The following is a 72,089-nucleotide window of genomic DNA, read 5'->3' on the forward strand; positions in this document are numbered from 1 at the left end:
ATGTTGGTGTGCTGCACCCATTAACTCATTTACATCAGGTATATCTCCTAATGCTATCCCTCCTCCCTCGCCCCTCCCCACAATAGGACCTGGTGTGTGATGTTCCCCTTCCTGTGTCCAAGTGATGTCATTGTTCAGTTCCCATCTATGAGTGAGAACATGCGGTATTTGGTTTTCTGTTCTTGCGATAGTTTGCTGAGAATGATGGTTTCCAGCTGCATCCATGTCCCTACAAAGTACACAAACTCATCCTTTTTTTATGGCTGCATAGTATTCCATGGTGTATATGTGCCACATTTTCTTAATCCAGTCTATCATTGATTGACATTTGGGTTGGTTTCAAGTCTTTGCTATTGTGAATAGTGCTGCAATAAACATATGTGTACATGTGTCTTGATAGCAGCATGATTTATAATCCTTTGGGTATATCCCCAGTAATAGCATGGCTGGGTCAAATGGTACTTCTAGTTCCAGATCCTTGAGGCATTGCGACAATGTCTTCCACAATGGTTGAACTAGTTCACAGTCCCACCAACAGTGTAAAAGTGTTCCTATTTCTCCACATCCTCTCCAGCACCTGTTGTTTGCTAATTTTTTTTTTTTTTTTTGAGACGGAGTCTGGCTCTGTTGCTGGGGCTGGAGTGCAGTGGCGCAATCTCAGCTCACTGCAAGCTCCGCCTACCGGGTTCTCGCCATTCTCCTGCCTCAGCCTCCCGAGTAGCTAGGACTACAGGGGCCGCCACCTCGCAGGGCTAGTTTTTTTTGTATTTTTTTTAGTAGAGACAGTATTTTAAAGAAAGCCTAGGTAATACCATTCAGAACCTATTATTTTTAAAGGTTCTACTAAAAGTAGACATAAAAGTAGCACAAACTTAGAAGTTTCCATAAATATTGTAATTTATTTCAATGTTAGCCAGGATGGTCTCAATCTCCCGACCTCGTGATCTGCCCGTCTCGGTCTCCCAAAGTGCTGGGATTACTGGCTTGAGCCACCATGCCCGGCCTGTTTCCTGATTTTTTAATGATTGCCATTCTAACTGGTGTGAGATGGTATCTCATTGTGGTTTTGATTTGCATTTCTCTGATGACCAGTGATGATGAGCATTTTTTCATGTGTCTGTTGGCCGTATGATTGTCTTCTTTTGAGAAGTGTCTGTTCATATCCTTTGCCCACTTTTTGATAGGGTCGTTTGTTTTTTTCTTGTAAATTTGATTGAGTTCTTTATAGGTTCTGGATGTTAGCCCTTTGTCAGATGAGTAGATTTTAAAAATTTTCTCCCATTCTGTAGGTTGCCTGTTCACTCTGATGGTAGTTTCGTTTGCTGTGCAGAAGCTCTTGAGTTTAATTAGATCCCATTTGTCAATTTTGGCTTTTGTTGCCATTGCTTTTGGTGTTTTAGACATGAAGTCCTTGCCCATGCCTGTGTCCTGAATGGTATAGACTTAAATATTAGACCTAAAACCATAAAAACCCTAGAAGAAAGCCTAGGTAATACCATTCAGAACCTATTATTCTTAAAGGCTTTGTTTGCAAAATACATGATGGGTAAAAGCAAAGTATGCTGTCAAAATATACTGTGTGTTTATACAGAGCTCAGTAAACTATTTTATATAGTAGTAAAAAGTAAAACCAGTTATGTCTCATTTTCGTTTGTAATGTAAGGCACTGCAAATTTCTAAGACTCAAAAGACTATAATAAATGTGCTCCAAGGAAAAAATATCTCTATAAATTTACATATGTATTTTCACCAGAAACATTTACATTAGATTCATTGTATTGGAGCAACCATTCTAAGTTTTCTTGCAAAATAAATGTTCTATAATGTACCTAGAAGGTTCAAGAATTAAATGTGATTTGTAAATTCAGTGTATTTTACAAGGCCAAAGACTTCCCATTTGAGTTAGAAATATTATTTTCACTTGAAGGTTTTAATACAGATTAAACTAAAGACAGAAATTATAAAAAAACTTATAGAAATTTTATTCAGTTAAAATAATGCAAAAAACTAATTTGCTGAAGCCTCTCTACCATCCAATAAATAAATTGCTACGAGAGAGCTTTTGCTTAGAACACAATGTAGACTTCCATATCTAACAGTCCTTATTAGTTAGAATGAAATAAAGCATTGTTTTTAGGACATTGTTCCAGTGTAATCATCATTTAAGGAACTTACTGGAGTTTGGAAAGAGGAAATATTTGAACAAAGCCTCAAATTTCTTACCTGACATAAAAGTTACAAGACATAAAAGTAGCACAACCTTAGAAGTTTCCATAAATATTGTAATTTATTTCAAACACCAAATTTTGTGCCTGTAAGATAAATTTTGTCTAAATGTAAGACTCAGGAGGAATAATATTTTATAACAAATGATATGGGTGTTAATTAGCAAAATTCTCTAAATATTGAAATGAATTTCTCTAATATCCCAGAAAGTCCGAATACATTTATTTACATTTTGCTGTTTCTAAATGCTTCATTTTAAATTATTTTTTGACTCTCCACTACTAGACATCACAGTGGAAGAAATAATAAACTTTGAAATCGTAGGTTTTGTTTATAAGTGACCACATGAAAGAGTAGAAAGAACGTAAAACCAGGAGTAAGCAGATCTAAGTTCTACTCCCAGTTTTTCTCCTGTTCATTGCATAATTTGGAACAATTCATGTCACCCTTTTGGGTCTCAGTTTCCTTTTCACAAAATGAAGGATTGAGAACAGTAACCTCTAATACCCTTTCTTGCTGTAAAATTGGTTAAAGCTTGTAGTATAGTTTGAAATCAGGTAGCACGATGCCTCCAGCTTTGTTCTTTTTGCTTAGGATTGTCTTGGCAATGTGGCTCTTTTTTGGTTCCATATGAACTTTAAAGTAGTTTTTTTCTAATTCTGTGAAGAAAGTCATAGGTAGCTTGATGGGGATGGCATTGAATCTATAAATTACCTTGGGCAGTATGGCCATTTTCACGATATTGATTCTTCCTATCCATGAGCATGGAATGTTCTTCCATTTGTTTGTGTCCTCTTTTAGTTTGTTGAGCAGTGGTTTGTAGTTCTCCTTGAAGAGGTCCTTCACATCCCTTGTAAGTTGGATTCCTAGGTATTTTATTCTCTTTGTAGCAATTGTGAATGGGAGTTCATTCATGAACTCCTCTCTGTTTATCTGTTATTGGTGTATAGGAATGTTTGTGATTTTTGCACATTGATTTTGTATCCTGAGACTTTGCTGAAGTTGCTTACAAGTTTAAGGACATTCTGGGCTGAGATGATGGGGTTTTCTAAATATACAATCATGTCATCTGCAAACAGGGACAATTTGACTTCCTCTTTTCCTAATTGAATACCATTTATTTCTTTCTCCTGCCTGATTACCCTGGCCAGAATTTCCAACACTATGTTGAATAGGAGTGGTGAGAGAGGGCATCCCTGTCTTGTGCCAGTTTTCAAAGGGAATGCTTCCAGTTTTTGCCCATTCAGTATGATATTGACTACAAGTTTCCAGTAACCAAAACAGCATGGTACTGTTATCAAAACAGAGATATAGACCAATGGAACAAAACAGAAGCCTCACAAATAACACCACACATCTGCAACCATCTGATATTTGACAAACCTGACAAAAACAAGAAATGGGGAAAGGATTCCCTATTTAACAAATTGTGCTGGAAAACTGGCTAGACATATGTAGAAAGATGAAACTGGATCCCTTCCTTACACTTTATACAAAATTAGTGCAAGATGGATTAAAGAGTTAAACATTAGACCTAAAACCATAAAAAACCTAGAAGAAAACCTAGGCAATACTATTCAGCTCATAGGCGTGGACAAGGACTTCATGACTAAAACACCAAAAGCAATGGCAACAAAAGCCAAAATTGACGAATGGGATCTAATTAAACTAAAGAGCTTTTGCACAGCAAAAGAAACTACCATCAGAGTGAACAGGCAACCTACAAAATGGGAGAAAATTTTTGCAATCTATCCATCTGGCAAAGGGCTAATATCCAGAATCTACAAAGAACTTAAACAAATTTACACACAAAAAATCAAACAACCCCATCAAAAAGTGGGCAAAGGATATGAACAGACACTTCTCAAAAGAAGACATTTATGCAGCCAATAGAAACATGAAAAAATGCTCATCATCACTGGTCATCAGAGAAATGGAAATCAAAACCACAATGAGATACCATCTCACACCAGTTAGAATTGCGATCATTGAAAAGTCAGGAAACAACAGATGCTGGAGAGGATGTGGAGAAATAGGAACACTTTAACACTGTTGATGGGACTGTAAACTAGTTCAACCATTGTGGAAGACATTGTCGCAATGCCTCAAGGATCTGGAACTAGAAGTACCATTTGACCCAGTGATCCCATTACTGGGTATATACCCAAAGGATTATAAATCATGCTGCTATAAAGACACATGCACACATATGTTTATCACTGCACTATTCACAATAGCAAAGACTTGAAACCAACCCAAATGTCAATCAATGATAGACTGGATTAAGAATACGTGGCACGGCCGGGCGCGGTGGCTCAAGCCTGTAGTCCCAGCACTTTGGGAGGCCGAGACGGGCGGATCACGAGGTCAGGAGATCGAGACCATCCTGGCTAACACGGTGAAACCCCGTCTCTACTAAAAAAATACAAAAAAAAAAAAACAAACTAGCCGGGCGCGGTGGCGGGCGCCTGTAGTCCCAGCTACTCGGGAGGCTGAGGCAGGAGAATGGCGTAAACCCGGGAGGCGGAGCTTGCAGTGAGCTGAGATCCGGCCACTGCACTCCAGCCTGGGCGGTAGAGCGAGACTCCGTCTCAAAAAAAAAAAAAAAAAAAAAAAAAAAAGAATACGTGGCACATATACACCATGGAATAATTATGCAGCCATAAAAAAGGATGAGTTCATTTCCTTTGCCGGGACATGGATGAAGCTGGAAACCATCATTCTCAGCAAACTATCACAAGGACAGAAAACCAAACACCGCATGATCTCACTCATAGGTGGGAATTGAACAATGAGAACACTTGGACACAGGGTGGGGAACATCACACACCGGGCCTGTCATAGGATGGGGAGCTGGGGGAGGGATAGCATTGGGAGAAATACCTAATTTAAATGATGAATTAATGGGTGCAGCAGACCAACATGGCACATGGATACATATGTAACAAACCTGCACGTTGTGCACATGTATCCTAGAACATAAAGTATAATAATTTAAAAAATTGGTTAAACCATACTCATCACTATTACCTTTGTCTCCAAGGATCACTGATGAATTCCATATGAAATTAAAGCATAGATTTATTAAGTAGTTTAAAAACGTATTGTGCTGAGTATTGGTGAAGAGAAAATAAAGGATGGAAGTAAACTGATTGATTCTTTTCATGACCCAAAACTTGAAGTTCTATGGAGATCACCAGAAAAATTCCTCGGGCACACCCAACTTTCCCATTTTCAGTGGAAAAGCAGGTGTGACAGTCTTATGTCAACCCAATTCACCTACGCAAGTTTGCTGGCTCTTCCTGAATCCTCTCTTCTTTTTTGTTTAGTATGTCCCCTTAACTTTCTCATTCCATTAGGTGGTGGTACGGGATTCATTACTGCCTCGCTCTGTCATCTTGGTTGTCACCTGATTTCGAAGTGCTTTCTCCTAAATGTATAGAATGTTAACTCTGTGTATGTCCTAACTATGATGTGAGTGGCAGAGAGTAGATAAAACATACCAAATTCTTGGAGACTAGGTTTTAGTATCATTATTGAGGTAGCATTATTTGGTAGGTCATCCAGCTTAAACAGAGAGTTGACTACTGCAGATTTTTCTATGTGTTAGCAACCTACTTGGAATGATTGAGATGACACTTAATGTTTGACTGACTCCTAGAGTCTGACCTTAGGGACTGTTTGGAAAAGAGTTTGTTTAATTGAAATTTCTGTGTTATGATTTCCCATGTCAAAGCAACTAAGTTTACATTCATTGGTAGTTGTTGAGTTTATAAAAAACAAAATGTTTGAGTCCTTAAGAATACATGTGACTGTGAACATCAGTCTGCCAAAAAAACTCTGAGCAGCATGAAACACAGACCTTGACTTGTGCAGGAAAAACTGCCAGACAGAAAGAGAAATATTTAAAATATCAGGGTTTTATGCATTGGTTCTTTTTGCCTTAAGGGAAAGAAGCGGATGTAAAGACATCTGGAAAGCTTTCATAAAGTGAGATTTTACTTATCTACCTCTGGGTAGATAGTTTTAATTTCCAAACTCTTTAACCGTAAGGGGAATACATTTGCTCATCACTCTGTGGAGTATTGTGGGAAAGAGAGAGGGCAAGACCTATTACAAATAACAGACCAATGTGACTGTGTCTTCCACATGCTGAAATTAAAGACTTTTTTTTTAACTGGAGAATGTAAGGGTACCTAAGAGACTTATTTATGTAGTAGTGGATATTAAACTTAAGCCCTTTGTCCATTCTGTAGTGTGAATTGGAGAACATTTTCTGTTTTCCATCTGCATCTGTTTGCTGTGATAGATCATTGACATTACTTCAATACAAATAAATAATATATGTTTTAAAAATACAGCAGGGAAAATAAAGGATTGCAGTGGGACTTGCAATTAGGACATGTGGTATAAGAGTTCCTCTTCCTTTTAACTCTTCCCTGTTTTTTTTTTTTTTTTTTTTTTTTTGTATCTGAGTATTTCACTTTTGTGCTGATTTGAGAATTTGTGCTTGTTTTTGTGTGTGTGTGTGTATGACTCGTGTTTGATTGATAATACTAAGCTTTACAATTTGTGCAACTGAATTACAGATTCATTTGTAGAAATGTGTGTGCTGAGAACTACTGGACTAGACCAGAGGTTTTCAAAACACTGGTATAAGAAGTAAAGATCAGAAAGTGTGAGAAAAAAATTTCTTTGATGAATAGACATTGTAAGAAAGAAGCTTCAGTTGTTGAGTCCACACCTTGCATGCTGGCTCCTATGTTCATGGGGAGAATTCCTGACAAAACTGGAAAAAATCAGAAAATATGTTTATGGAATTTTAGTAAGATAGACTTTGAAGTGCTTTTGAAGATAAGAGTTATTTAGGAATAATATAGACTGCAAAAAAAAAAATAAATCTGAAGGTGAACTTTAACTTAGTACAAGTGGCCTGGAAATGATAGTGTATTATAAACCGTATTCTGGAAATATGTATCTGAAGCAAATTTCCTACTTTCCGAGCCCTTACAAATTTCAGTCATTCTACCTAGAATTATGACTAGTTGTTCCCTAATTATATGCAAAAAATAAAATAGAATTCAGAACTGCTAAGCCTTATAACTTGAGTTTCTAAAATGATCTGGGCTGTTTTAATAGAATGTTAGAATATTTATTGCCATGAATAAGCATCTGTTGGTTTGACCTCTCTACTGTTGATCAAATTCCTTATTTTCTTTGGGAAAACCTTCTCTCTCTCTTCTTGGCTATTAGTTTTCTTAAGTTATTGAGCATTTTAGTTGTAGAGGAGGAGGAGAAACTTCAAAGATATTTCTCTGCCAGGATATCAACAACTTAAAAGAATCTACATTGTTTAGAAATTTCTTGATAGATTGGTCTCAAGAAATCCTGAGTTTACAGAATTGTTTCAAGTTGAAACTGCTATTGTGAAAATGGTTTGCATATCTTAATTAATTTCTTTTGATTTTAATTTTCAGTAGAATGAACTTTATACAATTAAGTTATGACTCCTTTACTATGAACTGCAGTGCTTTGTAGTATCTATTCCTCATGGAGGGACAATTTACAGAAGGCCTATATGTTGTGATTTGCTGTAATGGTATCTTTTTCTCTAATATGGGACTAGCAATAACAGTTTTAAGAAGTAGATAGGAATATGCAACAGGAAAGTCTTTAGGTACCACAGCTGCTTTGGCTGATTATCTGCTCCCGCCTCCTTACAGGTAACTTAGACTTACTTTGTGTGGATGGCAGAAAAGCAGAAGATAGAAATAGTTCTCTCTGAGAATCAAAAAGGAAAACAGTGTCTGACATATAGGAGCTCTTTCAGTTTCTCCTTTGGAGGCCAAGAGAGAAAAGGAAGAAAGAACATAGGAGGAAAGAGAAAATACACGAGATCTCTTATTTCACCAACATAGGTGACTTTTGTTTCCATACTCCTTAATTGTAATAAGAATTATCTTAGTTAATTATGTTCTCTATTGTTGGAGAAGAAAAGGTCATTCACGTCTAGTTTTATATGTATAAGACAATTTACATATTCTTTTCTCTTCTGTCCCTAAACTTAAGCATAATTTTGAATTTTATATGTAATTTTTGCTTTATCTTAAAAAGAAGCAAATAATACATATGAAATAAATTGCTCTTTATTTTAACTGGCATTCTCAATTTTGTTCTAAATTAGCCAACACATTAATGATATATTTTTTAATATCTTATTCCTTGGAAACTTACAAATTACTTGTGGAAAGGTTTTCAGAATTATAGACAAAGTTATTTCGTGGCATACTGAAATAAATTTTGAAAATAGAAAAAATCTTTGTTATAAGTCATTTGCAACTCTATATAAAGATTGAAAAATACTGTCTTATAGATAGATGTGGTGACAATAGAAGAGATGACATAGAATAGCATAAATCTATCTAGTCATTTAAAGGAGATAGTTTCATTGATTCTAGGTAGATCTGTTCTGTTAAATTGTTTTTTCTTTCCTTATAAATGTTGTAGATTATGTTTGCTTAGTTTCTAGAAAGGACAATAATGGCTGCATATCTTACTTAGATTGTTTATGTTTTGGAAGCCACATTTTGAAGAGGGGTGATTATCTCTTTCGTAAAAACAGTCTTGTTTGTTCTCCCTGCAGCAATCAGTTGATATCACTAGGGGTCAGTCTACATGAACAGATGTCCATATATATGATGGTTTTAAGACAGTGTTATCTCATTTCATGCAGTGTTTTTTTCATTTGGGGATATGGACACTTACATAGTAATATACAGCTTCTTGCAGCTTGAATTTTCTAACTATACACTTGACAGGACATTTCTATGTCGTCAAGGATTTCTGTATGTCGCTCAACTGTTCTTTTCCCTTAGCTGCCTGGTTCCTTTCTGTCTGATGTCAACTCAGAGCCTTCATCTAATTTAATATGCAGGAACAAAAGAATGGCTGACAACAACGACAGGATCGTGGTCAGGGTATTCTCAAAGCCTTTGTGAATGGACTGAAGGTGACAACTGCTCCCAGGATGACTGGATTTGGGGTATGTCTGACACGTGGGAGTTATAGAGGAGGGTGACATTGCAACTATGATGCCTTATCTAACTGCCGGTTTCTATTATTTTCTTTCATGTTCCCTCTGCCTCCTGGAAGACCCGGAAGTCTGTCTTCACCACTGCACCGTAAGTTTTTCTTGGGTAGGTATGGCGTCTTAACCGTCCTTATTTGTCCAGTACTTAGCACAACGTTTGGCATATAGTCGGCAGTGATCATATTTTCTTAACTGAACTGAACTTGGTAAATGCTAATATGCCAGAATGACCTACTACATAGTTACTTTTATCGGCAGAGAAATGTTACACATTAATGGATATGCCCATGTAACAATGGCCAAAAATAGAATGACCCACTCTACTTTTCCTTTTTAAGGATAGAAAAGAATGTACATAGTTTATGAGTAATTAGAATAATTTGGAGCTCATATGTAGCAAATAATTGTTCTAAGAAGAATGCCTTCTAATCATTATTAGTATTTTTTGGCTTATAAGCAACAGAAATTTATTTCTTACAGTTCTAGAGGCTGGAAATTCCAAGATCAGTTTGCTAGCATCTCTGGGTTCTGGTGAGGGCCTTCCTTCTTCATAGACAGAAGTGTATCACTGCAGCCTCACATGAATGCCTTCTAATTTTTAGGCAAAACATAGAGAAATATTCTCATGTCTTAAACTAGAAAAGACATTCTTGTTAGTTTAGAAACAGTATGTAGTTTTCTGAATAAAATCTTTTCTGTTTGTTCTGATTAATGTTATGTTTAACACTACGTTGGCCATATTAGAAAACTAGTTTAAAATCATAGAATCTAGCTTGAGGAATTGGAAGAACTTATTATTTATTTAGCTCACATCATTGTGTTTGTAGAAAACCTTTTCGCTTTTCAACAGAATGAGCACAGGAGTTTTTTGAAGGCTCATGGCTTTAGTAATTATACTAAATTATATCTTACATGCATAAATTATTATATATATAAAATAAACTGCACTAAATCATACACTGTATTAGACTATGATCAAAGATGAGGTTCAATTTGTGACCACTGGGAGTCACTGTGTAGCTGTCACAGCTAGGAAGGCCCCCACACCATCCACACAAGCTTGCTGGGCTACTGGGGAGATAACACGCTCATCTCTCTCTTCCAACCTCTGGCATTTATCCATTTGCCAACTGGTAGTTATTAAATGCCCACAGAGAGCTGGGTGCTGTGTTAAATGAGGAAACACAGTGAGAACAAGCTGCCTATGTAGCCAGCCACACCCCCCATCAAAGCTCTTTCAAAGTCCTTTATGATTTAGTTTCGATATTTTGGTACATTTATTTATGAAAAATTGTCTTTCCTACTAGAGATCTTTAAGAGATACATATGTGTTTTTATTTTATCTTGTAATTGTTTATCATATTGGCCGGTATATAATAAATCCTTAAGACACATTTGTTGAGTGACTAGACGCTATGCCAGTTATTTTCTCTAGTCCTTGCATTTGGTTGCTATTTCTTCTTAATTGCATTACTGCTTAGTTATAGCAACTTACCCTGCATCCTCATCCTCTAATGTTGTTGTAATATGAAATAGAAATAGGTGAACAATTTTCTTTCATGTCAGTTATTTTTCCTCCTTTGTTCTGCCATAACGATTTAGCGGTCTTGTTTATATCACATCAAAAATGAATAACATCAGTTATCAATGACAACAATAACAGCCTCACGTCTGTAAGTGGGGACTAGAATTGAACCATATAGACAAACATGTGTGTGGTATTTGAAAACAGCATTAGTTATTAGAAAGAGAAATAAGTTCTTAAGAGCGAAATTTGCATTTTAGTTTCATATCTTTCACCAGTGAATTACTTCAATATAGAGGATTGTGTTACTTCTCACTGCTTCCCTTTCTCCATTTATAAAATTCATTTAATGCCTATTAAATGCCAGTTAGGGACCAGGCTATGACCTAGGTGTTGCGGAGAGTACAAAGATAATTTAGCAGAGCATAATGCCTTATGGGGCTAACTGTACAGTTGTAAAAGAAATATATAAAACAAACTGAACTTTTAAGGCAGCATTTAAGTGCCATATAAGTGGAAGAGACCGTAGAAATTTAGATATGTGGGTGATTCCATTTAGCTTAGATCTCATGATCGCCTTCAGAAGAAATCGATTTTTCTTTTGGCTTTAAAGTATCAAGACACTCCATTCGCTGGAATGGAGAGCAGGGGGCATTTTGGGGAGAAGTGTTCAGGGATGTCTTGGCAATAATGAGTACACCTTATGTCTGAAGAGAAGAACATGTATAGGAGAGAGTAGAGAAAACTCTTAAAGAAGTGATGAGTTTATTTAATAAAAATCTTGAATATATTTTTAATCATGAGTTTAGGGACCATAATGAATTACGCTTGAAATTGGGTTTTGAAGGTCACTCTTCATTTGCTATCCTACTCCTCTTGCTGGAACAATTGGATGTTCTTAGTAGGAACCACATCCAGAGTTACTGTGTCCCGTAGCTTTTTCCTGACATTTGTTACTACTAATGATCCAAATCTAAACATTGCCAGAGGTCTCGATTTTCTTGCAAAAGGGTTGCATTTCATCCAAAGAGCTGCTGCCTTTCAGTGGGCAGCTCTGGAACCTTTGAGGCCTGAAAATAACCCACTGTTTGGGCACCTAACTTGTTACAAAGAGAGTGAAGAGCTCCAAGTCTTATCCTGGATTTTCAGCTTCCCCTTTGGCTTCTATTAAAAAAATACTCTCCAGGAAAACTTTTTGCCAGACTAAGCACCACAGATGCTGAGCTTGTATGATAAAACACTGGGGTGCTTGAGAATAAACTGATGGCAGAAAAAGTTGCTTGTTGAATTAATTAATTTAGATTTACATCTCTATTTTAACTATTAACTAGCAATGTGCACTGTAGGTAAAAATACAATTCTACTCCTTTTCTATTTACATTCTTCTTGCCTTCCCTCCTTCATACTATGTTTAAGGACTTCCAATTCCGGGGAACAACACTTAATTCCCGTAACTGAGAATCAACATTTGTTCCCATAACTGCAGAAAGACTTCTGTTCCTGTTAATGCCAATGGATTTTCAGTCCCATTAAGGGAAATAGCTCTTTATTTTCATTAATGTAGAATGAGAAGGCTGGAAGCTCACAGGTAATAAAGACCAGACAAACAGATTCAAAGAAAAAAACCATAAAGAAAACAATTGATTCATGGTAATGATTTTTTGCTTGTCCAAAAAGTCTCTATAATTATTTTTTTCTCCCATGGAAATGATACTGAAGAAACTTATAGAAAGTGTGTGTGTGTGTGTGTGTGTGTGTGTGTGTGTGTGTGTGTGTCTGATTTTAGGCTATTTTATGGATTACTTTACATACTCTGTTCGCTTGTTTAAAAAGCACATTGTTAAGGCTACAAAAGGAGATCAATCACAATTTTTAATGAACAGCTGTAAGGTAAATAGAGTGTACAAAAACATATTACTTTTTTCATTCAAAGGTCTGATAAGAAACTGCTAATCTTATGTGTATCTCAGGCTTGTGGTATAATTGGGGAAAAAAATCTCGACAGGTATATATTATTTAATTCAATAGGTATTTGTATAGATGTTGTTTCTATTTATTCTGGAAAAATAATATCAGTAAGTAAATTGTAATAAATTGGTCCCTAAGTAATTTCATGTGAATGTATTTAAAAAATTATTATGTAATTGTACCAAAATAGTTTCTTATAAAAGAGATAGCAGGATTTTTTTTGATTAATTAACTTTTTAAATATTACAAATAACCTTTACATGTATAAAACACAAATGATATTTAGTAAGTCTGGATTTTTCATGTATCAGATTCTCTTAAAATTGGTCAAATAGGCAAATTTCTTCTATTTGGTATGAGGAATCTCTTCTATTTGTTTTGAGGCGCCTATAGCTTTTCTTTAAAATGATGCCCAAATCATACTTTTTGTTGAGCTTTGCGTATCGAACTACAAGAACAGAGTAGATACACAAGTCATTAAAACAAATTAAAATTAAACAGTTTGGTCAGTCATGAGCTGAATATTTTTTAAAAACACAATTATTTGCAAGAATCTTCACTTCAAATATAAGTTGTGGATGGTGTGAGGCGGAAACTCTGTAAAATATAGCAACGATACACAATACAAAAAACAAACCGGCCGGGCGCGGTGACTCACGCCTGTAATCCCAGCACTTTCGGAGGCCGAGGCGGGCGGATCACGAGGTCAGGAGTTTGAGAGCAGCCTGGCCAACATGGAGAAACCCGTCTCTACCAAAAATACAAAAATTAGCTGGGTGTGGTGGCGCGCGCCTGTAATCCCAGTTACTCGGGAGACTGAGGCAGGAGAATCGTTCCAACCCGAGAAGTTGAGGTTGCAGTGAGCTGATTGCACTCCAGGCCGGGCAACACGGTGAGACTCCGTCTCAAAAAATAATAAAATAAAATAAAATAAAATAAAAATCAAATGACCAAATGTGACAAATCTGTGAAGTTATTGAACTAAAGTATAAAAAAAGGATGAAGAAAATACCTAAGGTATTTTACTTTCTATTCTCCAAAATCCCTCACTGGTTGGGCGCAGTGGCTCACGCCTGTAATCCCGCACTTTGGGAGGTCGAGGAGGGTGGATCACCTGAAGTCAGGAGACCAGCCTGGCCAACATGGTGAAACTCCATCTCTACTGAAAATACAAAATTTAGCTAGGCGTGGTGGCACGTGCCTGGAATCCCAGCTACTTAGGAGGCTGAGACAGGAGAATCCCTTAAACTAAGGAGGTGGAGGTTGCAGTGAGCCGAGATCGCACCAGTGCATTCTAGCCTGGGTGACAGAGCGAGACTCTGTTAAAAAAAAAAAAAAAAAAAAAAAAAAAATCCCTTACTGAACATGCATTATACTTTATCTTTGTATTTCAAATCTACCTCTGCCTGCACACCCATCTCTCATCAGGGTCTAGCACTGGCTAGGCAATAAATCTTATTGTGTGAAAGAAAGGAATAATTCAATGAGCAAAACAGTGGTATAAGCGTAAACTGAGCTCATATATTGCCATTTGGTCTGGAGCAGAAGAAAAATCATTTTACAAATAAACAGTCATTTGTCTCCAAATATTCCTTAGATAAATAGAGAGTGATAATTTTCAGGTTATATCCCACTGAGAGCATAAATAAATTTCTCTTTAAAAAATACATTTTTTTTCTCCCAAGTAGTGAATAACATATACCTTAGGAAAAAAACAAAACAAAACTAGAAAATAAAGTTAAAAAGAGCTTTAGAAATTATTGTACTGGTCAATTATAATAATGATAAATAATAAGAAATAGAGTTAAAAGAAGCTTATAAATTATTGTACTGGTCATTAATAATAATAATTAATAATAATAATGACCAGTACATTTTCTTCAACATATAGATGCGGAAACTGAGCTACACAGAGAAGTAAACACATCTGTCAACTTTTTTCTTTTATTCTGGAAAACATTTTCCACATGCACAAAAGTAGTGTGTAGCATAGAACTCTGCTGTTCAATGTGGTAATCATGAGCCATGTGCGACTACAAACCACTTCAAATTTGGCTATTGACGCATGTCAAAATGATAATATTTTGGATATATTGAGTTAAATAAAAATAATTTAAAAATGGATTTTGCTTATTTATTTTTACCTTTTAAAACTGCTTGCTAAGAGATTTGAAATTACACATATGGCTCACCTTATATATTTTTGGACAGTGCTGGCAGTCCATAAACCCTGTGGAATAGTAGGTACCAATGCCCACTTCAGCAGTCATCATTCGTGGGTCACCTTGTTTCATTTATACTCTGTGTGCTTTAGCACTGCCCATAGTCACGCAGATAATTAGTCCCAGATTTGGCATGAACACCTGGTTCTTGGCTGTTCTTCTTTTTACTATTATTAATTGAAGCATTGTGTGTGTGTGTGTGTGTGTGTGTGCCAGTTTTACGTCTTCTAATTATTTAACCCTATATTTCTTAGTTTTACTGATTTTAACAGTTTAATAATGTATTTATGTTTAATATATTCATTTTCTATGCTGATGTTTATTTTAATTTTATTGATAAAAATTTTTAGATCAAATTCTCCAATTTACTAAGTACCGTGGATTCATTTGTAGGTAGTTGCTCATACTTGCAAAATCCTGATCATCTGAAGATACCAAGGGGTTAGTGCCTTCTTGGCTGTATTTTTATTTATAGTTTTCATGAAAAGTTCCATTATCCTCTTAAAGTAGATGTTAAAAAAGGATGTGTCCAATAATCAATAAACATATCTATTGAATATTTACCATGTAAGACACACATGCATGTGCGCGCGCGCGCACACACACACACACTACATCATACATCATTTCGGGAGTTAGTAATCTTGGAGTGGGAAGAGCGAGGAGGAAGCACAGTTTTGTAGACATGCTGGACCTGAAGTGTCAGGGAGATACCCAAGTAGAAATGTCTGGAGATTAGCAGGAGCTGAGCTGCTGGGGAAAACATTTCCTGTCTGCACGTTCTCTTCAGTGATGACTTCTTGAATAGAAGAGGAGGAAATTTTGTTGAAACTATTAATTATGGTATTTCAGAGAAAACTTACAATTACATTTCTGCACATATTTTTATGTACCTTTGTTATAGTTATTTCAAAGCAAACATACTTGTGTATTATGAGGGGATATAAATCATTAGTAGAATCAATTTAATTCATTTTTAACTTAATTACAAATTCGATTTAGCACATTTGCATCTTAGGAACGGAAAAGGGCTTTATCACAGAAAATCCAGGAGTTCTGAGTTTTTCTGTGTACCTAGGTCAAGACTTAGAAAAGTTATGTGATGTTTTGCTGGTACTCCTAACAAATGTACCTACCCTTAGGAGTGATGTGGGTGGAAGAAATGCTGCCTGTATGTTGGCTGTCTTCTGGGTGCCCTACAGATCCACATCTACCATTCTCTGGTCCTGGGAAGCTGATCTGTAGAAACCATGCCACCTGGTTCCTTTGCCCTCTTTCTGCCCTCTGATTTGGTAGAACAGTGTGAAGTATTAGCAGGAGCTGGGAAGTAGGGAGTGAATTCAGGGTGTCTATTCCCTTGTTCTTTTCCTGTAAGATTTGCTGAGGGTGACTGCTGTTTACCCAGCCCCTCTGTCTCTGGCTTTTGGCCATCAGTCACTCCTCTGCAGACCTAGGGCTGCTAACTAACACCTTCCCCCTTAAATGGCCAGAGGTACTACCTTATCCCTAGTGGGTTTTCCATTCTTGCCCATATATTTGTAAAACCCTTTTATTAAACTCCCCTCAAGCTATCCCAATTTGAATGTGCCATTTGCTTCCTGGGGAATCCTGAAAGTGTATGAGGATTTCCAAACTTGACTTTATATGTTAGAAATCCACTTTGACCCTGCACACCTCAGTGTGCTTTCTTCGAAAGTTGAGTTTCTACTTGGAAAATTAATTGGCAGGTGGCTGGAGATTCTGGGACATTGAGCAAAGGCTAATTAGAACAAGGATTTTCTCACATTTCTTTCCACTTAAAGAATAAAATGTTATGTTTCACTGAATAAAATATACAAGTGATATTCCAGAATATACTTGAAGACTAAACAGTTTTTCAAGGTATACTTGCGATTAAACAAAGGAATGAGGTGGCAGCTGCAGCCCTGAAGTCCATACATTTGGACCTGACTTTAAATCGACGCCACAGACGCATTTGGCCTCACATTGCTAGCAACACACTAAGTCCTAGTGCACTTAAGAGCTTCAGGTTTTTAATAAGCGTTTTCTTCAAAGCGGTGGCTTGATTTGCTCTGTGATTTTTGTCAAGTGCATATCATATCAAAGGATAAGTGTTTGCCAAAGCCTTTCTTCAGCCACAAAAAGGGAAGTTTTGTTTGAAGAAAGTCAAGCTGGCTGCAGTGACCAGCTCCCACTGGGAAGATGAAAGGAATGATTGGATTTCCTGTTACTCTTTTGTTGTTGTTTGTATCCCTCACATATTTTAATCAACATGAAAGAACATGTTGCACCGTGAGAGCAGTGCAATTTGAGAAAGCCATTTAGAGGCCGCCAAATACATTTGCAACTAATAAAGTTGTATTTGTCTATGGTGTCAAAGACCAGATTTATAAGAGATGATTAATAAGGGCCGGAATGCCAGACATGGAGAGATAATCAGGAGATTATTCTGAAGATGGATTTCTCCACTGCAGATTTTTGATATGCGTTATGTACATTTCAAGAAACAAGATAGACTGTAAAGGGTAATTTTGGTCCAATGACAATGAAGGATTGAGACATAATTATGGTGTAAACTGCATACATTTTCTATATACAAGTACACATGGCCTAATAAATCAAGAATAGTAATTTCAAATTGAGAATTAAGATTTTTTTTATTAATGATCTGTATTTAATATATGAAAATATTCATCTTAATTTATTGTTGTACATTATTTTCTTATTAAATTTCATATATCTATACATAATAGGCCCTCAATATGTGTTTGTTCAAGGAATGAATGACTAGATAGTTCAAGAATATGCATTTTAAAATTTTTAAATCATTAAAAATTCTGTTACATAATGATGCTTGTGCCCTGAAGAAAGGAAAAAATAAAAAAAGAAAACATACCATTATCATTGTATTTATTATAATCTACAATTTCCATTAAGGAAATTAACACCATTGGATATTCTTATTCGAATGAAGTAAGTCTCAATTTTCTCAGGGCAAGTGCTTGAGACAAGAAAGAAGTAGAGCATCGCACCTGCTCTCTCAAAAGGCTGAGCTCTGCATTTCTTCATGAGGGCAGAAAGGTGGAGAACACTACCCCTACTCTGCATTATTTTTGTTTGAGTTTCATATTTTTATAGTATTGTAAGTCTCTTTTTGTCTTACATTTTTTCTTCTTCCTATTTTTAAAAGTTATTCAAGAAGGTTAAGTTCACCATATTCTTCAGTGTATAGGATATTCTAGGCACTGGTCTGAACAAAGTCCTATTCCTATCTTAGTCATTGATGGATTTCCTTTATTCCCATTGTTCACCACCTTTCTCCACAAAAGACACCATACTGTATATCCTTCTGCTCTTATGTTCTTGCAAAATGTATATTGCTGTTTCACGTATGTCTATTTTTAATTTATGAAAATAGTAATGGAATAGATCTTGTCCTTTGTCTTGTTCTTACCGTTTTTCACTCATAAGTATGTTCTTCCTCTTTTTCCTTGTGACTATGAGCAATATAGTCCATTGCTTCTAGCTAACAGCGCACTGTAATGGGTCTTTACCATGTGATAACTACACAGTTCCTTGATGTTATCACTGCATTACAACTTCGTCTTCTGATGTCTAGGCCATCCACCTTTCTACCTGTGGTTCCTGAGGGTTCTCATGATCCCACAAGCCTGCCAATGCTTGGTGTTATCTAGCTTTTAATTTTGGTCATTATGAACATAAAATGATGTCTCATTGCTTCAGTACGCATCTTTCTGATTAAGTCTGAGCAACAATTTATGTGCTAACTGGCATTTTAGACCATCTCCTCTGTAACTTGACAGAACATATACTTTGCCCAGTTTTCAACTGGGATTTATATTTTTACCTTTTTGATTGTCTCAGGATAGTCTATGTGTTAGACCTCTGATAGTTTTAGTGAAAAATTTCAATCTTCCATTTTCTCTGATCTTTACTTATGAGGTCCTTCCTTGAACAAAATCCTTAAGTCTAGTATGAGAAGTTGGAGAAGTTGTGTCTTGTGTATGTGTATGTTGTTTTGGGGTTTAAGAAGGTATTTCCCACCTATCTGTCCCCAAGTTATTCTTCTGTATTTTCTGTTATTGACTTCATTCATAACTTTATATTACACATTTGAATCCTTAATATATTTAGTCTACATTTACATGTGATGTGGATGGAAGTCCTGTTTTATTTTTTTCTATATAATGCCAATTTTCCCAACTCTTTTGTTAAATCATTTGCCATTTGCCCATTGGTGGTTGTGCTGGCACCTTTATCATGTATTTCTGCTCATGGGTTTTTATCTGAGCTCTCCATTTTGTTATATTAGACCATTATCTATTCTTGTGCCAATAATATACTGTCAATGCATTACTTTGTTTAACCAGGGCTTTATAGTATAGTATGAACTAATATCTGGTATGTCAAGTTTATCTTTTTAAAACATACGCACTTTGCTATTTGTAGACCTTTGTTTTTCCATATAAATTTTAGTGTAAATGTATTCAAAAATTACTACCGTATTAGGATTGTACCAAATTTATAGATTAATTTAATTTAGACAACTTTTAAGTTGTGTCACCCAAGGGCATGGTATATCACTTCAGATATTCAGCTCATCTATGCCCTACCTTAGAGTTTTGAAATTCCTCAGAGCTTTGAGCATTGTATTTGAAATAATTTCTAGAAATTTATAGTGTGAAAGTAATGTCACATTTCTATCATATTTTAAAATTGTTGTTGCTTGTAAAAAAAAGATTCTATTGAATTTTGCAATTTGATTTATGTCAGGAAACCTTGGTCAATTTCTTCATAGTTCTAATAGTTTAACCTATTGATTTCATTTATTGTCCTGTGTAATGACCAATTCACCAGAGTGTGGCTGTTTATCAGAATTTATTTCCAGCTGATTACAGACGTACTCTTTTTTTCTTTCCTTTGGTTCAGACTTCTAGATTGTAAATGTTATCAAGGTATTTGATAATGCTGAGTTTATAAAATTTTTACAACAACCACTTTTATTTATCTTCTTATTTTACTACTTTCTTCAAGATTGTTTTCACAGTGGCTTTATGGTTGCAAATTATCTGAGGCTTTATAAGCCCAAGGGGATTTGGCATTCCTTAATATCTAAATCAGAAGATGGCTGTATGTATAATTTTTGCAATAACATTATTTTCTTAAAATACAGTCAAACCTTGCTATAGAGAAGTCTAAGGTCAACTGATTTCTCTCATTTTGTAGATGATCTAGCGGCCTTTCCTTTTGGTAAACTTTGGAATTCTTATCTTTGCTATTCTTAAATACCACAATAATGTGTCTAAAAGTGAAGTTTTCTATTATCTGATTTATTTGTCACTCTGAAGACTTTTAATCTGGCATCTTTCACCTTTTTCTAATTTTAGAAAAAATTATCTTCAATGTTTCTTCCTTCCTTTTGTACCTTCTATATTTTAGAGATTCCTATCATCTCGATACTGACACTAGAACCTCCATATCTCCTTAATTTACACATAATATCATTTTAAATTTTTTTATATCTTCTGGAAGGTTGCCTAAATATGATTTCCTGCTTAATAATTTGCTCTTAAATTATGTGTATTATGCTGTTTATTCAATCTTTTTTCTTTCTGTATTGTCATTTTGTACCTAATGTTTGATTCATTCTTCAAATTCTTATTCCTATTTAATATTGGTAGCATCTTTCTTCATATATTTAATTATATTATCATATGTAATTTAATTTTTTTATTCTTCTGTTTATTAGCCTATGGGGTTATCAGCCACTCTGCTGATAATGTATATTAGAAAACACTAAGGGTCAAACTTTAGTTTGTGTCTCTCTTGGTAAATTTTGGGAATAGAAGGGAATGAAGCTCAGGGTGGAGAGTTTCAGGTACTAGAACCACTGTTGTTAACCCTTACTTATCATCAACATATGAGGACCATTGATGATAAGAGCACTAGCTTATTATCAGACCACTCTTTTGGTCAGGCACCGACTTTTAAATCCTTGGAAAGAAAGAGAGAAGGCAGCTTCCTTAGTTTGTAATCCACCAGCCGTGGGGGAAAGACGGCATTAAGAAATGAATACTGAAGGGCAGAATATCAGTTTGGGTATATTGGAATCCACTTCTTACACTGACAGGATTTTTGCAATAACCTGAAATTATTTTAATAGATATTGGTGGCCTAAATTGTTGTGAGCATATAGCTTCTGTGGTCAAGTGGCAAGTGATGATTTTCTCAAGTTAACACAGGAGAAAGAAAATGAAACAATATAGATGTTTTCCTGAGTATAATGAATAGATAAAAACAATCTATAGTCTCTCTGGTGGTTTTTTATTTTTTCAGGTTTCTGTTGTGATTGGTTGGTTGTGCTTGTACTTCTGATGCATTCATTTTTTGTTGTTGTTGTAATTTCAGTAGTTTTTCAGCAGAAATCTTTGCATAGCTTTTCTTCCCACTGTTTGTCCTTTCGTCTTTCCCTCCCTCTGTCCCTCCCTCACTTCCTTCCTTCCTTCCTTCTCTCCTCCCTTCCTTCCTTTCTTCCTTCCCTCCTTCCATATCCCTCTCTCTTTCTCTTCCCCCATGACATCTCTTCTCTTCCCTTTCTCTCCTTTCCTTCTCTCCTCTATATTTTCTTTTCCTTCTCTTTTCTTCCCTTCCCTTTCCTTCTGGTCCCTAAACCCTTGACAAGGGAAGGAATAAGGTTAGAGGAAATAAGAATTAGATTTAGCAGCAGCACAAAATTGTTCTTTTACTCCTTCTCTTCTTTCTGAAGCCCAGCCCTACAATTTTCTAATATGTGCAAAATCTTGGATCGAGATTTGAAATGTCTCCAATAAACCACTCAGTTCTCCTCTACTGAAGGTGTTTGCCCAAGGAGAGTAGCTATCATTGACACTGGTGATGTTCCAGAAATTTACTTATTCGTTGGCTCTTTCTTAACAAAATCTTTGTGATTTTGTTAAGAAAAATCTTAGGAAAAATCTTCGTGATTTTGCCTATTTTGTAGTTATTCTGTTATCATTTTCTTCACCACTTCCTGGGTTTAATTGGTTCCATATACACATGGCTTATGATCCCAGAGTTTTCAGACCTCTAGAGTTTTCAGTTGCAATTGCTTAAAGTATAATTATTCTAAGAGATACCCAAGAATTGATCAAATATTCTTGGGAGACGCTCCGTTCTGTCTATTTTCTTCATAAAATCTAGAATTCTTAAGAACTTGTTGGCCTTTATTATATTTTTAATGACAGCTTCCACCATTTATTTATTTATTTTTTGTGACTGAGTCTTGCTCTGTTGACAAGTCTAGAGTACAATGGTGCAATCTCAGCTCACTGTAGCCTCCAACTCCCAGGTTCAAGTGATTCTCCTGCCTCAGCCTCCCGAGTCACTGGGATTATAGGCACCCGTTATCATACCCAGCTAATTTTTGTATTTTTGTAGAGACGGGGTTTCACCATGTTGGCCAGGCTAGTCTTGAACTCATAACCTCAGGTGATCCGCAACAGGTGTGAACTACTGCGCCCAGCCCAGCTTCCATCCTTGTTAGACAAGGACAGTTAACAATGGAGAAGGAAGGAAGTAGAGATAAACTTTTCCTAGTTCTTTTTGATTTTTCATATTTTTAAATTTCCCTCAGTGAACTAGTTTAATAATAAAATACATGGGAAAAGGGGTTTAAAATGAGTAAGGATTAAAAAGTACTGAAATATTAAGACAATGTCCAAGACCTTAGGACCCATTAGTAAACTGTCATCATTCTGTTTTTCTCCAAGTTCCATGGATGATAATTTCCACATCTGGAAGCAAAATCTCTTTAGAAGTCATTTTGTAAATATAACCTATATGTATTTCTTTCTAATAATTTACACTTTAAAATATTTTACATATAAGATGAAAATACATTTTGTAATATCTAATTCTTGAACAAAGATTTCATCATATTTATATAATGGCAGAAGTTTTGACCTTCTACCCTTGGATCAACACATGGACTTGTTTGTTAAACATCAACTAATAAAGCGTGTTGCCCGGACATCAAGTTTTATTTTTTTTCTTGCAGCAATAATTGAAATCAATGAAAACGGAGACATCTTCCGTGAACCTTACACAGAGAAGGAGAGGTGCGGTTTTCCCTTGGACCTTTGGCATGAAAACTGCCATGCAAAGTACTAGAGATTTAACGTATCAAGATTTGTTTTTTTTTTTGGCTAATACACATTTTTATCTATTGAGCTCCCAAACTCAACGCAGTTGGTCCTTTCCATAAAACTGAAATGGTTCTGTGATGAGGAAGATAAGTGGTAACTATTTAAAGCAAATGCCTACTTTGGTATAGACACATACAACACTTTCATTTGCACATAGATTGCTAATGTTTTACTCTGAAACCTTGTATTTCTTCACACATTTGGTTAACCATATGCCTTTGATGGCAATCCAATTTAAAGCATGGCTTCTTATGGGGAATGAGAAGTATAATTAAGCTAAAATTTTAGACTAGGTCGGTAATGCATTTTGATTTCTCACGAGGTTCTAATCCAGTTTACAAAATGTTTCCAGATGTACAATCTAGTTCCAGATAAATTTTTATGGATGTACAGAAATCGTAATCCTAAATTATGAAAATATAATATTTACAGTCTTTGTTATGGAAGCTCCATTTGGAACATCATCTTGAAATTATTAAGATCATAGAAAGTTGTACAGAGCAATTTAAGATTTGTAATTTCATATTTGTGCTCAAAATGAGTGATTGTAAACTTTGAATATCCTTATAGATTAATCTTAGAGATTTAAGATATTCACATTTAGTCTATTTAATATTTTATTTAATTTTCTCTTGATTTAATTTTCTATTGTATCTTGAGAGATGAGTTATGCTGTTAGGGTCAGAACTAGGGGAGAGAGCTGGTACAATATATTTATAATTTTAGGCAAGGTATGTTTGTTTCAAATTATCTGATTCTGAATGTTTCCCAGAAAAATGTGTTCATTTATTTAACAGTGTATCAGATATTATGCTGGAGATTAGGAATATAAAGATGAATAAAAGAATATTCTGAAAGAGCTTGCAGTGTGATAGAATAGTAAGAAGCACGAATACATCTTTAGGGATGAACAGGATGTAACAAAGTGATCGTTGAGGGGACAACTCTCTAGGTGAAAGTCTCAGTGCTGGCAATTACGTGAGTGTGGTAACAGCATAAGGAATTTCAAGTAGTTCTCTTTCCAGTGAGTAAAGTTTAATGTCAGTAGTGCAACAGATAAACCTGGAAAAGTAGTCAGCAAAAAGTGCAGCAGGGCTTTTCCTACTTGCCTGTAAGAAGTTTGAAGTTTTCCTATAACGGGAAGCAAGTCAAATGCCTTTAAGAGACTGTAGTGATTTGGGCCAGATAGAGCATTGTTTAGATTATAAAAATACTACAGCTTTGACTAAAGCTGAGAATATCCATAAACGATACCATGGGAATGTCCCCAAGAAAAGTGTGTGCTTATGATCATCAAAATGCATACAAAAGAATGTTTATTACAGCTTTATTCACAATAGTTTCAAATGGAAACAATTTAAATCTCTATCAACATAAAAGTGGATAAATATATGATGGTATATTCATACAATAGAATACATCAATGGAAAAGAACACACTCGACTAAATCCATGGAAACTACTACATAGATGCAACTACAAGGATGAATCTCAAAGACACAATTTTGAGCAAAATGAGCCGGACAAAAGAGAGCATGTAATTAAAACCATTTTTATAAAGCACATGAAGAATCAAAATGCATGTTTTTGAGAGAAGTTAGGTTAGCTTTGGGGAGAATGTTGCTGTGAGGGGCTGTGAGAGCCTACTGAGATGCTTACAATTTTCAGTACTGCATCAATAATTACATGGAGATATATATATATGTATATGAATTACATGAATATACATATATTAATTACATATATACATACATATGAATTACATGAACATTATATATATATATCTCTCTCTCCATGTAATTATTGATGCAATACTGAAAATTGTAAGCATCTCAGTAGGCTCTCACAGCCCCTCACAGTCAACATTCTCCCCAAATATATATACTTGCACATACATGTATTTATATAATCCATATATATATATCATGTGGCCATATGTATGCACAAAATGAATATATATATTTATGTAATCTGTATATGTATTTATGTAATCCATCTCTATATCCATGTAATTATTGATGTAATACTGAAAATTTTAAGCATCTCAGTAGGCTCTCATGGCTCCTCACAGTCAATATACTCCCCAAATATATATATTTGCACATACATGTATTTATGTATTCCATATATATATATCCATGTAGCCATATATATATATGCACAAAATTCATAAAATTTTGGAGCTATACATTTACATATGTATTTTACATCTTAATACAAATGAAAAATTCGAGTCAGTGGAAATTACTGGAAGAACTGGGAAACTGGTGTTTTCATTTCTCTTGTATTTTGTTTTTGTGCATATGTGCCATAATAAAATCATTGAGCTTTAATTCAAAAGAACTGGATTTAAAACAGCTCAGTTTACTCGCTGTGAGAGTTTATGCAAATAATTTAGCCTCTTGACGCTTCATTTTTGTCACCCGTAAAATAGAGATAATAATAATTATTTTATGGGATTGTTGTGAGAACTAAGTAAGAAGTGGTTTTAAGCTGGGTACAGTGGGTCATGCCTGTAATCCCAGCACTATGAGAGGCTGAGGTGGGCAAATTGCTTGAGCTCAGAAGTTCTAGAGAAGACTGGGCAACCTGGGGAAACCCCATCTCTACAAACAAACAAACAAAAATTAGCCAGGCATGGTGGCGCATGCCTGTAATCCTAGCTACGTGGGAGACTGTGTTGGGAGAATCACTAGCGCCTGACGGTGAGGCTGCCATGAGCCAAGATCACGCCACTGCACTCCAGTCTGGGTGACAGAGAGAGACCTTGTCTCAAAAAAACAAACAAAAAAACCAAAGGAGGGTTTAGTTCACGTCCTCTAGAAGTTAGACTAAGCCTAGGGTGTAGGCCTAGGATGCCAAGGGTGAAATTTCTCCAGAATGTTTGCAAAGGATAATTTATACTAGTTTTCTCAACAAATTTGTTTTCTTGTTTCCTGTTATCTTCCTAAGATGAATAATCTTTTCCCCTTTCCCTCTTTCTTTCTATTCAACTCTCCCTTTCTTCCTTTTTCTTCCTTTCTTCCATTTGTTTTTTTTCAGTACCATTAATTATAGGGGCTCAGAGGATGATATAATTATTCAGTTGTTTCATCTACTTTATATTTTAGCTACTTAGAATAACAATACTACCACCACCAATATGTTGACTGAAAACAGTTAAATATTTTTGTTGTATTCGTGGTCATTTTCTATTTCTAATAGTCATACTATGTCTACATTGTCAGAGCACGTAGCTGTTATGTATTATACCTCATCTCTTTTAACCACTAGCTACTCTGAAGTCTATATGTAAGTGTATAATGTTCACCATCAGTCAGTGTCTCTAACTATTTTCTTTGACTGAATCTGTTCAGTAGTAGATTTCTCAGAAGGAGCTCAAAGAAACATTGTTTCTTAAATTTCTGCATTTTGAGAACAGATACATTTATGTTTGAAAGTCAATTTTGTTGAATATACAATCCTCAGTTCAAATTTTCTTTGGTTGAGTAGCATAAATATGGTACTCCCTTTCTTCTGCCATAAAGCATTGCACCAAAAAGTCTGAAAAGAACCAGAATATCTTTCGTTTGCTTATTTCACCTTAATATCCACAGACTTTTTTCTTTTTCTTTAAAGTCTAGTAATTTTCCTAGAATATGTCTTGGTGTCTCAGGTATAAGGTATATTCAGTATGAGGTATGTAATTTCAAATTTATTTTTAAAGTTTCTGAAAATTTTTCTTAGGACTCAGTCTTTAGTATTTGTCTTATATCCTTGGTTTGTTTTCTTCAGGATTTCGTATTATCTGCTCCTTGAATTTTCTTTATCTTCAGTAATCATCACTTTCTTTAATCCTATTTATCTCTCTTCATTTCTTTTGATCTTCTACTTAAAACAAGGCATTATCTATTATGTTTATTTCTCTTGTATTCTTTTAAGTTTGGTCTTTGTTTCTAAATAATTGTTTTATTTTGAATTATTTCCAAAGTTCTGCCTCATTGCTTATTTTTTATAGTTCAGATTTTTGTTGTTTTTTATGTTGTATATAAATGTATGCTTTGTGAATAGCAAATTACAGTTTACCTTTTTCAATTTTGATTGCAGTTTATATTACATTTTGTATTATCATTTCCTGGTGTCCATTTTAGGAAGATGGAACCATTGTATCAGCTTTATTCTAAGAAGCTTGAAGTATTCTCCTGTTCATTGCCATCAACTTTTTATGCAAACAATAAGTATTATTTCTGCAACTGGTATAAATCTGATTTATAGTATGTTTTAAATGGAAGAATAAAGTAAGTATAATATAATCAAGAAAAAAATTCCCAGTAGTTAAAACAGTTTTACTTCTAAATTCAATTATTTTTTTCTATTGTATGTTTCTATTGTTTTGTTCTATTGTTTACTTTGTTAAGTATATCTAAAATATAAATACTATCTTTTTCATTTGAAAGATGTCGAGTGTTAGAAAAAAAGAACAAAGTGTTTTGTGGCCCTCACTGATCCATTTAGACTTCGCCTGAGCTAGCAAATAAAATATTAAAAATAAAAAGCACACTCCGCATTATTCCTTTCCCTCCTGTGTCCCTCAACCTTCCAGAGGGTAGCACACATTTTCTTTGGTCTTATCTATGCAAATTGACCACCTGGCCTCTCATGCAAATTAGTCGTGTTTTCTAAAAGGAAAAGAATTGTAGGAATGTGTTCTTTAGTGCCAATGCCAACTGACTTTTCTAGAACATTTAAAAATGGCTAATTCAGTTCTCATGGTTTATTCTTAAAAGTTGCCCTGATAAAATCCCAGCTTATAAGATTCTACTGTCAAATAGCAATAGAAATCCATAGGATGTCAGGCCTAAACTCCAGATAAATATCTTTCTTTAACAAAGGGTTTTATGAAAACTAAATGAGACAGGGTATTTGAAAGGGTTTTGTTAAAGAAAAGAATTATATAAATATGAGGTATTACCATCATTCTTTACTGTTATGAATTTTAACTTCCATTTAAAATCTGTTTCTTGTTCTACTTGGCATTTGCTTGGATACATATGTGGTTACTTTCACTTAATAGAATCCCTTCCCCTAAAATGAGACTCACAATGGGTTCTTATTAAAATGGTATAAATGTCAGTGTAACATTCAGAAGGGGGAAATTAGTCCTAATAACTGCAGCAGAGTTCAGCACTCAATCAATTTACATATCTTGAGTTAATTTCTCTTAAATATACTGTCGTTACAAGTTCCATATAAGCCTGGATGAGGTATGTTAGAATTCTATTAATGTAGTAGGGCTATTTATTTCTTAAATACATCATGGATCAGTCTTTCGCTTCTGCAAGCCTAAACTTTTTTCTGTTTTCTGTGGCAGCACATGGTTGAGAAGAATAATCTAGTCAGGTTACAGGGTGTAATATGCCTCTCTTGTCCATCAGATAATGGATGTGTGTGTGTGTGTGTGTGTGTGTGTGTGTGTGTGTGTGTCCATTATGGGTCAAAACACAAAATTAAGGATAAATATCCATGTATAAATATCCATCATATTGCCTCTGCCAGGAATGCATTTATCAAGGGAATCTAATTAATCAAATGCAGTGCATCACTATCTTGTCAAGCTTGCCTCTGGTAGGAAGGCGTATGCTTGACTTCAAGTTGGGAAAAAATGATTTTCTGACCTGAAACCAGTTCTGATGGACTTCGTAGAGGGAGACATGTTATAGAAAGCTGTGAGAAATCTTTTCTCATTAAATGGGATACTGATTACTAATCAGTAAGCATCTCCAGGAATAGGCAGAAGAATATGGTGCATGGAAGGTTTTCAAGGGAAATTTTGGAGGTCATATCTGACGGGTCAATTTTACTAAGATTAGGCAAAAGGGTTTGTCTGCTTGAGAGAAGGGAAATAAAAAGCTCTGTCTTTTCTGCATCCTTTTATGGCACAAGAAACTGACTCTTTTCTATATTTTGGGGAAAGTTTATCTCTTTTTGTAAGAGGAGAGAAAGCTTATAGATACTTCTCAGGTTTTGTGTATACAGTTCAGTGTTTGGTATAAAAATTATAAAATAATGATGATGATGATGATGACAATGATGATGGCTACCATTTGTTAGTGCTGTCCGTGTTTTAGACAATGTTCTAAGTGCCTTCTGTGGATTAACTCATTTAAATATCAGTAATCCTGTAGTGAGGCTACTGAGACATGGGAATCTTTAGCAACTTGCAAAAGGCTACACAGAAATGGAGAAAGCAGGATTTAGCCTTAGGCCAGTCTAGCTACGAGGATCCTACTCTTAACTACTACCCTGATGCTTCTAGTCAACACACTGTGACTGATGATGACATCCAGAATTATGCCCAGAATTACAGGAAAAATAAGTTCTTGACTATGCTCTCGGCACTGGCAGTTTGGACCCCAGCTACAAAAAAAAAAAAAAAAAAATACATGTATAAAAAGTCATTCTTTTTAAAAATTACCTTTATAACACAAGCATTTGATGGATACCTATTCTGCGTAAGGATGTTTGCTAGGTAACGTGACGATACAAAGAAATATCAGATACCCAAGGAAATGAATTCCTCTGATATAAAAGATGAGAAGAAAACATGTTTTCTTTCAAGGAGTGGGCAGATAATTTTCTTTATTCCATGTCTGATGTCAAAATCAAGATCATAAATACTCTTAGTTTTAAAGATTAACAGGAAATTTTAATCGAACACGGGTTTCATGGGCAATAGTTCTCTGGAACACATTCAAATTCTCTCCATGTTCTCATTTAGTATATTCTTTTTTCCTTTATCATCCATACACTTGAACTTCCATGCCATTCAGAAGTGTGAGCGTGGGTAATTAAACATAAAGTTAAATATTTGTGCTTAGATCAATTACTTTCTGATGGAAAGCTCTTATTTTTATAATCCTATTCTAGTTACCATTTAGTGAACCATAAATATTAAATAATATCCCCTATTTGGTGGATGACTATTTATAGCATTTTTGTATTTCTTTATTTCCCCTCTTTCCTTTCTCTCTTCGTTCCTTTTTTCCTTCCTTCCTTCCTTCCTTCCTTCCTTCCTTCCTTCCTTCCTTCCTTCCTTCCTTCCTTCCTTCCTCCCTCCCTCCCTTCCTTCTTTCCCTTTTTCCTTTTCCCCCTTTCTTCTCTCCTTCTCCTTGTTTTCTTCCTTTTTTCCCTTTCTTGCCTCCTTCTCTGTTTCTTTCTCTCTCTCTGTTTCCCCCTTCTTTCCCCTCTCTCTTTTCCTCTTTTTCTTTTAGGAAATTCAACAATCTGATAGACTTATCTATCATCAGGTTAAGAATGATGGACTCATTGAACTGTTGGCTTCATACACAGGTACTCATTAATCAAATGAAGTTTTGCTTTACAAAGTCTAATCAAACATATACAATGACATTTGGTGACATAGAATTTGTACTTTAAAATTCATGCATCATATTTTAAAAAGCTGATGTTTAATTAGAATGTAATAGCAAAATGACACTTCAGAAATTTAAAACTAATACAGTGTTTAAAAATTTGGATTTTAAATATTATTTTGGAATATATATAATTTTAGCAGATGTATAAAAAGTGAAATAATTTTCTAATGTTGAAGTTTCATTAAAATAATTAACACAAATATTTTCATAAGAATGCCTATGAGGACAGATAATTTCTATGATCTGAAATATTCTTTAAATTATATTTGTAAAATATTTCTGATTATTATATAGTAATAAGAATCAGTTATAAGACTTGTTTGATATAAAAACAGCAACAAACTGAATTATCTCACTTGGATGTTTGCCAATAGCAGACACTGAAAATTTGAATCCTTTTCCTCATGTTGTTCTGACTGTAAACTTTAAATGAACCCACATATATTAACTATATTGGTATTTTTAAATGAGATGCCCCTACTAGTATTACATCCATATGTGCTGGCTGTAATTGGGAAAAATTAGATTTAATATTTACAAGAAGTCAGGCCGAAAAACAGCTGTTCCCAAGGCCCATGTCCCCTTTGGGCCTTTATATTCAAATGTCGCAGAACACATATTCCTGCTAACCATTCCCAAAAGATGAAGTACTGGCAGCAATTCTAGAAAAGATCCAGATTACAAAAGTTTTATAATTTTGTGGATATGGATTATCTAAAGCATAACAGCCTTTAATTACTCACATTCTTACTGGCACATTTATATCTTCAAAATAGGCACCCACAGAACAATTTAAATGATCACATATTTGTATGTAATGCAGAAATATACAGCACCCACGAAGTTCAACAGAACTGCCGTAGGACTCCATCCTGCTTGTAGTATTACTTTTTCTAATATTTCTGGAATGGTATGAATGATTCATTATAGATACACATTTTGTACAACTCATTTGGCAAAGCAATAGACTAAGAGTTATCCCACTCTAATGATAATTTCTACAAAGGATTTTCCTAAATAAATAATACTCTGTATTTAGTATATTAATATTTGATTGAAAAATAGAAATTTCCCAAATAACAACTATGAATTGAAAGCATGCCTATCTTAATTAATTGCAAATTAAGAAAAAAAGTGCATGAATTTTTTCTCAGTTGAAGGTTTGATAGTGAGAACTGTGTTATTTTATATTGCCTCTGCTTAATGGAGAGGGCAAGTTTGTCCAGTGGGGTAAAAAGTGCATAGATGAACAATAAAAACTTTGGGAATCATATGTAGATTTTTTTCCCCTTATTCTGGATTTCTCCCTACTCCACATGCTAGCTAACACACATTTGCTTTCAATATACTGATCACTATCAATAATTGTATAAGGGTCTGAGATTTGACTCTACTTGTAAGCTAATGATTTAACCTGCTATTATATCAATTCTGGCAGAAAACATGAGGGTATTGTGTCAGGACAAAGGACGTTTTATTCATAGCGCAGCAAGCAGTATGATATATGCACCAGTACCCCTTTTCCCCCAGTTCTCATAATGCTGAGATGCATAAGGGCTCAGATTTAGGTTTATTACATGCACAGAATGTAGCTGAGGAGCCTTAAGCTTAGAGACCCCTGATATTTTATAATGAGCTATAAGCAGAGCTGTGCAATCTTTGCCCTGTAGGGAGAGCGTATACTGGAGTGTTTGTGAATACTGTCTCAGAGAGAGACACACTATATCTACTAAGGCCGCTTGTTTTACAGACATCCTTGAAAATAGTCCAGAACAAAATTAGTTGGTGTGCTTGCTCACAAAATGTGTAGCCCTGAGAAATATCTATGTAGAATTATCTCCAAATGGTTACATCTCTTGCTTCCATGTTGTCTTTGCTATGGCAGATATTTCCAAGAGTACAACACTCTAGTTAATCTGACTGAAAGAAACTGAGACCAGATCCGTTTAGTTTGTCTCATACAGCATTCAGTTGAGGTTATTCCCAGCAAGACTCCAAGGAGGAGGACCAACATGCACTATTTACCTCCAGCATTCATTCGTCAGCCATTATGGTATCCCTTAGAAAGTCAAATGGTTTCTTTTTAAGTTTCTGTATTGACCATTTCACTTGGCTTGAGACATTAAGCGAGGTGCAGAAAGACGTACTAAAAATTGCCCACCTTCCACCATGTCCTGCAGGAACAAAGTCTAGGAAACTCCTCTCATTTATATCAACCCAAGGCAGTGAGTTCAGGCTGATTTGCATGCCCTCCTGGGTTGAGGTGAGCTCCCTTAAACACTTGATGGCCTCTTATGATCACCACTAAAGTAAAGACATCCATGCTTTGGGTAGGGAAGCATCTTAATGCCTGCCTTCCACATGAAATAGAATCCTGATCGTGCCGCTGGAAAGACAGTGTTGTTTACAACTGATGGTGCTCCTCATGTAGAATCTACATGAGTCTTGGGGCACAGGTTTAAAGCATTTTCAATGTAGTCTCTTGGCTACACTGTAGGCTTTAGGGTTCCAAGTTCAGTTTGAATAATTAAGTGTATGCCTTATTTTAGAGGAACCACTAGTTTTCCCATGCTTGGTGGCATTCTTCTGCCCCACTGAATTGCTGGGAAAACATCTGCTGGTATTTTGGGAGTTACAACCAACCAATTCTATTTCTGATAGACATTTTGAGAAAATTAAGAGAAGTGGAAGCCAAATCATGGTCAAATCATTTGGAGAGGGATAACTGACATATAAAGTTAAGTTCTGAAGCTCTACACTGGGATATTTTCTTCATGTGAAAGGCTCTACAGAAGAAAAAAACGATTGTTCATTTTCCCTCCTTCCCATTCTCCTTGAAATATGTGTTCCATCCTCATATGCCAAGTTTGTTGTTTTCCCTTCATCACCACAAAATCAGTGTGCACATTCCAGTAGCCATAACCACATGTTTTTTCCAATCATCTCCTACTCAAAGTCTTTCATTTTGTCCAAAAGGATCAGGTGCAAAAGAGTCAAGGACATTTTTATAAAACTCTCAGGCCCCTATATGTACCCCAGTTTGTCCTGTATGGGCTACTGTGGGAACTCAGTAAGCAGTATAGTACCAATAGTCATTATCCTGATGCTCTAAGACCATGTCAAGCCAGCAAGAGATCCAGGTAGCTGGATCTGAATTATGTTTGAATCTTCTTTTGGATGGGAAGCCAAGTCTCTCTCTTGATATCAGAGAGACAGATAACCAAGCCAACCTGGGGTTTTCTTTAGAAAAACAACGTAGTATCATGACCAGGATTGGTCAGGAAAGAATCTTAAATTTTCAAAGTAGGTCTAGCTACCCCTTACTCTTTTTTATCATTATCACCCAGGAAGTAACTGAGAGGGGATTATTACTGTCTGGGATGACCTCATTTAGTGACCAAACTACCTGACTAACGTGTGTGGATCAGAAAGGGTGAATAAGTTAAAAACAGATAATGTTTTGAGTTGATTTTAGAGAAAGTTATTCCAAAACTAAGTGATACCAGATGCTTAGTCATGGCAGGGAGTATTCATGGCATTGAGTATCTTGACTCCTAACCAATCCTTGAATGCTTTTTGCAATAAAAGGCACATCATTGAGTGCAGATGATCTGGAAAGAGAGGTCTGGCCTTTGCCCTTGGTCCCTTAGAGGTAATCTTCAAGTCCATGGAATGTCCTGCCTAATAAAAGTGTCTTTGTTTAGCTGGGGGCTTTGAGCCACAGTTCGACTTAGGGTGGGGACTTTGGGTCATGTGGTATTTGTCAACCTCCTGAGGGGCTGAAGACTGAGGTCAGCCATGTGGGTGGCCAATCAGGTTTATGAGATCAAGCCCCAATAAAAACTCTGAACACCAAGGCTTGGTGGATGAGTTTCCCTGGTGAACAATGTCCCGTGCACATTGTAACAATTATTCTGAAAGAGCGACACTGTCCATACATCCATAGGGAAAGGACAACTGGAAGCTCCGTATTGGGAACTTTCTTGGATTCTAGGTTATGGACTTCTTCTCTTGGCTGATTTGAATGTGTATCATTTTCCTGTAATAAACCATACTGTGAATATAATATTTTTCACATGTTAGAATGTGAAATTTAGTTAGATATGAATCATTCTAGTGAATTATTGCACCTAAGGGTTGGTAGTAGAAGTGAGGGAAGTTCACAGGCTTAACGTCATAATCACTCACTAGTTTCAAAAGCCAGAATGCTGTAGCCAGATCACACTGGAAGAACACGTCTGTAACATAAAAATCTGTTAACAGTGGTGAGGCAGCGCTGACAGCTCTGAGAGAAAGTTGAATCTCCAGAAGTGGGTGAGAGGAATGTCCCGTGCAATACGTCTTACCATAAGACAGTCAATTTGTTAGCAAGAGTCACAAATGCATTGGTAGCTTCTGCATTATAAATACAGAATCTTTCACTTGTGTGAAACCTGTGATGGTGGATACATTTCTATGATGGTGAACAATCATGGGTGCAGGCAGAAATTGTGGCAATCTGGATAACGCATCTTGATCAGCAATCTGATTTCAGTCAGACTTGTCAGATAATGGGCCTTTATCATGGGCATCTATCTGAGCAACTTAGGCAATTTGATAAGTAGCTGCTGTTTGTTTCTACAGACTTGTTTGTAGTCCTCAAGAATGATGTCATTAATCTGCCAGCTTGTAGTTTTCCCAATGGCAGAACAAATAGGCCACAAGAAACCACAGAGTCAGTAGAAGTATAAATATAAATTAAGTGTCAAGATTTCTCAAGGAAAGTACTGGCCAGGGCTATAAGAATGACCTTGAATTCTCCCCACTAAGCAGAGTCAACATGTCCAGCTTTGATTATGTAGAGCTGGTACTGAGGTTGAGCAGCTTCTGCAGACCTGTGGATATCACTTGACTCAGTTTAGTAGAGTGAACCAAACCCATCAGTGAATCAGGACTAGGCTTTTACAGAATACTTTGTGAGTAAAGGGCCTGATGAGTCAGTGGCTTTGCTGCAGGAAGTAGAGGGAGTTGCCACTTTTTAATGTAATGCTGAGATATTACTGGAGCCCGGCCTATTGCTTTCTTGACTTTGCCATTTCCACTTGATAGATGAGGCTTGTTGGCCATTTCTGACCTTTCTACTTATTGAGTACAAGTTGACCCATCTCAAAATGGAAATATCAGGTCAGAGAATCATAAAGCTTCTGCGAGTTAGGGCACTGATTTGGGGCAAGTTCTCAGTGGCAAGCTGATAGCTGCATTTGACAGAAAAAAAATCCTAGTAGTTGTACCAAAGGGACAATGAGCCCAGAATCATGAAGCGTTCCTCTGTGTGAAGGCTGCTTTCCTCTGCCTCAGTCTATAATACACAAAATATTCAGTCCCAGAGATTCATACTCAAAGAGGACACTAGTGTTGTGGGGCTGCAAAGGTGGAGAGGGTTCTGTAGCTGGACGGACAGGTTCCAGTACGACTTGTGGTTTGAGCCCCACCCAGAGGATGCTGACTTATAGATTAGCTGACATAAGTAAGTAAAATGCTCACGTCAGGAAATACTATCTCCTTTTTGTTCATGGGGAATCCAAAAAGATAGTTTGATGTCCAAAGGCATTGAGCATTGTGAGTCTACCTAAATAATCTCAAGAAAGTACTAGGTTTGAAGGATCCCACATACATTTGTCAGGATTTAGCAGTCACTCCTGCTGAAGTGGTGTGATAACATTGCAGTAAGGGTTATTGGGATGGGGTTTCTAACTTTCCAACCATCAGGACATCCTTTATAGAGTAAAAGCTTTGGACGTTACTTTATAGGCATGCATGCTAATTTCTGACCCAACCACTGGCAGAAAATTGCAAGGGAGTTTGTCCCACTACTTGTGACTCTTTCTTGATTGGAAGAAGCCCCTATGGTGCTTATGGGATGCAGAAGTACAAACACAGAATACATCAATCCTACCATACGTTCAGATGTAGAGAGTCAACAATAGTCCATTGAATTGACCCAAAAGATTCCATCTTCGAAGTCAGATTAGTTTTCTTCCTTCACTGTAAACCCTGTCTAAACAGCAGCAGTTGAATTTTGCCATCTCCTTTCTTTACAGGACTGTAGAGCAGTGACTTGGGTGCTTATGTCCAACAAAGCCATAAAGTTTGAGTCTCTCCTGTCCTTGAAGCTTTTCGGTGTCCTTATACAAGCACATATGATTTTGGATACTTCTTGAGGACAGGAAAACTTTATCCTACTCCTAATTATCTTTCTCTACAAAGTGACTGAATTTAAAGTAAAGATGGGCGGAGAGATGGAGCACACAAAAGGATAATATTAACCCGCATCACTAGGCATGGCACATTTACCTTTGGTTGTAAATGGGCTGAAACTGATTTCAGTTGAGCCCATAGCTTAACTAAAAAATACTTCAATGTTTTGATCTACTCAATAACTATATCAGGTGGCATGATCATCATTATTGACAACGTCTATTTCAGTTCTGGGAACTCCTGGACTCAGCCACAGCCACATTGTCTTTCATCTAGAGCTATGACGCTTGCTGCACCAGTGCCACGATTACATTCTTACTTCTCCCCGCCTGGAGGCCAATGGCAACCACATCACTATTGGGGTAGCTCGATTCAATCTTAGTTCCCAACAGTCACTCAGCCTCTAGACATTCATGAATGGTTAGACAGTAGGGGGCACGTAGCAGGAAATACGACCCTCATATTCACAATGGTGCACATTTCCCCTCTCCCATCCCTCCCCCAGCAAAATCTCACCGAGGTGACTTACGTCGCATGTAAAGAACACCCAGCTTGGAGAACCTGGACCTTTTATGATGGGCTGAAAGCAAATCTGACCAACTTTTGCTGTGGAAGAAGGCATATGTTTTAATGCTGGACAATGAACAAATCCACCTCTTTCTCTGAAGAGATATGCTATCTCCCAAGGCTTCTCTATGTAAACATACTTGAAAAAGTGGTTTGGAACAAAAGGGCAGTAAACACCTCCATTTTCAAAATGTGCAGACATGCTAAAGACTCGTGGAGAATCGTCTTCTAACAACCACTTCTTACAATTAATAACCTTTTCTTTTTATATTCTTAACACAAAATTAGTCCATTCAATTTTATTCAATAAAAATATGGATTGTAGTAGCGCTGTTACGTAGAAGAATGTGAAAACAGTGGGCTTACCAGACGTGAGCATATGAGTACAGAGTAATGGGTCTGGGGCAACTGAGGTTATAAGTGGTTGGGGCACACTAGTCTACTAGTAAGGCATTGTTCTATGTAATGCCGCTGGGCACCTACAATGTGTTGAACACTGTTTTTGTTTGGGGGCATACAAAAGCTAGAAAGCCGGCACAGAAAGTAATTATAAGGCCTTTTAACAAGAATGCAGATATGGAAGTATTTCAGATAAGGGACTAACTCTGAAGAGAGTAAGGAACATATGTCTTTACTTTGGTCTTGAAAATAGAGTGTAAGTTTTCCAAGGATAATCCAGTTGAGAGGGGTAGAAAATTACATGAATAAGAAATGTGAGTAAAGGCAAATATCGACAGGGTACTTCTGGAAATATCTGGTAGCTTCACTGAAATAAAGTACAGATGAGAGAATGTCATAGGAGGTACAACTGGGTAGGTGAGTGTGGCCAGCCCAAGACGAGCCCCACGCCAAGTATCATAACTTATGCTATGAAGTTTGGGCTTTATCTCTACGTTTAAGGGAAAATTTGAAAGATTCATGTGTAACAGTATGGCATAATCCATTTGCATATGGTAAAACTTCTTGATTATTATAAAATAAACATGTCAGAGAAGAAAATATTGAAGTTAGAGAGACAGTTAAAAGGAAAATAAAATTATACTTGTGAAATATACTAGAGGGCAGGATCAAGGTAATAGAAAGGAGTGGAATATATTAGAGACTTTAGAGGTAATCTTTTGAAACCGAATGGGAGAGTGTCTGTATAAGAGGAGCAGGAAAAACATCAACAATGACACTCATGTTTTAAAATTTGTTCACTGGAAAATGGCCAACCAATTTCACATTGATGATGATGTCACTTTTATGGTGGTAGATATTTTTTTTTTACAAAGTATCTAAAAATAAACTTATCAAATATTGCAAGGTAAAGAATGCCCTTGAATTGATGTTATGACCTTCCACTTTCCCATTCTGCTTTATGCACTTGTAAATATTGTAGAAATTATATAGATGATATAAAACTATTCTCTATACCCAATATTATACATATTTAAAATAATATCCTGCAAAATGAAATTATTTTTGGACTTTTTTTCTTGCATATAACTATTGTAACTTTATTTGAATCAACTGAAAGAAGAATAAAGCTATTTACTATAAATTATAAGATTTTAAAAATATAGATGAAGTACTCTGATAACCACCAAAAAACCATAGCTTTGTTTAATAAATCTGAAACCACATATTTATCAAATAAGTATGAAAATTGCAGCTTTGTTAAACAATTTTGAGACCAAATATCTTCATTCCTATACACAGAGACTATTAATATTGCCATGATAGTCTCAATGCAGTAGATAAGAAAGAAAAACTTTATATACAGTAATCACTGACTTCATGCGGAGATAAAAAAAATACAAAGAATCCTTGCAAATAATTAAACGTCCTAATTCTGGAGAGTCTTTGATTAATATATTGGAAAGCAAGGCACCTTCAGAGTCTTGGAAGGTGGCACTGTGATAATACCACAGCTGATCTTTCATTGTTCTAACTGAAGATTAATTATCTCCTTTCCTCCTATAATATCCGTTTAGTGCCTTATAAATTGGATCCACCTATTAGCACTATTCATTTATTTCCTGTGAAGATGGTATAAGCTTTATGTACTTGAGTGTTAGATTTAGTATTACCTTTCATTTCCTTCTTCGCTAAATACACGTTCTTCTAAATAGCTTTATTGTAATATCACTTCACATGCCTGCCCCACCACACTGAAGAGACACAAATGCAGTATACACACTCATACATTAATACAAAAGATCGTTTCTTTCTTTTCTTCGTTGCTTCATATTTGTTATATTTTTCAAGGTTGGAAAAAGTATCCCAAAATGTGAGAAAGATGATTATAACTTTCATAATTTGTTGTTAGCTCATGTGATTTCTCACTAACACATGTTAATAGGGAGAGACAAATAAACTGGGCTTCAGTAACTACCAATCTTACAAATTTAGGCAGGTCTAGGGCACTCGATTAGGCAAGGCATCATGTTTTATAAGGTACAATATTCTTGTTCTACTTCCATGTTGAAAAGGGAGGCGGAGCTTGCAGTGAGCTGAGATCCGGCCACTGCACTCCAGCCCGGGTGACAGAGCGAGACTCCGTCTCAAAAAAAAAAAAAAAAAAAAAAAAAAAAAGAAAAGTCATAGAATTAGGCTGGTGTGATAGGGCAGTAAGCAATGTAGTCAAACAAGTGCCTCTTATATTTCTAAGTCATTTTACCTAATTGTTGTCCACTCCACAAGGAGACTGGGAAAGTGGGGGTGGCAAGAATGAATCAGAGTCCTAGCCCCGTGGCCAAATAATTGCACCACTCATTGGTATGATTCTGGACCCAGATGGACTGCCCACAATACAGGCAAGAAAGTGACCAGGACAAAGGAAGACGTTGGATTATTTAGTAGTATCTTTATGACCTCTATTAAAATGAACATTTGTCCAATCTTCACATGGCAGAGCTGTATTCTGAGCTTAAAATATAATAGAAATAACAATAATGTAAGAGATCACAGAAGAAAAGCAATAAACAGAATTCATTATAAATAGCTAAAATCTGTTTTAGGCTTCTTTTTGAGTTCACCAAGCTTCTAAGGAATAATGAACTATGCAGTGGTGTGTTAAAGCAGGTGTGCCTGGGAGTTAGCCTAAGTGGGTTTAAGTATCACCTCTAATATTACTAGCTGTTTAACTTGGGTAAATCATTTACATTCTTTGTACTTTATTACTTCATCTACAAAATGAGTTAGAGAATAACTTACTTTATAAAGGAATCACATGAGCTAAAAAATATAGTGCTTAGAATAGCATCCTCTCAACCCATGGTGCTCATTTAATAAATGTTATTTAATGTTAGTAGTGTCACCATAAAATGAAATTTTATATTCACTAATTCTACATGTGGAGTCTTAGATCAACATTACTGAGAGTACCATCATGACCAATGAAATGGAAAATACTCTTTAACTTGGTAATGAAAAAAAAAAAATCTAACCCCTAGAGCCTGTGAATAATTTGCTAATGGCTTCTTCTAGTGTTGCAAGCCACAAAACTTTCTGTTTAAAAATAAAAAGATAAGAAAATAAATCTGTGTAAATTCTCAAACATTTGTTCATATCCTGCTTGTCCTAAAGATCTTGAGCTCCAGTTCCCCTTCCATATGAAACTAGTGGGCTTGTTGTCCTAAAGATTATTGCTGACCATGTAGTTTGTATGTTCCGTATTGAAGCAGTTTGTTGAGTTGATTTTCTTTCTCCCTGTATTCTTGTTATTCACTTGTAGAGAAATACATACTTTCAGAATTATTTCCCACTCCGGTTATAGGTTTCTGTTCTCTCTTTGAGTACTTTCTCTGATTTGGCAGCAAGAAATATTGAGGTCCTACAGGGCAGGGGTATTGTCTATTTTTATAGTGTTATTCTCTTGTGAGGCTGTTATTCAATTTAAAGAATAAATTGCATTCTGTGTGAAATGCCTCAAGGCAAGGTTGACCAGATGACCCAGGTTTGTAGACTTCTATTTTTTAAAAATATACTTTTGGTTACTGTCCTTTTGGAATGGAAATATGTTCCATGTTTCTAGTCTGCGGTGGTTCATCTTAATATTTTCAGTTCCAGATCATAGAAATGCGGAGATATAGAAAACCCATCCTCACATTTTCTAATATTTTCTCGTGTTGCTAAGGCTTTTGAAAAAATTTTGGAGTCAAAGCTGAAAGCTGATCTGGTTACGCTGACATTTTTATTATGGCATTTACTTTTTAGAACAATTTACACTCTTAAAGGAAAGAATAAGGGTTTTTAAAAACAATTTTTGTAAAAACTAAGAAGTTAGGTAATTTGAAAACCTGATATATGAATTTAGGAATATTTTTATATTAAATACAAATATCTTCATTACCCAGCCCAGAAGAAAATCTGGCAGTGAAGGGGACTTTCAATCTTTCAAAGTGTTAAGAAAATTTTAGCATCTTTATATAGATGATTCGCCCATGATTTGAAAATGCTAGAGACAGTTTTCCTTCCTGGGAAGTCACTGAAAAATCTTCTGCAATTATTTTTGCATCTAACCCCTTACTGAAATGTTACTGATAACCCACTGAGACTCATGGTATCAATTAAAAACTGACCAAAAGACTGAGAATACAACCAGGATTATGTGTTTGGCGACTTGGTGAGTTATTACATCTGCTTTCCTTTTTATAGAATACAAAAATTTTGTTTATGTTGTATAAAATATTTTTGGAGTAAAGTAATTTCAGGAAGGTCATGAACTTAGCAAAATTTCCAGTTAATTAATTGCATATCTGACTCTTTCCTTTTTAAATTTGTATTAAACTGCTTATGTCTCCATTTGAGAATTGTACATTGAAGGAACATATTTCAGGATACTATTTACATTTAAATAAGGTTTGAAGTACTTGGCATAGAAGTAGAGTTTTTCAAATAAGAATGCATCCTACTGTGAAAAGGAGGATTTTGCTAGTTTCTAAAATTTAGAAAAGAGTTATCTTAAACTACTTACTCTCAAAGGGACAATTTCACATGCTCATACAATCATGGGGGTAAACAATCCTGCCATTTCAGTTCATTAACCAAATTACTTTGAATAAATGAAGCAATGTTTTGCTGGAAAATGGACACAGTCTGATACCAGAGTTTGAAAGACTGTTTTCTTACTATAACACACATCATTTTCAAGCTTTAACAAATCATTTTAATGACAATGTAATTAACTTTCAATGGAGAGAATTTGCAGATAGTGCTGAAATTCTAGTTTTATTTTAAAGAATAGACTTCTAGTGATTGCCAAGTGTAAGAATATTTCTTTAATTGATGCAAAGTAGAGAATTAAACTGATCGTCTAGATTCTATTTTTAAAAACTATAAAAACATTGACCTTTAAATGATTAGTTTTATGAACTTTTTGTTACCAATTCATATAGAAAACCTAATAACTAATTCATTCCCAGTGAAGTGGGAATTGAATAAATGGACATTAATAGTTATAAATGTATAAAAATTTCACCAGGGAAGATTCATTCAGTCTTCATCAGATAGAAATATATCTCAATTAGCTATAACATTTAAGTGGGGAGAGAAGTCACAAGACAAAGAGAGTAAAATGCCTGGGAATGAAAATTACAAACTTTGTCACAAAATTATTAACTTCCTGGTCTTCAGTTTCAGCAATGAGGGAGTATCACATTACTTTGTTTTTAGGAGAGGCCAGTAATATAAAACACTGACCCAGATTCTCATTCTATAAAACTCTGTGGGAGAACTGTACTCCACTGGTAAAATTCAGTCTGTAGAAACATAACCACAATTATTAGATACTTTTCTGTAAGCTAAATTAATTCCCTGGTTGTTTACATAGAAAAAAAAGTTCTTTGAAACTATTCAAGAGAAAAATAGACTAAAGAGAAATCTCTATAGTGATAACTTCTACTTCCTTCACATCGTTGTTGATACAATCTTTCCCTTTCTCGGAATAGTTTCTACTATGCTCATTTTGATTCTGAAAATGAAATTCCCATGCACTGGCAAAGGCCAATCATTTAGCCCAGGAAGACTGTAAATTTAGATTCAGTAAGGCGTCTCTTTCCTCTGTTACAGTTTTACATACAGAGAAGCTAAACCACAGCCATCTATGCTCTCTTTGAGAAACAAATATATCAGCCTATTGGATTTCAATTTGTTGAAATTAGAAACTCCAAACTTAATTTTGAAAGCCCTATGGTTTTACTTACTCAATAACTTTGGAAATTTCTTCTTTCACACTTTTATTTAAATGTTATAAATTCTGTCTGAGCAGTGATTTTGTCAGTTTGAGAAAGTGAAAAGAATATAGTGGTGGTAATTGGAAGATTTGGTTCTAATCCTAGTTTTGCCACTAGCTGACTTTTCTACATTTTTCAATGCACTTCAGTTCCTTGGGCTTAATTATCTTCCTTAGTTGAATAAGAAGGTTGGATAAAATGATTTTTTTGTTTTTGGCTTCCACCTCCTCGGCTTGCACCTGCTGTGATTCTCTCCAATACTAAGGCTACTTGTTTTGAGAGGCTTTAAGTTTTAAGCAGAGCTCCTTATTATTATTTATTATATTTATTGTAATTTATTACTATTTATTATATAGTTTATTTTTCATTCAGTTCCTGATTGTTGTGCACTTTGTGATATACAGACGAAGTTCATATTTCTTATATTTAAGTTACAGAAGCAGAAATCTGACTATGTTAATATACTTAACAAATATGTATTGATGCCTATCAGGCTCCAGGCAGGCTATTAATAGGCTTAGGATACATCGTTAAATAAAATAAGCAAAATTCACCGCTTATATTTTACTGAAGAGAGAGAGAGACAAGAAAGAAACAAACCACCATGCTAATAAACAACAAAAATATATGAAACAAAAACCCCCACAATCCTATGTTAGAAATTCAGGTATGTTGTGAGAAAAAGAAAGAACAAGTAGAGGAATCACTGCAATGTGTCTTATTGAACAGGGCAGACTAGGGTTCATCAAGAAAGAAAAGTTAGGAAAAAAAAACTTGAAGGAAATGACAGAGTAAAAAAGTCAACGTCCAGGGAAGAACATTTCCAGCAGTTGTAACAACTAAGTTCAGATTCTAATACGGGGATGGGTGTGTTGTAAGTTGGTATAATTGGGGCTAGGTGAGCAAAAATAAATAAATAAATAAAAAGAAGTAAAAAGTGTGAATGACTGATTTTTTTTAAAAGGTTGGAATAATTTAAGCTTCCTTTCTCCATACCCTTTATAGTACTGACTACCAAAATACCCACTCTGGGTTGTGCTGTGTGACTTGCTTTGGACAATACAGCAGCAAAATAGATTCAAATGGTGGCTAGTAAAAGTCCCTTTCTTTTGGAACTCTGACTCTGCCATGGAACAAGCCCTCGCTAAGCTGTGGGACAAGAGCTGAGTCATTCAGCGGAGGCCTTCCTAGGCTAGACAGCCCTGGTTGACCTACCAGCTGACAGCAGATGCTGCACAGCTGACCCCTGGATTCATGAGAACTAATAAAGTGTGGTTTAAAAATAGTTTAGAGGTGGTTTGTTTTGCAGGAGTAACTAATAAGAAGTTATGCCAGTGACGTAGTGGAAATTGAGGGTAAATCCTGTGGGACCCTATTAGGCATTGTAAACATTTTGGCTTTTACTCTAGGTAAAATGAGAAGCCATTGACAAGTTTCAAGTAGCATATGAAACAATCTTTTATTTCAAAATGCCTACTCTAGTTGCTGTATGTATACTTCTTCATTCCAATTCTTTCTTCCCTCGCCCTTTCTTATTCGGAACTTCAGAGCGCAGAACAGCGATTGGTACCTAATGTGGGACGTTCGCCCCAATTCAAAACGAGAAATATTTCTGTTAATTTAACTTGAATTTAGCCGTTTTTTCTTGTGGATAGAAAATTTTGTTCTGACTTTTCATTTTTCTTCCAAGGAGTTATTTATATTCCCTTTTGCTCGAGGATGACTTCTTTATGTCAAATACGACCTTCTCATCTAATTTTCATGTTTAAGAGCGCTATCAGCTTTCTATGGGAGTGATAGTCTCATGCATATTATGAGAAAAGAGCACAGGGAGGTAGAACCTAGGACATCTTTCTAATATTGTGGAATCCAGAATCCCTAGGAATAATGATGAAATGGCTTCTAATAGTCTCAAATTTTGTGTACTTCTAATAATCTAAGAAACAATTTTCCCATGGCACTTAATTTTTCACACAAAGTTTAATATGGTATGCAAAGTAATATTTCTTGGACACTTTTAGCAACAAATATCCACAGCATTTGTTTAGAGCTCCTGATCTTCCTTGTCACCGCTATAAGACAAAGACCTCATGGCTTCAAAGAATTTTTTTGGTTTGAAAAGAGTTATTTAAGGAACATTTTTAGCATAGGGTTAGTCTTTTCTAAGTGTAAATAAAATTGTACCTCTATATTAATTCCCTAAGTTATTGAAATAATAATTACATAATTATGTATAATTTAGAAATAATTACATCTAAATTCTATATTAATAATTTGTTTAATCTCTTAATAGCCTCCCTCTCTGTTATTCTCCTCCTCTCTTGTTCTTGTGACCTAGCTATCAGGTTATCATTTACCTAAGAAATAAAAAATTCTAAAGAGCCTTAATTCTTAGAAAATCAGTGTAACAAATTGAGATAGCACTGAGGTGAATATCAGAGAACCTGAACTTGAATCCTGGTTCAATCATATAGTAGGGGACCTTGAGCAAGTTATCAATTAATTTCTTTCTCCTTTATAATAGACATTTAAAACTGTTATTGACTTTTTTGTAAATATTAGTCAATAAAATGCAAATTTGTCTTTGTAAAATAAAACTTTTGTATTTTATTAATATTTACAACCACCATTCAAAGAAAACATTATTTGCAGCTAAGCTATATTTCCAGATATAAGAAAATTCCAATTATAAGATAATTATGTATTTCCTTAAAGAGAATATAAAAAGTTTATCTGATCAATATTAAAAAATAAGCTATTAAGGTTGTTGATGAAATAGTCAAGTGTCTAGTGTAGGCAGTCTGGGCATTAAGATACCCTATTAAAGAGGCTAATCAAATCAAATTTTAATTTTCTCACATTGAATAAGACCAGAAATTGACAGCTGAGAGCTGGTATACTCTGACCTCAGAGTCCCACATTCCTTATATTTTTCTGCTCTGCCATACTTTCTGTGAGGCATTCATTCTCAATGTTATCATTTTGTATTTCAAAAGATAGTTCTTCCCTCTTCCTCCCACTCTCCACACGAATAGCTTCTGCACTTCTGGCATGAAGAAGAGCACAACAAAATGACAAAATTCTGTGCCAATAGATTCTGCACAGTTTTAAAGGTCTTTCCTGGAGTTCGTACTCAGAAATTCCTGATGAAATCTCATTGGCCATAAATAGAAGAGAGCTGGGAGATATAATTGTTTTAGTTGGGCTTATGCCTGTTTTTTACAAAATACAGGTTCTCTTGGTAAGAAGAAAAATGAAAAGAAAAATAAACATTAGATAGTACAATGATTAACTTACGTGTTGACTTGGTTAGGCTATGGAGCCCAGTTTTTTGGTCAAACACAGGTGTGGATGTTGCTGTGAAGGTATTTTTTTTTAGAAGTGATTGACATTTAAATCAGTAAAATTTGACTAATCTAAATTACCCTCCATTACATGGGTTGACCTCATCCAATCAGTTGAGAAATACTGAGTTTCCCTAAAGAGGAAGAAATTCTGCCCCTGAACTTCCTTGGCACTCAAGACTGCAACATCAACTCTTCACTAGGTCTCCATACTGCTGGTCTGCTCTGCAGATTTTGGATAGAACTTATTGATTGTCTCTGGAGAACTCTGACTAATACAAATTTTGGTACTGAGATTGGTTTTAGGAAAACTAAATCTTAAGGATGAGTTTTCTGAATTGGTTCTTGGGTTTCTAGAATCAATTCTCTCACTCAATTAGATTTAAAGGCACTATTTCTAGCAGGAAAGAGGACACTGATAGCCATGGTGTGATGTGTCAATAGAAATATGCAACATATCATCATTGGATATGCCTGTTTAAATACTCATAAAAGGCAGGTTTTTGGGTGACTATGTATTTGATATCTTAGAAGATTTTTGTCAAACTAATAAGTAAAATGAAATTGACTGGTTGTTCCTAATTGTACTGAAAAAAGTGGATACACAAAAGTATGAGCTCAAAGGGTTGAATTTCCAGCTAAGGCACTGCATAAATTACCTGAAAGGTTATATTGTCTGCTTCAAAAGAAAACCTTGTCTTCTGTAATCCTAAACGAGAAAGTGCTGAAAATCAGACCCAGATTCTCATTCTATTAGTGGCTGAATTATAACACAAATTTAATTCCCAATCTCATAAGGTATCTACTGGTAAATGGAGGGCGTTGATTGGGAAGGAATAAGATCTTGAAAAGTGAAATGTGGTCATACTGTATTATAAAATTCTGATGAGGATGAGGACATTAAGCTTCTAAATTCTGCTGGGTCTTCTTTACCAGTAGAGGTAGCTATTCCCCTCTGCCCCATCTGGGGAGATTAACACTAATTTGCTTGAACAAACTGTAATGATCTTCTCTGAGACAGTTGCCTTATAAGATACTGCTGATTTACCTCCAGACACAGTTCCAGAACCCTGCTTTGCTTCTAGTCTATAACTAAACTCAAGTTACAGAAGGCCCTGAAAGGTGAAGTATTTCTGTGGCCTGCATATTTGTGTTCCCCCCCAAATTAAATAAGTTAAAATTAATCACCAATGTGGTGGTGGTAGAAGGTGGGGTCTTTGGGAGGTGGTTAGGTCCTGAGGTTGGAGGCATCATGAATGAGATTAGTGCTCTAATTAATGGGCTCCAGATCTGCCTTTCTCCCTCTACCATGTGAGGATATAGTTAGAAGATGCTGTTCTATGAACCTGCAAGTAGGCCCTCATCAGACACTGAATCTGCTGATGCTCTTATCCTGGACTTTACAGCCTCCAGAACTGTGAGAAATAATTTTCAATTGTTTACAAGATACCTAATCTAAACTATTTTCTTATGGCAACCAAAATGGACTAAGGCAGATATAAGTTGTGATTGTGAGGAGGTGTGCTGCACTCTAAACAAAATTATATGATTTAAAAATTTATCCAGTCAGAAATATGGAAAGTATGTATGGGAATAAATATTAAGAGTGTGGGATATTGGTAGAAAATACATAAAGTTGAAACAAGCCAAATTTATTGATTTAAGCCAACTAAACAAAGATTATTGATTTAATATTGCACCTTGGGGGGTTAGAAAAGTTGCTAACAGTTTGGTTAGTTGGTTAGCTGAAACATGAACAAAAGGTGACCTACACTAATTAGTTAATGTTCCAGAACTGCCTTCATATACAGTAGAAAAAAGAATCCAAAGCCTTGGGAAAATAGGAATAGAAGAGTGAATTTATCATGCAAGACCTCCTCACCCACCATAGGAAGAGTCCAGAGGACATACATATTGACACAAACATGAGAAATAAATTTGTGAGGGGAACTTCAGCCTCACTGAAGAGCTCCGTGATCACTCTTCTTTGCAGGCCAGAAATTATAGTGTGAACTGCTGACATTAAATTGGGAAACTAAAATTCAATAAAAATTATTAGATCTCACTGTGTCAGAGGCCAAGTGGTGATACTTAGTCATTAAAATAAAGGTAGATGTGGTTATTATAATGGGCACTAGAGTCAAAGTGGTACCTAAAGTAGTCTGATTCACAGAGATCTATAATATTGGCTAGTTGATCACTTTCCTAGAAGTGAAATAAATTGGAAGTCTACTAAATTCGTACTTGGTCTGTATAAGCACTATAGGAAAGTGAACAAAAGTTTAACTTGAATCATAAAAACAGACAGTCATGTCCCCTCAATCAATTCTCAGAATTGAGTCAGTTTATAAAGCCCGAATTCTTGAAGTGAAGGGAAGTGGGATAACTTTGAGGAAGCACCCAGCTACACTGCCAATAATTCTTCCAGCCTTCCCCAACAGGGATGTAAGCCTTTTATCATACAGGGTGACTGTGTATCAGGGAAAAGAGAACAATCAGGATTTTCAGAGATTACTGGACACTGACTCTGAATGGATACAATTTCCAGGAGACATCAAATGCTATGGTGATTTATCAGTCAGAGTAGGAGTTTGTGAAGGTGATGTTTTGCCTCATGTCCATTTCACAGTGGGGTTCAGTGAGTCTCCAAAACCATCCTGCAGCTATTTCCCCAGTTCCACAATGCATAATTGACATAGATATAATCAACAACTGGCAAAATCCACACGTCGCTTCCTTGACCTATAAGGTGACATCTTTTATGGTGGGAAAGGACAACTGAAAGCCACTAGAACTTCCTCTTCCTAAGAAGATAGTAAATCTAAAGCAAAATCACAGAGATTAGTGCCACCATGAGAAACTTGAAAAATTCAGGAGTGGTGACTCTCACTGTATCCCCAACCAACTTGCCTAAACAGAAAATAGATAGATTTTGGAGAGTGACAGTGGATTGCTCTAAGCTTAACACAGCAGTGACTCCAGTTGCAGCTACTGTACCAGATATGGTTTCATTGCTTGAGAAAATTAACACATCCTCTGGTATCTGATATGTAGCTATTGATTTGGCAAATAATTTTTTCTCCATCTCTGTTAATAAAAACCACCAGAGGCCATTTGCTTTCAGTTGGAAAGGCCAGTAATATACCTTTACTGTCCTACCTCAGAGTATACCCATTTCCCAGCCCTAGGCTGTTAATTTAGTTTTCAGAGAACTTGATTGCTTTTATCTCCACAAGACATCATACTGGTCCATTACAGTGATGACATTATACTGATTAGAACTAGTAAGTAAGAAGTAGTAACTACTCGAAACGTATTGGTAAGACATTTGCATGTCAGAGGATGAAAAAGAAATCCAACAAAAATTCAGGGGGATTCTGCCTCAGTGAAATTTCTAGGGATCCAGTAGTATGAGACATGTAAAGATATCCTTTCTAAGATGAGGAATAAGTTGGGCGACAGGCCTCTCCTATAACCAGGAAAGAGGCACAATGCCTAGTGAGCTGCTTTGGATTTTGGAGGCAATGTTTTCCTCACCCGGGTGTGCTTCTCTAGATGACTTACCAAGTTATCAGAAAGCTGTTAGAGTTGAGTGGGGCCCAGAACAGAAGAGGTGTCTGTAACAGGTCCACAGTGCAGTGCCATCTGCTCTGCCACTTAGACCATATTATCCAGCATGTTCTTGGTGCATAAAGTATCAGTGGCAGATAAAAATTTTGTTTGAAGCATTCATCAGGCCCCTGTAAGTGAATTACAGTGCAAACACTTCAGATTTGGGAGCAAAATTCTGCTATCCTCTGTGGATAACTACTCTCCTTTTGAGAAACAGCTTTTGGTTTGCTACTGGGCCTTAGTAGAGACTGATTACTTAAACATGGGCCATCAAGTTACCATGCAATTTATGCTGCCCTCATGAATGGGCCCACCAAGCCATAAAGTTGAGTGTGCACAGTAGCACTCCATCATCGAATGCAAGAAATGTGTGAGATTGGGCTCAAGCAGGTCCCAAAGGCATAAGCTGCCTAAAGAAACAGACCAAATGCTCATGGTCCCCACTCCTGCTACGCTGCCTTCTCTTTCCCAGCCTCTACCTATGGCCTCATAGGGAGTTCCCTGTGATCAGCTGACACTGGAAGAGAACACTGGGGCCTGGATTTCAGATGGTTCTGGATGATATTCAGTACCACCTGAAAGGAGACAGATGCAGCACTAAAGTCCCTTTCTGGAACATCCATGAAGGATGATTTAAAAAAAAAAAATTCCAGTGAGCAGAAATTTAAGCAGTGTGCCTGGTTATTCATTTTGCTTGGAAAGAGAAATGGCAAGGTATGTGATTGTACATGAATTCAATGATTCAGATGGATGGTTAAAAACTTGAAAGTAACATAATCAGAAAATTGATGACAGGGAGGTCTGGGGAAAGGATATGTGGATATACCTCTCTGAATAGGAGAAAAACATAAAAACATTTGTGTCCCATGTGAATGCTCGCTAAAGTATGACCTCAGCAAAGGAGGATTTTAATAATCAAGTGCAATTAAGTATGGTTTAAGGATATGTGTGTGGTTGCCAAGTTGACAAGGGTTAGACTCTGATGGTTAATTTTGTGTGTTAACTTAGGTTATGATGCCCAGTAGTTTGGTCAAATACCAGTCGGGATGTTGATATAAAGGTATCTTTAAAATGTGGTTAACATTTAAATCAGTAGACTTTGAGTAATCCAGATCACCCTGCATAATAAGTGATTGGCTTCATCCATCAGTTGGAGACCTTAAGAATAAAGACTGAAGTCCTTCAAAGAGGAAGAAATTCTGCCTCTGGACTGCCTTAGGACTCAAGACTGCAACATCAACTCTTCCCTGGGTCTCCATGCCACTGGCCTGCCATGCAGATTTTAGACTTGACAGTGAGTCCAAATCTCAGGTGAGCCAATTCTTTAAGGTTAATCTACCTATACATACACACACTATTGGTTTCATTTCTCTGGAGAGTTCTGAATAATACAATGTCTGCCACAATAAAGAATTGAAATTTTTACTTTACATACTTCAGCAGTATTTGGTTTTTATGTTTTGCCATTATAATTAGAAATTTTATATTTTATATTTTTCAACGATAATGCACTTAAAATTCAAGATAATATCACTTTTTTAGAAGAAGAAATTAAGTCTCTTGATTGGCTAAGTGAATTATTTTTCAAAATGATATAAACATTAAATGTCAAGTTCAGGACTGACACTAATGATCTGGAGTTACAACTATCACAGTGGCTTTCCAAGGGGCAGTTTTCACTTACACTATTAGGTGTGACTCGGGCAAGATTACTGATTTTCTATAAAGTGGGCATAATAATTGTATCTAAAGCAAAGGGTAATTTCACAGTTGATTGAGATTTGTATACTGAGGACTTTGGACAGTGTCTGAATGTACCATATATATATATATATATATATATATATATATATATTTTTTTTTTTTTTTTTTGAGACGGAATCTCGCTCTGTCGCCCAGGCTGGAGTGCAGTGGCCGGATCTCAGCTCATTGCAAGCTCCGCCTCCCGGGTTCCAGCCATTCTCCTGCCTCAGCCTCCCGAGTAGCTGGGACTACAGGCGCCCGCCACCACGCCCAGCTAATTTTTTTTTTTTGTATTTTTAGTAGATACGGGGTTTCACCATGTTAGCCAGGATGGTCTCGATCTCCTGTACCATATATTTAATAAATGATATTAATGCCTCCTACTTAAATGTAACTATTTTTTCTATTATGTCCATGATTTTTATTAAAAAATAATCTTTATTTTACCAAAAGTTATACTAATTTTTTGATGGACTTCATTTTTTTGCTTTTCAAAAAGAGTCTTTTAAGTGATTAGTATTAATTGAGAAATCTTTTAAAGTAAAATCTAGAAGGGCTATTGTAAAATTTAATTATGTAATATTTGCGGATATGGCAAGATTTTGTCTGGACACCTTGAGTTTAGGATGGGTCATGGGGAGAGAGAATCAGTGAAGGTTGTGTGCCAAGCATAAATTCATGCTTCCAAATGGTCTAAGAATGCCTTTAGTCTTTTTTTTAATGCTCCATTTTTTAATATTTAGAAAGCATTTTGGGAGTGTTTTCATCAGTAACTTTCCCCAAAGACCCCTTTGGAAAATGATTGACATTTGGCAGACATCCTTTATTGTGTCAAGGCTTTATTATGATCCCTTTAGTTTCAGGAATAGAAAAAAATTCAAAGTATGTACTTGTGTACTATTCCTAAAGGTAATAATGAGAGGATTAAATACAATCAGTTTTCTGGAGTCAATCACAGCCATAAATATGCTATTGAACATATGTTGGAACAGCCTCTAAGGTTTCGGGGAATGAAGAATGAGCTAAAGATTGTTTTTACTCCAAAATCTCTTCTATTCAACAGCAAAAAGCATTTGGAAGATGTTAAAAATTGTACATTCAGATTCAGTAGCCACGAGTATCATTGAAGTTTTGGCTGCTGAAATCCGACTTGAATACTGTCACATATGTGTAATGATATATTTTCTCAAAATCAGAGTTTCAGAATACAGTAATGCTAGAAACAACTTTATGATTTCTGATAACCCTTTCCTTTACAAGTTTTGCTGGTTGGTAGCTTGGTTATCACTTTTCAGAACAAAATAGAACCCCTTTCATATATCTAACTTCTAAAAGTACCTGACCGTGTTTACTGGAAGTATTGAACCTACCAGCAGCATTAATACTGTTGTTCTCTGTCCCTTCCTTATACATCTTTTAAAATTTTATTTCCAGAACTCTGCACTTGATGACTTCCTTCCTAATCTACTGATTCCTCATTCTCAGTTGCCTTTGCTGGTTCCTTCTTTTTTGCCTGAGCCATTAAAAGATTGGCATGGCCCAAAGTTCAGATTTTAGATTTTGTGTGCGTGTGTGTATGTGTATGTGTGTGTGTACATGTGTGTGTATGTGTGTGTGTCTGTGTGTGTTACAGACCCATGGTCATCTCCTCCAGTCTCATAACTTTAAATATTATTTAAAAGCTGATGACTTCCCAATTTTTAACACCCTTGGTCAGACTGTGCTCTCAAACCACAGACTCATATTTAATTGTCTACTTAACATCTCCATTTCACTGTCTAATAGACATCCACAATGCAGCATGTTTAAAACATTGTAAAATTTCAAATATTCTGTCCTTATACCGCTCCTTTACTTCCTGCTTCCTGAAAATCTGCTTTACTTCCATGCTTGTAGTCGTTTAAGCAGAAACCTTTGGAACAGTAATTATCTTTTTTCTTTTTCTTACATTGTATATCCATTCTGTTTAGGAAATGATGATGACTCTATCTTTAAAACATATCCACTGCTGTTATTTCCCTTTTCAGAATCACCACAATCTCTTGCCTGGATACTTGACTATCCTTCTAAAATATGTGATAAAATGGCCGACGTGGTCTCTCGTGGTCTGCCTTTTGCCCCTGCCCCACCTGGCTCTTCCTGCCATTTTTCATAAGCTCAGTCGGCTTCAGCACATTGGCTTCCTTGATGTGTGAACATTACCAGATATGTTCCTGTTTTAAGATTTTTGCTCTATCTATTCTGAAATGTTCATCTTCCAGATATCTATTTGGCTAAACTCATCTCCCTGTTTAAATCTCACCATTTCAATGAGGCTTGCCCTCATCATAATTAATATTAAGTCCTGCCTCTCCCTTCTATCCTTCCCTGCTGCCTCCCATTCCTGACACCGGCCTTCTGATCTTCTTTACCATGCTTGATTATTTTCATTTTTTTTCCATAGAATCATTCACTTTTAATGCCTTTCCCCAACGAGAATATAAGTTTCTTGGTTATCTGTGATTCTGTTCACTAATGTATCTAGCACCTAGAATAGTGCTTGGCACTTAGTAGACATTCGAACCAATTTTCGTTAGAAAGAATAACAAATGAACATGAGAAGACCAGAAAGTATGCATATTCTGGCCAAAATCTTACCTGCAAGCAACAAAAACCAAGTAGGCAGAGGGGGTTTGAATGGTACAGTACAGACTGAGTTTCTTAAAAGAAAGGAAAAAATGAAGAAGACAGTAGTTTGAAAGAAAAGAGGTATTTTTTTCTTTGCAAATCAACCAAGTCATTTATTATCGCTTATACATTTAACTTTTTTTATGCAACTGTGTTTAAATTTTTCAGATTATTTATCATGGAGAACAAAATTATGTGCTTTTGTACGAAAGGGAAGAAGAAACAATAACAGGCCTAGGGAAACAATAGGACCACATAGAACTAATGCCTACATTGCTGTGATCTGAGGAGTGACCAAAACCCCAAAGCTAAGAGGACTTCAAAGATAACAACTTCAAAGCACCTGAGTTTTCAAACTGGATATAATGTCTGGGGTGATCTGGCAGATTTTGAAAGGATAACATTCTGCCTGAGTTATGATAAGACTTCATAAAGATTTATGTGTTTCTTGAAGTTTATGATTTGTATATTTCCTTCATCTTTCCTTTCACTTGTTGTTATAAATTGCAGCTGTTATTGTATGCATTTTTAAAGGAATGTGTGTTATATATTTTCCTGCTACAGGCTGTTTGGATGCCTTCAATCCATGAAATGTGTTCAGATCTTGAAAAATTAATAACAGGAAGAGATTCTTTAGAAAATAGAAAAACATTAAATTATAGCATGTGATGTTAGTATCATTGAGCATCAGGAAATGATAGTTCAATGTTAAAAATCGTTGTAAGACTGAATTTTATTCTTAGTATAATACGTTTCTCTGACTGAAGTGGACCTGGGAATTAAAAAAAAAAATGAGGGAATTGAACAAACATCCAGAAGTAAATCTCTTAAAATCAGAGAGGGGAAAATCCCAAGCAAGTGAACATTGACAAAAATAAAATAAAATTTAAAAATTGCTAAATTTCTTTGAGAATTTGATATAACCTCTATGTCATGAGTAATGTCATCAAATGTATCTTATAGGTTAACCTAAGGCAAATTGCTTAACTAAATTTCTTTAAAGATTAAATAGTTTTGACTCATGTTAAAATATCTACTTTTGATGTAAATAAATGATTCAATTTATTCTTGTTACATATAATGAAAGCCAGTACATTTTGTTTTTGAATCAGTATAAAGCATTATGAAGCAATCTTAAGCATTTAGCACAATTGTTAGTTTTCGAAAAGTTGTACTTGGAGTGAGAACATGAATGTAGAGAGCTGGAGAAGGAACTAGAATTATGTCTGCTACTTTTCTGACCTGGATTATCTTATATCCACAGTATCACTATGGGGTAATGGGGATAGATAAAGTTGTTATAAGATTATTTCCATAAAAAAATTAGAATCCTTGAAAAAAAGCCATTCCAAAAAGTGAAATTCTTAGCATTTGTATGCAATTGTCCATTCTTACTTACAAAAAATAAATTTAATATAAAATTTTCTGTCTGAAGTATTCATTCCTTTGCAATTTTAATTATGTATCTCTTAAATCAACTATAAAACATGAATGTGCATGAAGTCCACTTTAAATTAACACTCAAAAATATCTAGCCTTTAATAAAATATCTAAATATGCAAATGCAGAAAAATATTTCATTGTTCTACAAACAATATGAAATTATGTATAATGTATAGCACATGTAGGGAAAAAGCTAAATTTTTATTTTATTATTTAAACTTGGTATTATTTTTTGTTTTCCTAACGCATAATAATATCACAGTTACAAAATATTTTCATTGTGAAAGAACTAAGACCATGGCGTGCTGTCTAAAGTGATTTATGATCTTCCAATGCTTAGAGTAATGTCAAGTTTCAGTTTTGGATCCCACTCTTAGAACGTGTCAAACAATTTTAAAAATACTCTAACAGTTGACTACACCTGTTTCCACTTTGCAAATCCTTTCAAGTTCATGGCACTTTGATATAAAGGGAAATATTTAACTTGTGCTTTTCTTTTTCAATCTAAAAATTGAATTTTTTTCCTTAATGTAGTTTTCTGTATGATGTATTAACATTAGTAGGAAAATAAATTGCTAAAATTAACAACGTTCTTTTATTTGATCACTTGCAAAGAGATTTTGAGAGTTCTACTTGGGTTATTTTTAAAGAAATAATTAGGCCAAAATGTGGCAAAATTCTACTAAATTATATTGTGATATTCTAATAAATCAGATCTAACACTTAATCAAAATACTTTGGGTATACATCTATCAATTTGATATATACTAAATATATACATATTCTCCATTTAAATATTTAGCGGTGTTAATGGTTACACCAAAAGTAAGACATACTTGTCATGTAGTTACTACTTCGCATTTTGACCAGCCTACTTATTTTTGGTATCTTTAAGCAGAATGAGCCACTCGTCATCTTGAGACTTTCATACGGCCTAATTGTCATTGGTGGTCCCATTTCTTTGTTTAGTTACTCAAAGTGGCCTGCAATTATGGAAACAAAGCCATCTTATTATTATTTCCCCCATTCTTAGTACATGCATTTGATTAATTCTAGATTATATTCATGATGATTCAGGGAAATACATGTAAACTGTGAAAACAACCATGATAACATAAATTTTCCTAGGAAGAAACTGTGAAGCTTATTGCAGATAAAAAATGTTTCATGGGTGCTGCAGGTAAATTTGATAATCTTTACTTACAAGAATATCAGTTTAGTCTTTATCAATTTGATTTTATGGATCCTGACTCAGCTTTCAGACACACTCTGGTTTGGTGAGGCACTTTGAGAAATTATCTTTTTCAATGCATTATGGAATTTCAGTAAAGGGTTTAACAGTGTCTTAATCCAAACAACTTAATAAGATAAATTTGAAAAAAAAAATGTTTTGCATCCAAGAAATACCCCTTAATAGAAATGTTATCGTAAAGGCAATAATTGGATGAGAAATTTCAAAACATATTATAAATATGCTCAAGAAGGTTTCTAAGGGTATAATCTAGTGTGTTATTTAGGTGCCTTATTAAAGCTATAAAGTGATTTTTTAAAAGTGAATACATATTTTAGTTTCAATAACCCATTTAAAAAATGCTTCCACAGCCCATTAAAAAACATACTTGAGAATAAGAATCGTAATTCTTATTAGCAAGAACATCATCTTAAGAGAAACTTCAGTATTCCCATGATGGATCACTTAGATTCTACTCACCAAGAATGACTTCTGTCCTAGATCTTACTGAGCCGTGTTTATACTGAGAGTTTAGGCTCTCAGTGAAATCTGCAGGCTCAAGCTGCAGTTGTTTATGCTGTACAGAGTCACATAGTGAACAAAATAGGGGGATGTAAAATTATATTTTCTTACTTATAGAAAATAAGTCAGCCTTTAAAACTCTGGAGTATTTTTGAAAGGGAGTGAAACCGTCATACTCTATAGTGGGTCTAGTGAGAAATCAATAATGGTTCCCAGGAAAATGTAAGATATACAATGTTCCCAATGATGATGGTCTTTCTTGTATCTACCAGTTAGCCCCAAAGAAAATAGTATGTATATGATGGTGCTGTTTTTGAGGGTTGAGGATCATCTTTGGGAGACATCTAAGATACTTCCAGGTATATGATAGGCTTCTGAACAATGATACCCTTAAAATGACAGATAGGCTATCTCAGGAATCCCAAGATTTTTGGTCAAATTTGTAACCATATTATTATAGCTAGATTTTTTGCAGCATCCCATTTATTCTCAGCAGCAGCATAACACTCAATCGCTTTTTCTGTTTGAGTTCATGGCTCCATTATAATAACTTCATAAGACATGTAGATGATTGAGAATAATGTTTATTTCAAATAATTCAACACTAGTTCTTCTTTTTGTTTTTCCTCCTAATTATCTTGGATTGCAATGGCTTCTTAACTTTCCCAAATGACATATACCACAAAGCATTCCACCCTAATTAACCCTTTGGTGATATAGAAAATATCTAGATATATACTCTAATATTCTATAATATTCAGCAAGAGAATCTATTCAAGATTGAAAGTTCAAAAGGAAAAAATACTCTCAGTCCAAGTAGGAAAACTTAAGATCACCTACTAGAGGATGTAAACTGCCATGATAGAGAAACAAACTCTGGGATAAATAGATGGTGTCAATTCTTTTCTAGAGGATGTACACTGCCATGATAGAGAAATGAGCTCTGGGATAAAGAGATGATGTCAATTTTTTCTCTCCTAGGATTAGCTGACTACTTTTGTATCTTTTTTTTGCTCAGGAATACTTAGGAAAATAATTTTATAAGAAAAGTTACTTTAACCATATTTTTAAAATCTTTCAATACTGTTTCTTTTAAATTAATGCAGAGCACTGTATTTAATCCCTACCTGTTTATTTTTGCCATGGCTTTCATACTGATTTTCATGTCCTATTGTCATGCTTATGGAATTATCAATTAAATCATTTAAAAATGCCATAATTTGTCAGTTCTTTTTTTTTTTTTTTTTTTTTTTTTAGTTATAAGGAACATAAATAGCACAAGTATTAGAAAAATTAAGAAAATAAAATCTGTTTTAAGAAATCATTTAGTACCATAGAATTGAGCATACAGTATGATTATGCCACAGACTATATTCACATGCATATTCAAATTAATTCTTTTCTGAACTGCACTCTTGTAAGCCACATTCGATAGTCTATATGGGATAAGTACATAATACAATTGTATGCTTTAAAAATGTGTTATAGTTCAATTTTCTCACTGATTCCAAGTGATCTTTCTGCAAAAACTTCAAATAAGATTTTAAGAAAACTTTCCTTATAATGACATTTCTTGAAAGTATTATTTGTCTACCTTGTCCTGCTATTCATTCTTCAAAATATCAAGACATCATATCTAATTTCATTTGATATTCTTTATGTCATTTGTAATTACAGCACAGTATTATCAGTGTGAGTACCCACTATTTGTTTCCTCACATATTTTTTTGCCTGTCTCACTTCTTCTGATTTAAGTAATCATGTTCACAACTTTTCTGATCTCGTCTCTTGGAGTCCTTCTTCATATTTTGTCATTCCCTTCACTCCCTTCCTTTTCTTAACTTCATGTCTATGATGTCTTGTGTGTTACTTCTTTGGCTCTATTGAACCACCTTAAATTATGCTTGAAGTCATTAATTTTGTAAGATGCCGGTAGGCCTAAGAGAGTGGCTTTTCTTTGTCACTAACATGTTAAAACAAACAAACAAAAAAGATGGTTTTAGTTCGCTAGGGCTACCATAGCAAAGACTCTGTGGCTTAAACCACAGACATTTATTTTCTCACAGTTCCAGAGGCTAGAAGTGCAAGATCAAGTTGTCAGTAGGGTTGTTTCTTCTGAAGCCTCTCTGCTTGGCTTGCAGATGGCAGTTTTCCTTCTGTGTCTTCACAGGGCTTTCCCTCTGTATATCTGTGTGCTAATCCCCTCTTTTCATAAGGATACGAGTCACATTAGATTAGGGTTCATGCATATGGCCTCATTTTACCTTAATTACATCCTTAAAGCTCCTACTTCCAAATGAAGTCACATTCTGACGCATCTGGGGTTAGGACTTCAATATAAGAATTGGAGGAGGAACACAACCCATAACAATGACATAGCAGAAAACTTCTTTTTGCAATTGTTCATTTCTCTGAATAACTTCTAATTGAAACCCAGTGTCCTTGTGAGCTTGCCCTCTGGCTGCCCAAGGGATCTTTCTACCACCTCATTTATGTACGCCATTTCAGAATATGTACTGTGTTTAGAACTTTACCAAAAGTACACACACTTTCATCAAAAATTACTCATCTTGTTATATGTTTCTCATATTCCTAATCTATGGAAAAAAGCCAAAAAAAAGTCTAATCTTCCAAATGAAATTATAAAGGCTAAAATGATAAGCTGTTACACATTCTGTTTAATGTATTTCCATTTATACAAGAATCCTCTGAAAATGCAACATATTTAATAATAGAAACTAGAAAAATGGCAGATATTTCTGCTGCAGGATAAAGCTTCTGAGGACATACGTGAGATTAGATGAGTTTTGGATACCTTGAAGTTATGTCACATGTGTGTTCTCTTATTATGTATTTCTGTGTCATTGTCTCTACAGTCATTTAAGATGATCTTCATTATTTATTTAAAAAATCTCATTTGCTTGTTGTTTCACAAGTATTTTGTAAAAAACATGAACTTTTAGTTGAAACTTCAGTGAGCCTATATTCTCGATGGATGTAGAATGACAGTGAACAGTTTCATTAAAAATATATTTATCATTGAGCTAAATTAAATAAAATCACCATTGAATAAGCACCTATCATGTGCAAAACAATATGCTTGTGCCATGTGAGTCTAAATGATCATGTTAATTGGGTAAAAAGAGACTTCATGGTATGCCTCAGAGTCATGAGTTTTCTACCAAAATCCTTTGGACTGTATTTTCCAAATGAAAGAAGACATGGAATGGAAAGCACATGGCTTTCCAGGCATGAGAGTTAGTATGGAAGAGGCATTTTTAGCTCCAAATGTTGAAATTTTTGGAATATTTTAATGCTTGATGAGAATTACCTGAAATCTGGCACATATGGTAAGCATCATATCTACCCAAGTACTTTTCCTTTCCATCTTCGCCCTGTGTAATTTTCAAAATGTGTGGGGTTAAGGTGAGAATTACATAAGCATCTGGACCTTGCTCTCCCTATAGATGGAACAAAAGGTGTGAAATAGGGAACACTTCTGTATGCTAGTGTGTTTACAAATCACTTTGGGTTTTCCCCATGACTCACGCACAAAGTGATTGAAGGGTGATGATGTTTACAAATTAGTATTTCCTTTTCTGTGAAGCTTCAGGCTTGAGGCTTCAGTATCTTCAGCAAGAAAGTCCAACAGCTGCTGCCTTGCTGATGAGCTACAGGACTCAGAGACAGGCAGATATAAAGAGATGTAAAGACAAGGGCAGATGGCCAGAGTAGATGAATGAATGCTGACTTATCCTTCATGGTGCAATCCCCAGGCCTCGTTGGTAGCAAGTTCTTATAACACCTTTTTTGCACCAAATACATCATATCAAATTGTTTTCCATGAGAAGCATCCCTAAACAGAGTGCTCTCCCTTTAGTCAAAAGCTGATAATGTGTTTTTAAAAGTGAAATAGCCTCTGTTGGAGATTCGAATTGCTGTTTCAAAGCTGGAAAGTGCAGTATGTATTAAAATAACTTTGTTGATTTTCTTCACAAAGAAATTAGTAAGATTCCACTTAGGCAAATTGTTCCAATCCGACAGACAAAACAGTTGTGTCAAAATGAAACAACAAAGCAACTGAAAATTGAAAAAAAAAATTGGAAAAATTTCATTCCAGGTATCATGTACACTTATAAATCTATCAGCAGTTGATTTTTTTTTTTTTTTTTTTTTTTTTTTTTTTTTTTGAGTCAGAGTCTCACCCTGTTGCCCAGGCTAGAGTGCAGTGGGCAGTGGTGTGATCTTGGCTCACTGCAACCTCCGCTTCCTGGGTTCAAGCGATTCTCCTGCCTCAGCCTCCCAAGTAGCTGGGATTACAAGTGCCCGCCACCACGCCTGGCTAATTTTTTCTATTTCTAGTAAAGACAAAGTTCTACCGTGTTAGCCAGAATGGTCTGTATCTTCCGACTTCATGATCCACCTGCCTGGGCGTCCCAAAGTTCTGGTATTTTTACATTGTGGGCACACAGAAATATCCCGTAAAACTTTGCCTACACCCATGTCTATACTATAAAAGGTACGATAATAATTGAAAGCAATAATCTAGATATATTATCCATCATAGTAGCATATGGATGCGACATTAATAGCTTGTACGTTACATAGCCGGATTTATATAATTCCATTTAGCCAGGAACATTGATTGTAAATTCAGTCTTTTAATTTGTCTTGGATATGAAACACTGTTATATATTATTTTTAAAACTCAAAAATAATTATGTTGTTGAGAAGCATTACATTATCTATTCTTAAAGAAAGTAGACAAGAACCTGGCTATCTTAAAAAAAGTCCTACCCTTTGGTAATGTAAAACTATAACACAGTTGTCTCAGCTGCTACTTGGCGTTCAAGCCAGACCCTTAAGCTGCCAGACATGTTTTTAATCCCACCCTCTCCTGTTTTTCCCAAGTAGTTTACAGTTACAGTGTGGCACCCATAAGCTGCATCTCTCAAGGGATCTCTCAAGGAAACATCCAACTGACAGCAGCAGGAACAGTCAATCCTGCATCAGTTCAGGTCTTTCTATGAAGATTGTACTCACAAGTCGATATGCATCCAGCCATCTAACTCAGCGGAATTCTCAAAGACGAATTTATATTTCATATTTGCTCCTCTAAGGCATTCCTCCAGGGCAGAAATGTTCCAAAATCAACAATCCAGAAAACTTAAAACTTCACCAAGTTTGCAGCAATATGCATGGCAATAAATTGTGCTTTTTTCCCCCAACAGTAATGATGAAATGTTCATTTCAGTACTTTAAATGTTTTGCAAAGATTTCAAATTGTCAGTGTTAGCTACATGTAGATAGTGGCTTCCACCTATATAAATGGTGATGGCATGCTCTTTTATGTCCATTTAATCAAACTTTGTGTGTGTGTGTGTGTGTGTGTGTGTGTGTGTGTAGCAGTAAACACAAATGTCTGAGGCACAAAAACAATTGTAAATACCTGCTATGCTGTGTTGAATGATAAAATGACAAGCAACTTGTCTTTGAGATCTATATTAACGGACATTTTATAAGAAGGCAAAGTTAATGTGCCCCTGGAGCTACTATTTAAACGACTTTAACTTTATGGTCTTTTAATGTGGGACCCCTCAGCCTGGAAATGAGGTGGATTTTCCATCCTCTGACTCAAATCTGCTCAGCGGGGTAGCTTTCCTGCTATCCTCCCAGCAGCTGTTAGTAGCAAGAGAAACAGTGTACTGCAATAAAATTGATTGCTTCAACCTCCACTGTTCTACAGCTCTCAGACAGCTCCACTTTTGGTTGGGTCTCTTAACACCTGCTCCCCAAAGCACCAGATCTTATCTCCAATTGGTCTAAATGCAAATTCCAAAAAGAGAATGGCTGCTCAGAAAAACCAGAAGGCGGTTCTGTGAGAATTGTGAGGAATTGAGTGCCTGTTATTGCTGAGATCTTCGTGAAGATAACAGGAAAGGTCTGCCAAGGCAGGGGTTTTATTGTGATTAAGATCTTAGTTCTAAATCAAGACATGGCAACCTGTATCCCTAAATCATTCCTGTGTAGACACTGGGGATAAGGACAATGTGCATTAAGTGAATTTCCAGCAATATTGAGCCTTACAGATTCCCCGGGTCTTCCTGGAAGACACACATGTGGATAAGTAACACCTATTTGATATTTCCTTTCGGATTCCTGAGGATCAGTTGTCAGTCCTATTGAAATGTTCATTCTCAGTATAAGACAGGAGCTGATATTGTCATGACTTGGTAACACAAGGAAACAGTTCAGCCTTAGGTGTCAAGGGTGATTCCGGTGATGGCAATATTGTTAATCTTAATTTGAAATTGCCACAGTACTTCATTTGAGCAATTTTTAAATGTCACTATGACTTTAAACTAGGGTTTCTGGTTGTGCCTTATTCCAATTTAGTACTGAGATAATATTCAAATCAACTTTCAGGGAACTTTTCCTAATGACATGCTCTGAATTATTAATTCTATCATAACACATTCCATAACACATTCTATCATAACCCATTCTGTAACACATGCTATCATAACACATTCCATAACACATTCTATCATAACACATTGCTGTATGATGCTTGAAGACATGTAAGGAAGGGGATTTGCACAAACATTTTATTTTTGTGTTTGACTCACAATTTGGAGTATTACAAAATTTGGAAAACTAGGTAAATATAGTCATCATTTGTGACTATAAAAGTATTTTACCAATAACTTGGATATTTGAAACAACTTATCCCTCCCCATGCCCTTTTAGTAAAAAATAGTTTTCAGTTTTTCTTTTAAAAACCCTCCAAGTTTGAAGTTGAAACAACTTATCCTAGAAAAAATTATCATGCAATACGCAGTAGTTGACCAAGCCAAATAACATTAGTGAAATAAGTAGTGGAAGAAATATGTATCTATGTTAGAAAGAAACATGAAGTTTATTTTTTTCCTCTAAGAGTTATCTGCCCTAGCACATTACAAAACTTTTGCCACCCTGGAATAAACAAAAAAACCTATGAGGATTTAGATGGAAAAAATATAGAAAGCGGATTTGGCTGGGGTTGTTAATGTTACTCTTAGGATATTCTGTTTGGGAGTTCCTTGCACAGAACAGCGGGATTTCTGAGAAGACACTTTGACCATTGACAGAATTATGTCACTCCCAAGACTCTCCACTTTAGGAAGCCATTATTTGCCTCCCAGTTTTTGCCTTAATAGTTACTCACAGGTTTGCTTGCTCCAGATAATTTGACATTAAATTTACTGAAATATTTACATTAAAAGGTCAATATGCTGATATATTCAAACATAGAATGTTAAGATACAGACCATTCTTTATGTACTTAAATATGATATCAAGACAGTTTCTGTAAAAAGACCACAGGTACAAAGAAATTCTGCGTCAAAGTCAGAACAAGAATATTCAGAAGTATGGAAATAAAAAAATACCTTATTTGTAAGTGAAAAGTTAGTTATCTGATTTCTGGAAATAGATATCCCTATTGTAGAATCTAATTGAAAAACCAAAAAATGAAATAAGAGAACTTGACTGATTTAAGTCTATCTAAGCAAAAATGAACTAGATTTATTATTCTAACCTGCCAATCTGGATGAGAAAGAAATCATAGGAGAGTGGATTGATGTAAAGATATTGGTGAGCTGAAATGGGCAGTGAGTTTGGGGGGGCGTTGGGTTTGTCAAAAGAAAGGAGTTCTGTTTCTGATAATGTTTCCAGAATTTATCACATGTCAGTTCATGTTTACTTCTGGACATCAAAGGACGTGATCATTTGTCAAGGTCTGTAAGGGAAGGTATTCGTAATAGTTATTTATTGATGCAGAACAAATTATCCCCATACTTGGGAGTTTAAAACATCAAACATTATTCTCTCATATTTCTATGAGTAAAAAATTTGAAGGCAGCTTAGCTGGATGGTTCTGGCTGAGGGTCAAGCCATGATGTTGGCTGGAGTTACTGGCATCTTCAAAACTTCACTGGAGCTGTAGCTACAGGATCCACTTACTGGATGGTTCAATCATGTGACTTTAGCAGAAGGCATGGATTCCTTGATGATTTTTGAAAAGAAGCATCCTTTCCTGTCCACATGGACCACTACATGGAGTTGTTCAAGCAACATGAGTGTTCTGATGACATAGTATCTATTAATAGCTTTCACCATAGCAAGTGATCCCAGAGAGAGTGAAGAGACAGATGCAAGGCCCTGCATGACCTCCTATTGAAGGTTACACACCATCGCCTCTACATAGTCTATTTGATAGAAGCAAGCCACTACATCCACCCAACGTTCAAGCGGAGGGCAATGGAGCTCCATCTCTTAAAGGGAAGCATGTCAAAGAATTAGTAGATATATTTTAAAACTACCACTCTCATTTCATGACATTTTACTGTATGAATATTTTTATATGATATTCTGTTGTATCTTGATGTATTTTTTAACATCTTCAGGCATTGTTTTTATCTTCAGGCATTGTTCCTAAAGTTCAGACAAAATGCTACCTTCAAATGACCTGAAAAAGCACATTTTTTGTAGTGAAAGCTATCTTATCTAGGGAAATGAAATTCCTGATTAAAATATTAAAATGTCAAAGAAAGTTAACATTTAAAAACATTTCAAGTAATGTATCTGATTACTGGATGTATACACTGTGTAAACCAAGGAATACTGATTGTGAATGCTTAGAAAAATGTCAGTCTTCTGTAAAAAACTGTGGACGACGTATCTTCTATAGAACATCTAAGCAAATGTGCACATTAGTCTCTACATACTGTTGCTTGATAAACTGCATTAGATTGAATTAATTAGTTAATTTAAGTAATTACCTCTCAGACTCCATCCTCCCCTCTTATTCTTCTGAGGGAGGGAAAGAATGATCATCAATACCAAGTGTCAGTTGCAGCAACACAGCACACAGAGCTGGCTTCATGCTTAGGAGACAACGCTTCTCCCCTTTCCCATAGTTTCTGGTGCTCTACATGTTCAGAGAAACTTCTAGTAACAAAGCATAAAAGTGATCCCTGAAAGAATAGTCTTGATAAATGATATGGTTTGGCTCTGTCCTCCCTACAAATCTCATCTTGAATTGTAGTTCCTATAATTCTTACACGTCGTGAGAGGGACTGGGTGGAGATAACTGAATCATGGGGCTGGTTTCCTCTATCCTGTTCTCGTGATAGTGAGTAAATTCTCACAAGGTCCGATGATTTTACAAGGAACTTCCCCCTTCGCTCAGCTCTCGTTCTTCTTCCTGCCACCATGTGAAGAAGGATGCGCCGTGACTGTAAGTTTCCTGAGGCCTGCCCAGCCATGCTGAGCTGTGAGTTAATTAAACCTCTTTCCTCTATAAATTACCCAGTCTCAGGTATGTCCTTATAGCAGCATAAGAACAGACTAATGCAATAAATTGTATTTTAAAGTTGAAATCGATGTTTGAGTGTAACTGCCTCAGAAAGGCGCATAACCTATTGTGCTAAGGGTGCAATCCTGCATAAAGTCACTCAGTGTACTAGTGTCCCAAAGCATTAAACTGAAGAATTTCACAAGTCTTTTCTCATTCATTTAAAGGATAGCAATTAACACTTTTCTTACATTTCTTGTTTCATTCTGATTCTTTCTTAAAGATAGTAGATTTTAACATCATTTGTTGACATTTAGCAATGAATGAAGTATGTCCTCCAGCATTTTAGGACTATTAACTGCTATTTAAATGATAATGCATTTAGAGGCATAATTAGTAAGCATTTTTTGCAATATTTTAATTTGGCATGTTAAGTTTTTTAAAATAACAAATTTCCATATGTAAATGGTTTCTATATGTGGCTGAATAATCAGCAATCTTACACAGGCCAGAATTTTGTTTCATTTTTTTTATAACTATGCAAGTATCAAAATTATATTTGATTAAAAAATTAACAGAAACGACTTGATTGCAGCAGTTTTTAAGATCACAAAGTATATTTGTTGATTCAGTTTTTTGGAATGGGGAGAAAATTACAAAAGGAGAACAAAGAGAATGTTGGCAAAAATATGGAATTTTAAAATTTTTTTATTTTTAGAGATAAGATATCACTCAGGGCTGGGCGCAGTGACTCACGCCTGTAATCTTAGCACTCTGGGAGGCCAAGGCAGGCAGATCACCTGAGGTTGGGAGTTTGAGACCAGTCTGACCGACATGGAGAAACCCTGTCTCTACTAAAAATACAAAATTAGCTGGGCGTGGTGGTGCATGCCTGTAATCCCAGCTACTCGGGAGGCTGAGGTAGGAGAATAGCTTGAACCTGGGAGGTGGAGGTTGCAGGGAGCTGTGATGGCACCATTGCACTCCAACCTGGGCAACAGGAGTGAAACTCTGTCTAAAAATTAAATTAATAAATAAAATAAAATTACTCTGTCATTATACTATAATAATAATACTAATAAAAATAAAACTTGTACAATTATAGTTTGGGACTTCAAGGTGTCCCTCTCAGCTACTGATAAAAATATTAGACAGAAAATTTAGCAAAGATAAAGCAAATCCGAACACCTTTAAGAAAATAGGATCTAATTGATATATATAAAAATGTCCACCTGAAAACTGCAGAATATATACATATTTATTTCAAGCACCCATGGGACATTTGCCAAAATAACCTGGGCCATAAAACAAACCTCAACAAATTTAAAAGAACTGAAGTAATGTAGAGTTTGTGTTCTGTGACCAAAAATCCATAAGAGAAAGAAACCTGTAAAATCTCTAAACATATAAAAATTAAACTCCACATTTCTGAATACTTCCTGGATAAAATAAAAATTTAAAAATACACACATACAAATTAATAAAAACAAAAACACAATTTATCAAAATACGTAATGTGCAGCCAAGGCACTGCTGAGAGGAAAACTTATAGCCCTAAATTCCTACATCAGAAAAGGGAAAACTTCTCAAATCAATTACCTAACTTTCTACTCTAGATATCAGAAAAAGAAGAACAAAATTAATACAAAGAAAGCAGAAGAAAGGAAATCTTAAAGATGAAAGCAAAAACCAATGAAATTTAAAACTGTAAAGAGCAGGGGAAACCAATGAAACAGAAAGCAGAATCTGTAAAACGATCAATAACATTAAAATCTCTAGCAAGACTCAGAAATATGAAGCAATAATAAATATCAGGAATAAAATATAGGATATAATTACAAATCTTGCAGCTATTAAAAGATTAACAAGGAAATGCTATGGATAACTTTACACTAATTTAGACAACTTAGAAGAAATTGAATGAGATAACCAGCAATAAAAAGAACAAACTATTGATATATGCAACAGCTTGGATGAATCTTCAGAGAATTATGCTGAATGAGAAAAGCCAATCTAAAAGATTATATACTTTATAATTCCATTTATATAACATTCTTGACATGACAAAATTTACAAATGGAAGGCCCATTAGTGGTTGCCAGAAATGAGGGATAGTGGGTTGTAAGTGGGTGTGGTTCTAACAGAGCAACAGGAGGGATCCCGTAATGATGAAACTGTTCAGTTTCTTGATTATCTAGTAATGAAACTGTTCAGTTTCTTGACTATGGTGGCGGATACATGAATCTACACAGGTGACATAATGCACAGACTTAAATACCACACCCACAAATAAGTAAAGTATATTTGGAGAAATCTAAGATCAGCAGATTATATCGACATCAATAACATGGTTGTGCTATTATACTATAGTTTCAAAATGTTCCCATTAGGGAAAACTGGGAAAAGTGTACAGAGCACACTCGCAGTATTATTATTTACAATAGCATATCAAGGTATAATTTTCTCAAAATTTCCATAAAATGTACAGTTGCTGAAATTTTTAAATAGCCATTATCTTAAAAGGGCCATTTTACCTGTTTTTCTTCCTGATGAAAATCAGTCAAGATATTGCCAGGCATATTTTAAACCCTGTATAAGTTTTCTAATACTACTTAATAGGTTGCACAATAAATATTCATTCTTTCACTTTTCTATTGCAGGACACAACATGTCATTCAAACTTACTATTTCCCAATAAAGCACCCATGTACATTTATTTAGACAGTTTTTTTTTTAAACATGAGGAATCAGTCACACTTAATTTTTTACCTCTCAAAATATTCTTTCATCAGGAAATCATAAAAAGTGAGGTTTGTTTACCAAAGTGCCAGCTCAGTAGGAGCACAGATAACTTATGTAGGTGATGGTGGAGCCGAGAGAAAAAGAAATGCAGATTTCTTCCTGTATTGTAAATGTAAAATGTAGTCGGGTGCCAAACGTCTCTTTCCTCTCCTTTTTCCTAGACCCTGGAATCTGTGCTGACTGAGCCCATCTGGGAAGGCACAAAAACCAGATGGCCATTGTGAACGGCTGGGGAGGCCCCACGGCAGTGAGAACTAGTCCCAGAAAAGAAATCTCTTTGGGACACAATGAATACAGGCCTAATTTATATTTTAGGGCTTTAGAATGAGATTAGGGTCAACAGTGGCATGATTTTAAACAGCAGTTGAGAAGGCTTTTTTTTTTTTTCATCTTTACACCAGAGAAGCTGAATTGTAAGTTTGAAGAGCTCCTGAAGTGTGAAAATATGCCCTCAAAGAAAGGGAGGCTGAATAATTGTATGGCTGTGCAGATTACAAACAGTATGTAAAAGGATTGTGGTTAAAGAGCTTCATCAAAGCAATGCCCTCTGCAATTGGGTATTGTCACAGGGATTATGACTTTAGGAGGGATATAACCAGCAGGGGATAAAGGAATGGCCTCCCTCCTGTTTTTTATGCCAAAGCATTTGAACAATTGATAACAAGGGATTAGAGACCAAAAACTGTATTGTGGCCTTGTTCTATTAAGATTGGTGTCAAGGTTGAAGAGACATGGTTCATGAACTTGGGAAGCCTTAGTGCACTTGTCATAGGACATCTACAGACCTCATGTGTCTCCAGTCCTAGCAAAATGCCATGATGACAAAAATTAGTCCTGGTCTAAGAGAAACAGCAAATCAGATACAGATATCCATCTGGCATTTCAGACTTGGATCTTAATCTCTTCTTCATCTTTTCTTTATTAGATGGCATATATTGGATTTACTTATTTCACTGAAGATCCCTTTTCCCATGGGAGATGTCTCGTAAACACTGACAAAGGATTCTGAAACAATCAACTGAAGCTCAATCAACACCAATCTAAATGAAAATTGCAATTAATATTTATCATATTTTTCCATGCCTAGTGACTTTAATTATCATTCAACCATATTTTGCTATTACAGTTGCCTCAGGTAGTCGGTTTGTGACTTAATCTATCATGACAATTAATTACTTATCCATTTATTAATTTGACAACAACACGTTGAGGACCTATATGTTCCAGGTGCAATGGGATGCAAAGATAAACAGTCTTCCTACCTTAACTCATTGTCTAATAGATTGGATAGAAATATTAAAATTTCTACAAGGTGTTAAATGCAATAATAAAGATATATATAGATATAATAATACCACAAATGAAGGTGATTAAAGTGAGTTTGGGGGCCTTCATCGATTTCTTGCTGCTTTTCCTGAGCTACACAAGTTAAGTAGCAAATAGGGTAGAAAGGCATTCCAGGTAGAGGTGGCAGCTGATAAGCAAATACAAGAAAATGAAAAACAGCATGGTGTGTGCAAGAAACTGCCTGCATTTCGTTGTTAGTAAGTAAAGTCTACATGAGGAGAGATAAAACTTGAGATGCAGGCAGGGTCTAGATTATGAAGGGCCTGGTTTATCTGATGAGGAGTTTGAGGCTCATTACATTGAAGGGGAACCTTCAAAATACTTTGGGATTATAGGTGTAAAATTAGAT

The 72,089-nt window shown here is 35.5% G+C and overlaps 1 long non-coding RNA gene and 1 other non-coding gene across 2 annotated transcripts; one reads left to right on the forward strand and one right to left on the reverse strand.

Annotated features, from left to right (window-relative positions):
- The first annotated feature begins 8,943 nt into the window (after window positions 1-8,943).
- On the forward strand, window positions 8,944-55,850 carry LOC123571750 (uncharacterized). The gene is made up of 5 exons (XR_006695950.3): window positions 8,944-9,071; window positions 9,161-9,268; window positions 9,379-9,422; window positions 51,799-51,959; window positions 55,227-55,850. It is a non-coding gene; the product is annotated as an uncharacterized lncRNA (long non-coding RNA).
- Window positions 55,851-67,074: 11,224 nt separating this feature from the next.
- LOC123572139 (small nucleolar RNA U3) lies at window positions 67,075-67,287 on the reverse strand. The gene has a single exon (XR_006696464.1). It is a non-coding gene; the product is annotated as a small nucleolar RNA U3 (small nucleolar RNA).
- Window positions 67,288-72,089: the final 4,802 nt, after the last annotated feature.

Source organism: Macaca fascicularis, chromosome 2, assembly GCF_037993035.2.
Source record: "Macaca fascicularis isolate 582-1 chromosome 2, T2T-MFA8v1.1".
Taxonomy (NCBI): Eukaryota; Metazoa; Chordata; class Mammalia; order Primates; family Cercopithecidae; genus Macaca; species Macaca fascicularis.